Here is a 58775-nt window from a genome sequence, read left to right as displayed (position 1 = left end):
CCCGGTCAGGGCACAGGCCCAGGTTGTGGGCTCCGATCCCCAGGGTGGGGCGTGCAGGAGGCAGCCGATCCATGATTCTCTCTCATCATGGATGTTTCTCTCTCTCTCCTTCTCCCTTCCTCTCTGACATCAATAAAAATATATTTTAGCCGAAACCGGTTTGGCTCAGTGGATAGAGCGTCGGCCTGTGGACTGAAAGGTCCCGGGTTCGATTCCAGTCAAGGGCATGTACCTTGGTTGCGGGCACATCCCCGGTGGGAGGTGTGCAGGAGGCAGCTGATTGATGTTTCTCTCTCATCGATGTTTCTAACTCTCTATTCCTCTCCCTTCCTCTCTGTAAAAAAATCAATAAAATATATATTAAAAAAAAAAAAAAGAAAGCATCAACCAGTGAGTGCATAGATAAGTGGGGACAGCAAATGGGTGTTTCTCTCTCGCCCTCTTCCTTCTTCTCTCTCTCTCAAATCAATCAATAAAAAAATTAAAATAAATAACCTTGTATCGAACCATATATTTATATGAAATATATATTTATATATATGAAATAAGTAATGTCTTCTTGGACTATAATATATTTATATAAAATTAATAACATCATATTGGACTATAATATACTTATATGAAGTTAATAGCATTACGTTGGACTATTATATATTAACATAAAATAAATAGCATCGTATGGGCTATAATATATATTTCTACAAAGTAAATGGTCCTGTTGGACTAATATATTTATATAAAATTAATAACTTTGTATTGGACTATTGTAGAGAGCGGTTATAGGGTTAAGCCTCGGACTGACCTGCTACTATATGAAAAAACATCGTATTTTACTATAAGCTGAAATAGGCAATAAATAATGCTGAGTCCATACAGATACAAATAAACGATTGGATAAATAAATAAATGGGCAGGAAAAAAAAGACAGAAAATTTCAAGAAAGTGGGTTCCGGAGATTGCTCCCCGGGAGACGGAGCTCAGGTCCCCGCCGTCCCTCCGCCCCCCACGGGAGCTAGTGTAGTGACTGATTTACAGCGAGTGGGGCTGGGACGGGGCGGGCCCTGGACAGGGAGCAACCTGCAAGCGCCTGTCAGTCGCCAGGTGCCCAGGTTACAGCAGGAAAAGCCCTGGAGGAGGCGGTGAGCGCGAGCTGCCCCGCGTGTTCTTGCTCCCGGCCGCCTCCACCTGGCCAAGGTTGCCACGAGCCCAGGCCAAGGTCACCATGAGCCCAGGCCAAGGTCACCACAAACCCAGGCCATGGTCGCCAGGAGCCCAGGCCAAGGTCATCATGAACCCAGGCCAAGGTCGCCATGAGCCCAGGCCAAGGTCACCACAAACCCAGGCCAAGGTCGCCAGGAGCCCAGGCCAAGGTCGTCATGAACCCAGGCCAAGGTCGCCACAAACCCAGGCCAAGGTCGTCATGAACCCAGGCCAAGGTCACCATGAACCCAGGCCAAGGTCATCATGAACCCAGGCCAAGGTCGTCATGAACCCAGACCAAGGTCGCCAGGAACCCAGGCCAAGGTCGCCATGAGCCCAGGCCAAGGTCGCCAGGAACCCAGGCCAAGGTCGTCATGAACCCAGGCCAAGGTCACCAGGAACCCAGGCCAAGGTCACCAGGAACCCAGGCCAAGGTCACCAGGAACCCAGGCCAAGGTCGCCAGGAGCCCAGGCCAAGATCGCCATGAACCCAGGCCAAGGTCGCCACAAACCCAGGCCAAGGTGGCCAAGAACCCAGGCCAAGGTCACCACGAGCCCAGGCCAAGGTCGCCACGAGCCCCAGCTAAGGTCATCATGAACCCAGGCCAAGGTCGCCAGGAACCCAGACCAAGGTCGCCACGAACCCAGACCAAGGTCGTCATGAACCCAGACCAAGGTCGCCATGAACCCAGGCCAAGGTCGCCAGGAACCCAGGCCAAGGTCGTCATGAACCCAGGCCAAGGTCGCCAGGAACCCAGGCCAAGGTCGCCACAAACCCAGGCCAAGGTCGCCAGGAACCCAGGCCAAGGTCGCCAGGAGCCCAGGCCAAGATCGCCATGAACCCAGGCCAAGGTCGCCACAAACCCAGGCCAAGGTGGCCAAGAACCCAGGCCAAGGTCACCACGAGCCCAGGCCAAGGTCGCCACGAGCCCCAGCTAAGGTCATCATGAACCCAGGCCAAGGTCGCCAGAAACCCAGGCCAAGGTCGCCAGAAACCCAGGCGAGTCTGAGAGGGGGCCCCGGGGCAGACATCCCGGCTTGCGCTGTCCGGCGTGCGGGACCCCGGGCCGGATCCCGGAGCAGAACACCAGCGTCGGGGGAAGTGAGTGAAGTCCGAGCGCAGGAGGCACCTGGGGGTGGCCCTCTGCTGGGGTTGCTTTCTGGTTTGGCCAGGGGGGCCCCGTCACGGAGACGGTAGCGTTAGGGGGGCCGAGGGGCGGGGTTCGTGGGCCGTGGGCGTGACCATTGGAAGCTCTCTGTAAGTCCAAGGGATTCTAAAAGGAAGGGGTTAAAGCGTCTGGGCTGGTGGCTCAGTGGGTCGGAGCGTCCCCCCTACACGCCAAGCCTGTGGGCTCCGTCCCCGGTTAAGGGACAACAAGCTAACATACCTCCCTCCTTCTCTCTCTCAAATCAGTAAGTAAGTTGTTTCTTTTTAAAGGAAGAGGTTACTTAAAACACAAAGCCAGCCCTAACCGGTTTGGCTCAGTGGATAGAGCCTTGGCCTGCGGACTGGAGGGTCCCAGGTTCGATTCCGGTCAAGGACATGTACCTTGGTTGCGGGCACATCCCCAGTGGGAGGTGTGCAGGAGGCAGCTGATCAACGTTTCTATCCCTCTCCCTTCCTCTCTGTAAAAAATTAATAAAATATATTTTTTAAAAAAAACAAAAAAAAAACCCACAAAGCCAGGTGGGCCTAAGGACTTTGCCCTGGAGAGGGGTCCGTGTTACTCAGGTGTCGGTACGTCTCAAAATGGACCAGATGGGCCCTGGCCCTTGTGGCTCGGCTGGTTGAGTGTCCTCCTGTCACCAAAAGGTCACGGGTCCGACTCCTGGGCAGGTCACTTACCCAGGTTGTGGGTTCGATCCCAGCTCGGGGCGCATAAGGGAAGTGATGTTTCTCTCTCCCTCTCCCTCACCCCTCCTCTCGTTCTAAAATCAATAAAAACATAGTTTTTAAAATGTGTTAGCCTTAGCCGGTTTGGCTCAGTGGATAGAGCGTCGGCCTGCAGACTGGAGGGTCCCAGGTTTAATTCCGGTCAAGGACACATGCCCGGGTTGTGGGCTCCATCCCCAGTAGGGGGTGTGCAGGAAGCAGCTGATCAATGATTCTCTCTCATCATGGATGTTTCTGTCTCTCTCTCCCTCTCCCTTCCTCTCTGTGAAAAATCAATAAAATATATATTTTTTTAAAAATTAATTTAAAAAAATGTGTTAGTTGGTAACATGTGGAAGGCATGTATTTCACTGTTTTACAATTTTACCAAGGACAGGAAGCTTAAATAAATATTGCGTAGCTTGTTGAGATAACGCATGCTGAGAGTTTAGGGGTGACATGCACCTGTACGTGCAAATTGCTTTGAAATGAAATTGTAAAAGATAAATGTATAGAAACCATCCGTTTCGCTGTGGACCTAAAACCACTCTAAATCGTAACATTACCCGGCGGGCGTGGCTCAGTGGTTGAGCCTCGATCTATGAACCAGGAGGTCACGGTTCGATTCCTGATCAGGGCACTTGCCCGGGTTGCAGGCTCGATCCCCAGTGGGGGGCGTGCAGGAGGCAGCCGATCCATGATTCTCTCTCATCATTGATGTTTCTGTCTCTCCCTCTTCCTTCCTCTCTGAAATCAATAAAAAGTATTTTTAAAATGTGTTTTGTGCGCCAGCCAGTTTGGCTCAGTGGATAGAGCGTCTGCCTGTGGACTGAAAGGTCCCAGGTTCGACTCCGGTCAAGGGCACAGGCCTGGGTTGTGGGCTCGATCCCCAGTGTGGGGTGTGCAGGAGGCAGCCAATCCATGATTCTCTCTCATCATTGATGTTTCTCTCTCTCTCTCCCTCCCTCTCCGTTCCTCTCTGAAGTCAATACAAATATTTTTTTAAATATATTTTATTGATTTTTTACAGAGAGGAAGGGAGAGGGAGAGAGAGTCAGAAACATCAATGAGAGAGAAACATCGATCAGCTGCCTCCTGCACACCTCCCACTGGGGATGTGCCCGCAACCAAGGCACGTGCCCTCAACCGGAATCGAACCTGGGACCCTTGAGTCTGCAGGCCGACGCTCTATCCACTGAGCCAAACCGGTTTCGGCTCAATACAAATATTTTTAAAGTGTGTTTTGTGTTATTAACCAAGGTGATTGAGCTCATATAAGTAAGACTTCATAGCAGTCATCCCCATGTGGTTATTTTTATCAATTCCTGTGTCTGTCCCACACCCCTGGGCCTCTGTGGTCTCATCCTCACTTCTGTATCTTGTTCTAGGGATATTTCTCTCTGCAGGCGGCACATCCTCAAGGGCGAGCAAGCACGTGGGGTGGGGACGGCAGCGGGTAAACCCGAGGGGGGCTGAGACCCCGGGGCTAGGAGACCAGCGTGTGTGGGAAGGGGCTCTGAGAGGTGGGTTGTGTGGCCGGGAGCGGGTCATGCGCGTTCCAGCAGCGTGCTGAGGGGTTCAGGGCCCGGACCTGGTCCAGCCGGTCCCACGCCTGCCGCCATTCCCCAGCATGGATATCCTGGACCAGGAACTTCCCCTCGGAGCCGTCTGTGCCCCAGGGAAGTGGTTAGGCCCGTGGTCGGCAAACTCATTCGTCCGCAGAGCCAAATATCAACGGCACAACGATGGAAATTTCTTTGGAGAGCCACATTTTTAAAACTTAAACTGCTTCTAACACCACTTCTTCCAAATAGACTCGCCCAGGCCGTGGTATTTTGTGGAAGAGCCACACTCAAGGGGCCAAAGAGCTGCAGGTGGCTCGCGAGCCGCAGTTTGCCGACCACTGGGTTAGGCTGTTTCGTAGGTCCCGAAGGGGTGCTGAGGGTTCTGGGAGGCCAAGTCTCCACCAGCCTGGGGAGGAACGAGGATGAGGCAGCAGCCCGGCAGGCGTGGCTCAGTTGGTTGAGCATCATTCCATACACCAAGAGGTCACAGGTTTGATTCCCGGTCAGGGCACATGCCCCCATTTTGGGCTTGATCCCGTGTGGGGTGTGCAGGAGGCAGCCAGTCAGTGATGTCACTGATGTTTCTATCTCTCTCTCTAAGCTCAATAAAAACATTCTGTTTAAAAAGAACGAGCCCTGGCTGGTGTGGCTCAGTGGATAGAGCGTCGGCCTGTGGACTGAAGGGTCCCGGGTTCGATTCTGGCCAAGGGTACATGCCGGGGTTGCAGGCTCGATCTCCAGTGGGGAGTGTGCAGGAGGCAGCCGGTCGATGATTCTCTCTCATCATTGATGTTTCTATCTCTCCCTCTCCCTTCCTCTCTGAAATCAATAAAAATATATTTTAAAATATATATTTTAATTGATTTTTTACAGAGAGGAAGGGAGAGGGATAGAAAGTTAGAAACATCGATGAGAGAGAAATATCAATCAGCTGCCTCCTGCACACCTCCCACTGGGGATGTGCCCGCAGCCAAGGTACATGCCCTTGACCGGAACCGAACCCGGCACCCTTGAGTCTGCAGGCCGATGCTCTATCCACTGAGCCAAAACCGGTTAGGGCAAAAATATACTAAAATAAAAATAAAAATAAAAATAAAAAGAATGAGGCAATGCCCTAGCCGGTGTGGTTCAGTGGATAGAGTGCCGGCTTGCGGACCCAAGGGTCCCAGGTTCGATTCCGGTCAAGGACACATGCCAGGGTTGCGGGCTCCGTCCAATGTGCAGGAGGCAGCCAATCAATGATTCCCTCTTATCATTGATGTTTCTACCTCTCTCTTTCTCTCCCTTCCTCTCTGAGATCAATAAAAATAGATTTAAAAAAAAAAAAAAGAGCCCTAGCCGGCTTGGCTCAGTGGATAGAGCGTCAGCCTGTGGACTGAAGGGTCCCAGGTTCGATTCCGGCCAAGGGCACATGCCTGGGTTGCGGGCTCGATCCCCAGTAGGGGGTGTGCAGGAGGCAGCCGATCAATGATTCTCTCTCATCATTGATGTTCTATCTCTCTCTCCTTCTCCCTTCCTCTCTGAAATCAATAAAGAAATATATTAAAAAAAAAAAGAAAAGAATGAGAATACCCTCCGCCCAGGGTATTCTGCCCTCTTCGCGAAGTAACGCATTCCTCTATTATTCATTTATTTATTTTTTAATCCTCACCCGAGGATATTTTCCCATTGATTTCTAGGGAGAGTGGGAGAGAGAGGGAAGGACAGAGAGAAACATCCATATGAGAGAAACACATCGATTGGCTGCCTCCTGCACGAACCCAGACCAGGGCCTGGCGGGGGAGGAGCCTGCAACCGAGGTCCATGCCCTGGACGGGAATACAACCCAGGACCCTTCAGTCTGCGGGCCGACGCTCTACCCACTGAACCACACCGGCCAGGGCCCGCAGTAACTCATTTAACTCGAGAGGCTCGATGGATGGCGGCGGCTACAGGACAAGTGGCCTCTGAACCGACACCCTCAATTTGCCCGTCCTATCAGTGGGGCCATTGAGTGCCCTCCCTCAGCGGCTCTGCTCTCGGGACTGTGCTGAGCGGCTGCCTGGCCGTGGTAGGTGCACACTGACTGGGGGCCACATGTGCATGGGGTGATAGGGAGCCACTGAGGAGTCCTGGGGAGAGAGGTGGCTTTGGGGTCACGAAAGCATACCCGGCCCCCGTCTCCCCAGCGCCGCAGGCGGAGCTACGGCTTCTTGTAGGATCTAGCCTGTGGGAGACCCGGTCCCAGTGGGCACCCCTCGTGTCTTTGTGCCCGGATTTTATTATGTCCCATCTCCTCTGCTGGTCTGGCAGCTCCCGGAGTGGTGGGGGGGGGGGGGTGCCCAGCTGGTCTTACCACCACTGCCCCCCACTTCAGCCCTGGGTGGGGATGACACGGGCCACGCGTGCTGAGTGCTCGCTGCGTGCCGGGCACCTCCCAGAGCTCAGCGGGATTCTGAGCTGCTCAGGGTGATCACCCCGCTCCCCGACTCCCCCCGCCCCCGCCATCTTCCCGCTTCCCTCCCCTCCCACCGCTCACCCCAGGGACGCCGCCCTCCTGGAGCCTGAGAACGGGGCCGCGCTGGCCCCTCTGCGGCCCGGCCTGGCGGCTGACCATGTGCGGGGAGCCGTCCAGCGCGGGGGACGGCAGGTGTCTGTGCACAGAAGGAATGAGAAGGGGTTTCAGGAAGACTGGGGTGGGCACAGCCTTCTCCTCTGCAGGCCTGGGCCTGAAACAGCGTGACACACACACGCGCGCGCACACACACACATACACACACACACCCCTTACACACACACCACACACACACAACACATACACACACATACACACCATACACACACACACACACACACACCACACACACCACACACACACACACCACACACACACATACCACACACACACATACACCACACACACACCACACAACACACACACACAACACATACACACAACACACAACACACATACACATACACACACACACAGCGCACACACACCACACACACACACCACACACACCACACACACCACCGCCCGGCCGGTGTGGCTCAGTGGCTGAGCGTAGACCCATGAACCAGGAGGTCACAGTTCGATTCCCGGTCAGGGCACCTGCCTGGGTTGCAGGCTCCATCCCCCCAGCAGGGGGCGTGCAGGAGGCAGACGATGGAGGACGTTTCACTTTCACCAATGTTTCTATCCCTCTCCCTTCCTCTCTCTCTAAAAATCAATCAAAACATAGAATAAAAATTAAAACAAACACACCCAGCCCAGGCCAGGTAGCTCCGTTGCTTAGCGCATCACCCCGATACGCCAAGGTCGCAGGTTCGATCCCGGTCAGGGCACATACAAGAATCAACCAATGAGTGCATCAGTAAGTGGAACAAGTCAATCTCTCTCTCTCTCTCTCTCTTTCAAATCAATAAATAAAAATTAAAAAAATAAACACTCAGAGGATTTGTAGAAAACGACCGTTTCCACCCCAATTGCGTTCTTTCTCTAACATACAGAGCCCACCCCCTCACGGCCTTCCCCCAGGCTGCCCCCCCCCCAACCCGACCCCCACATTCAGGTCAGAAACTGACCTCAGCAAGCCCCGCCCCCCGATGGTCAGCACCCAGCCCTGCAGTGTCCTGGGAACCCTTGTCCATGCCTGAGGCTGGACTGCCAATCGCCTGTCACCTCAGGCAGCCTTGTCCTGGATGACGGAACGTTCTGGATCCGGGCTGTCCAACAGCGTGGCCACGGGCCACAGGGGGCTACTGGCACTTGCAATCATGTGGCTGAGGAACTTTCCATCTCACTCCATTTTATTTTAAACTTGTTTTCCTGCGTTTGAATGGAGACAGCCACCTGCGGCTCGTGGCTACACCGTCCTGGACAGACATCTAGGCTTCCGGCTCCACCCTGGCCAGGTAGCTCAGGTGGTCAGAGCATCCTGTTTTTAAAAATATACATATATATTTTTTATTGATTTCATAGATGAAGGGAGAGGGAGAGAGAGATAGAAACATCAATGATGAGAGAGAGCCATTGGCTGGCTGCCTCCTGCACACCCTCTACCAAGAATCGAGCCCTCAACCCGGGCATATGCCCCTGACCGGAATCGAACCTGGGACCCTTCAGCCTACAGGCCGATGCTCTATCCATTGAGCCACACCAGCCAGGGCTAGAGCATCATCTTTTTTTTTTAAATATATTTTATTGATTTTTTTACAGAGAGGAAGGGAGAGGGATAGAGAGTTAGAAACATCGATGAGAGAGAAACATTGATCAGCTGCCTCCTGCACACCCCCTACTGGGGACGTGCCTGCAACCAAGGTACATGCCCTTGGCCGGAATCGAACCTGGGACCTTTCAGTCCGCAGGCTGACGCTCTATCCACTGAGCCAAACCGGTTTCGGCGAGAGCATCATCTTGATACACCAAGGTTGCAGGTTCGATCCCCAATCAGGGGACAGACAAGAGTCAATCAATGAATGCATCAGTACGTGGAATAACGGGATGTCTCTCTCTCTCTCTCTCTCTCTCTCTCAATCAATAAAAGTTTTTTAAAATTAGAATTCCAGTCCTGGCCTGTGTGTGGGTTGGCTGAAAGGGTGCCAGTTCAATTTCTGGTCAAGGCACATGCCCAGGCCTCCAGCTCCATCCCCAGGCAGGGTGCATGTGGGAGGCAGCCAATTGATGTCTCTCTCTCTCTCTCTCTCAATCAATAAAAAGATATTTTAGAAATATTTTAAAAACACACAATTCCAGCTCCTCAGAGAGGGTGGTGGCTTCACCTGGGCATTCTCAGAGCTCAGCACTGGGCCAGGGTTTGCTGAAGGACAGCACATGCCCGATTCCAGGGGGGCGTGGGGCTCCCCGCAGCTGCCTCCGGGCGATGGTAACCGTCTTCTCCCGCTCCTGCGTCTTCTTTGGCCAAACTCCGCATCCTTCCCGCGGGAAACCCACGTTCACAGACTGTGGGCCTGACCCTGGCTCACCCAGACCCTCCCCCCACTGCGCCCTCCCCCCCCCACACAGACAGCCTCACTCTCTCCTTCACGAACTCACATTTATTCACAGACAGAGGGACAGGGGCGGACCTTAGCTCACTGGGGACCCCCAAGGCCTGGCAGTTCCAAAGAGGTGACGGAGTCCAGTGTGTACGAACAGGGCAGCGGGCGGGGGTCCCCCAGTCTCCATCCTTCTGGCCAATGTCCTGCCCCTCCTTTTCCAAGGGGCCCTGCCTCCGACGCGTGCCATTCCCAACCGGCAAAGGGGACCTGGGGGCGGGGGACGGGGAGGGAGGGGCGCAGGCGGCCCCTCCTTAGTGTCAGGGCTGGGAGGGGCGGTGGGCAGGTGGAGGAGGGACCCCCTCCTTCAGCTCCTCTCCTCCATATTGCAAACCGGGGGCCAGCTGGCGGGCGAGGGCGCGGCGAGGGTCAGGAGGCCAGGCCGCCCAAGCCCCGCAGGTGCGCTTTGCTGTCAGTCTCGTCCTCCTCCATCTCGAAGGCTGAGTGGTCTTGGCTGTCGAAGCAGGAGGCGCTGAGGAAGACAGGGGGGGCCGGCGGCGACTGGGGCGGGCTCCCCGGCGAGGGCGGCTCCTCCTTGATGTGTGCGATGGGCAGGGGCAGCCCTTCCTCGCCGGGCCCTGCGGGCGCGGGCGGCGGGGGGCGACGGCGGGGCCTGGGCCTGCAGGGCCTGCAGCGCGGCCGCCCTCTCCAGCTCGGCGCGGTGGCAGCGCTGGTGGCGCAGGAGGCTGTAGGCGCGCGAGAAGCGGCGCGGGCAGTGCGGGCAGGGGTGCGGGGCCGGGCCCCCCGCGTGCACCTGCGCGTGGCGCGCCAGGTCGGCCAGGCGCTTGAACTCGCGCTGGCAGCGCACGCACTGGAAGGGGCGCGCCCCCGAGTGGGTGACCCCGTGCTGCCGCAGGTGCGCGCGGCGCCGGAACCCCTTGCCGCACTCGGGGCACCAGAAGCGGGGTTCCCCCGCAGGCGGCCGGGCTGGGGCCGTGTCACCCCCGTTCTGCCCGCCTTCTCCCCCCTCCGGGCCGGCTCCCTCGCCGCCCTCGGGCCCCTTCCCCGAGTTCCGTCCGCCCGAGGCCCTGTCGTCCTTCCTGGCCGCCGAGGGCATTGGGGCCAGCAGGCTGAGCGCGCCGTGCACGCGGCGGTGCTGGCGGAGGTAGGAGGCGAGGCGGAAGGCCAGGCCGCAGTCCGGGCACACGAAGGGGCGGTCGGTGGAGTGGACCAGCCGGTGGCGGGACAGCGACCAGGGCCTGGCGAAGGCCTTGAGGCAGATGGGGCACTGGTGGCGCTTGGGGCGCGGCGGCGGCCCGCCCTCGCCCTCCTGCTCGCCCTCGGGGCGCAGGCACGGGTGCGCCTTCAGCTCGCCCTTGGTGGCGAAGGCCTCGCGGCAGCGCAGGCACAGCAGCGTCCAGTCGGCCTGGAGCAGCACCTGCTTCTCCTCCTGCCGCCCGGCCGCCAGCGCCAGCTCGGCCCGCAGCTCGGCCGCCCCGGCCTCCGTCTCCTCCGCCTCCGACTCCGGGGGATCGGCGCTCTCGGGGGCCACAGGCGCGGCCGGCTCCCCTGCAGCCCACGTGTCCGGCCACGCGGCCTCCTCCTCCTCTTCCTCCTCCTCCCGGGCGCCCGCGGCGGCGGGGCCGGGCTGCTCGGCGGCGGCGGCGGCATCGGTGGTGGCGGCGGCGTCGTCCTGCGGGGTCCAGGTGGCCCCGGCCGGCTCCTTGGCCGCCCTCTCGATGGCCAGCTCCACCTCGCCGCCCGCGTGCTCCTGGGCCAGGTGGCGCCGCAGCTGCGCGGGCTCCGGGAAGGTGCGGGGGCAGGCGGCGCAGCGCAGGGGCGGCTGCGGCCCGTGGCCGCGCAGGTGGCGGGCCAGGTGGGCTGGCCGGCGGAAGGCCTTGGGGCACAGAGGGCAGGCGTGGGGTCGGAGGCCCGAGTGGCTCAGCCAGTGGCGCGAGAGGTAGTAGGGGAAGCGGAAGAGGCGGCCGCAGGTGGGGCAGGGCAGGGGCGCCCGGGGGGCTCCAGCGGCCCCCCTGCCCCGGCCTCGGCCTCGACCTCGTCCCCGGCCACGGCCCCGGCCCCGACCCCGGCCACGGTGAGGTGGGCTGCCCTGGGCGGGTGGAGGGGGCTGCGGATCCATGCCTGTGGGAGAAAGGAGAGAGATGGAGAGATGGGGGCGGGAGGGGGGACGGAGCGGGGGGGGGCAGAGGGGGGGAGACGTGAGAGAGAAGTAGAGGCAGTGATGGAAGTGAAGAGGGTCAGGTACTTAGCCCGAGGGAGGAGGAGAGAGCACCAGAGGTGTGAGACAGACATGAGACAGAGAAGTCGAGATGGAGAGACAGAGAGCAGGAGAAGTAGGAGGACAGGATGGGGGGGCCCCCGAGAGCAGCACACCCCACAGGGACAGAGATGAAGAGAAAACAAAGAGGTTTAGACAAGATAGAGACGGTGCAAACAGGTCAGAACCGTGGCGGGGGGGGGGGGGGGAGGGGGCGGGGAGGAGAGACGGGGAGACAGACAGAGAAACAGACAGACAGAGACACAGAATTGGAGACAGAAGGATACAAAGTCAGCGGCTGCCATTTCCCCAGGGGCCCCGCCGTGGGAGGGGCTGGAGGGGCGGGGGGGGGGGTGGGAGGCAGAGTCAGGAGGCCCCGGAAACGGGGTGTGTGTGCCCAGGTGCTGGGCTGGGAGCGGCGGGAGGAGGAGAGCTCTTGGGTCCGAGCCCGGAGGGAGGGTGTTGGGGGCCTGACTCCTGGGACTGGGAGGTGGGGCTGGGGATGGGACCTGGGCTCTGGAGATGCCTGGAATGCAGCATCTAGACACCCCCCGCCAGACGTGCAGGGCACGGGGTCCTGGGCCCCAGGGGCTGGGCGGGGAGGGAGGGGGCTGGGCTCCTCCAACAAGGGAGAGGCAGGGGCTGGGGCCCAGCTGCCCGGATTCTCCAGGGAGGAGGAAGCCGAGGGCCAGGCCCCTGCACCCCGGGGGAGGCTGCCGGGGGTCCCTAGCTCCCCCCGGGATGGGGGGGCGATCTCCTGGCTGGGCCCAGCCTGCCGTCCCCGCAGGCATGATCTGCAGAATCGGGGCCCAGGAGGCGGCCGTGCAGATCCCTGAGCCCGGAACCCGCCCTGGGCCCGATCGCTGGGCGCCCCGCGCTTACCTCGGCCTCCTCGGCGCCTTTCTTCCTTCCCCGCGGCCGGCCGAGTGGACGGTGGTGGCGGGGAGGGAGGGCCCGAGCGTAGCGTGGAGGGGGGCGGGTGGAGGAGGCTGGGCTCGGTGTCACCGCCTAAGCCTTCCCCCCGGAAACCCGCCTTTCCTCCCAGCCTGGGAGAGGAAAGACTGGCTGGGGAGCCGGAAGCAGGAGGAGGAGGGGACCCCGGGGGGCGAGGAGGTGGGGTGGAGGGGGGGCTAGGGGGCCAGGCCTCTGGCCTCCCCGAGGGAGGAGCGCTCTGAGGGCCTGGGAGCCTGGGAGGCTGTGTCCAGCTCCCCGTCCCTCAAAACACATATTCATTCATTCCTTCAACAAACACACATTTATCAGGTCCGGTCTCTGCCAGGCTCTGTGCTGGGGGAGGGGGTGGCCGGGGGAGGAGATGAATGAAGGAGTGACAGAGGCTTTGGGGCAAAGTAGGGACACTCCCGACTAGAACCTGACTCCAGCCTTCCCTTGGCTGCCCCAGCAAGCCTCAGTTTCCCCCTGGTGATAAGCCGGGCAGAGTCACTCAATCCTAAATAATCCGTGTTAGCTGAGCACCTACTATAGGCCGGCTCTGCATATATTTTGCTGCATATATTCCCTCGGCCGGAAGCCACCAGGATGTACTGAGCACCTACTGTGGGCTGGATCTGTCCTTGGTGCTGGAGCAACAGAGGCCCTGGGGCCCTGTCGGCAGGGAGCTCACGGTCTGGTGGAGGAGGCAGACACAGAGCCGGTCACCCTCCCCGAGAGTGATCCCTGAGGGCTTCCTGGAGGCAACCGCCTTTCAGCCCAAACCTGCAGGGTCAACGCCGAGGGTTAGGAATAGGAAGGAGGAGCCGATGGGGATGCCCCCAGCAGGGCCACATGTAGGATCCCTTACGTTGACCAGAAAAGCCACCTTACACCTCCAGCTGGACGCCTGGATTATATGCTCAGCATGACCGCTGGCAAGAGCGTGGGAAACAGGCCCTAGCTGGTGTGGCTCAGTGGGTAGTGCGTCAGCCGGCGGACTGAAGGGTCCCAGATTGGATTCCACCCAAGGGCACATGCCCAGGTTGCGGGCTTAATCCCCCACTGGGGGTGTGCAGCAGGCGGCCAATCGATGATTCTCATCATTGATCATTTCTCTCCCTCTCCCTTCTTCTCTGAAATCAATAATATATATATATATTTATTATTTTTTTTTAAGAGTGTGGGAAACAGGACCTTGTTCGTACCCAGCTTGGGGGAGTGTGATTTGGAGCAGCCTTAACTAGCGAGCAGCTCCGGAGCCTATCTGCGGGATCGATGCGCTCGGACACACGCAAACCGCTCTCCGTGCCAGCTTTTAATCCGTGCAGTTTTGTGCAACCCTGCAAAAGACCGGAAACAAGCTAAACGCGCATGCGCGGGGATGTGGGTACCACATCGTGATTGGTCCACCCGGTGGCATGCTATGTGTCCATTCAGAAAGGATGAGGCCCTAGCCGGTTTGGCTCAGTGGGTAGAGCGTCAGCCTGCGGACTCAGGGGTCCCAGGTTCGATTCCGGTCAAGGGCATGTACCTTGGTTGCGGGCACATCCCCAGTGGGAGGTGTGTAGGAGGCAGCTGATTGATGTTTCTCTCTCATCGATGTTTCTAGCTCTATATCCCTCTCCTTTCCTCTCTGTAAAATATCAATAAAATATATTTTTAAAAATAAAATAAAGGATGAGGACGTGCGCTGTGTAAACACGTGGCAAGGCTCTGCGTGAGCGTGTGAAGAGGGGGAGAACAGGAGGCGCCCGCAGCCTGTGCTGCCCGTGCTGATCTCGGGGCTGTGTCTGGAGGACCTGGAGGAAGAGAGAGGGAAGTAGCAACCTCGTCTAAGACTCCCAGGACCAGGGCTCCCTGCGCGCTCTCCCCTTCTGTACGGTCTGAGCTTGAAACCGCGTGGAATGGGTTCCCATCTCCAAGTCCAGGGGCAGGCCATGGCGGGTGACAGAAATAAGGGGAGAGGGAGGGACCGCTGATTCTGCCTGTGCCTCACCAATGCAAGCCCCCTCGTGCCTGCTGGCCGTAGCAAGTGGTAACGTGACTCTCCCAGCTCAGAGGGCGGGAAAGCGAGGGGAAGCGAGGTAATCCAGGTTTCCCAGCCAGCCAGCCTCAGTAAGTCTTTGCATTTCCCAGGGACTGGAGAAAGGGTAGGGGCCAGCCCTGGCGGCTGTGGCGCCGTTGATTTGGCATCGTCTTTGTTAGAGAGCGGAAACTTTTTTAAAAAATATATATTTGATTGCTTTTTTACAGAGAAGAAGGGAGAGGGATAGAGTTAGAAACATCGATGAGAGAGAAACATCCATCAGCTGCCTCTTGCACACCTCCTACTAGGGATGTGCCCGCAACCAAGGTACATGCCCTTGACCGGAATCAAACCTGGGACCCTTGAGTCCGCAGGCCGACGCTCTATCCACTGAGCCCAACCGGTTAGGGCTAATTCTATTTTTTAAAGGGTACATAGTATGGAGTAAAAGTCTACAAACAATCATGGAGCCCTGGCCGGTGGTTCAGTGATTAGCGTGTCAGCCGATCCACACTCATGGTCATGGGTTCAATGCCCAGTCAGGGGCCCATGCCTGGCTTGCAGGTTTGATCCCCAGGTCCTGGTCGGGGCATGTACAGGAGGTGACCCATTGCTGTGTCTCTCTCACATGGATGTTTCTCTCTCTCTTCCCCTCCTTCCCTTCCTCCCTTCCACTCTCTCTAAAAAGCAGTGGAAGAAATAGTTCCCGGTGAATATTAAGACACACACACACACACACACACACACACACACATCCAGGGAAACAATATGCATCAAATTCGGGGTAGGGGCTACCTTTGAGAAGGGAGAGGCTATGGAGATGGAGGCATATCGCTAATGTTTTAAAACTGGGAGTCAGCATATGAGCGTGTGTGTGTGTGTGTGTGTGTGTATGTGTGTGTGTGTGTGTGTATGTGTGTAGGGGGGAAGGTATATTTTTAATTGGGGTAAAACATGTAATGTTAGATTTGCCATTTTAACGTGTACAATCCCGTGGCATTAAGTACATTCATAATGAGGCCCTGTCGGCGGCAAAATGGCACCAGAATGTGACCGGCGAGCAAACCTCCGTTCGGCAACCTCAGGACCTGAGTTCTGGCTAAGAAAGAATTCAGAGGCAAGACTCAACTACAAGCAAAAGTTTACCGAGCAAGTCACAGAGGTAGGAGGAGTGAGCCACGGGAGAAGCGAGCCGGCTGAGCGGCGTGGGCTCGGGGAACAAGTTACAGAGGCCACAGAAGGACTCTTGGAGGTCAGGAGAGAAAAAGAGAGGGGGGGGGCAAGGGCAGTTTGCCAAGGGGGAGGCGATGGGGAAAGGGACAGGCTTGCTTCCTAGAAAGAGCCGCACTGGGTCCTGGTCTTGAGGGTGTTTATCTGGAGGATCCCAACGGAAGGCTCCTCAGCTCCCCAGCTGTGTCCTATCGGGGTCGGGTCTCTATTGATTAGGCACCAGGGCTGGGGGTCATCAGTGAACGCAGCTGGTCCTGAGGCAGCCATGGTGTCACTGGCTGGGTTTTGCTGTTTTCTGGGCCTGGAGCTGAAACCCAACAGAGGCCTAGCCCTATTGGATGCAGGTCAGAACATCATTGTTGTCCGGCTGTCCTGGCTCAGTGGTTGAGCGTTGACCTGTGAACCAGGAGGTCACGGGTTCCATTCCCGGTCAAGGGCACATGCCCGGTGTTGCTCAGTGGATAGATTCCCCAGCGTGGGGCGTGCAGGAGGCAGCCGATCCATGATTCTCTCTCATCATAGATGTTTCTGTCTCTCTCTCCCTCTCCCTTCCTCTCTGAAATCAATAAAAACATATTTTAAGCCCTAGCCGGTTTGGCTCGGTGGACAGAGCGCCGGCCTGTGACTGAAGGTTCCCAGGTTCAATTCCAGCCAAGGACACATTCCCCGGGTTGTGGGCTCGATTCCCAGTAGGGGGGCATGCTGGAGGCAGCCAATCAATGGTTTTCTCTCATCATCGATGTTTCTATCTCTCCTCTTCCTTCCTCTCTGAAATCAATAAAAATATATTTTAAAAAAACATTTTAAAAATAAATAATATATTAAAAAAAATTTTTTTAAAGAAAGACCCTCATTGTTCCGGGGGCTTCATGCTTAAGGGCTGTTCTCCAACGCCCCCCCCCGTTTCATTCCCCATCTGGGGGAGCAAACCTACATAGCTAGCAACATGCCAGGGGAGGCAAGGGCAGGGAGGGTTTGGACTACATGGCCAGTGATATGCGGGGGAGGAAAGGTCACGCTGGGGGCAAGGTTCTTGTTTTGCCCGTTGCTAGGTACCCAGGGCTTCCCGCCTTGGTGACCTTCAGTACCTGGCCCATGGTCCTTGCTCTGCTCCTGTCTGTCCAACTGCCTCCCACAGACCCACTCTCTAGTTGCAAAATTCATCGCCCCATACGCTGTCACTCCCCGTCGCCTCCCCCTCCCAGCCCCTGGCATCCAGGAACCGGCCGCCGTCTCAGTGGGCTTGCCCACTGGGCATTTCACACCAGTGGGGTGGACCATACGGGGTCTTTTCCGGCCAGACTTTCACTCCGCACCACATTGTCAAGATCCATCCACGCTGTGGCCCGTGTGAATAACTCATCCCTCTTTTTTTGGCTGAATATTATTCCAATATTATTCCAATACAATTCCAATACTATTCCATTACTATTCCATTACTATTCCAATACTATTCCATTACTATTCCAATACTATTCCAATACTATTCCATTACTATTCCATTACTATTCCCATACTATTTCATTACTATTCCATTACTATTCCCATACTATTTCATTACTATTCCATTACTATTCCAATACTATTCCATTACTATTCCAATACTATTCCATTACTATTCCATTAAGATTCCAATACTATTCCATTACTATTCCAATACTATTCCAATACTATTCCATTACTATTCCAATACTATTCCATTACTATTCCAATACTATTCCATTACTATTCCAATACTATTCCATTACGATTCCAATACTATTCCCTTAAGATTCCAATAGTATTCCATTACTATTCCATTACTATTCCATTACGATTCCATTACTATTCCATTACGATTCCAATACTATTCCAATACTATTCTATTACTATTCCATTACGATTCCAGTACTATTCCATTACGATTCCAATACTATTCCATTACTATTCCAATACTATTCCCATACTATTCCAATACTATTCCAATACTATTCCATTACTATTCCATTACTATTTCATTGGGGCATGATGCTACGTGCTGTCTGTTCATTGGTTGGTGGGACTGGGTTGTTTCTACCTTTTGGCCATTGTGAATAGCGCTGTTGTGGTTTCTGTCCTTACGTTTTTGTTTGAAGGGCAGTTTTATTTTTAAAAAAATACATTTTATTGATTTTGTACAGAGAGGAAGGGAGAGGGATAGAGAGTTAGAAACATCGATGAGAGAGAAACAGCGATCAGCTGCCTCCTGCATACCCCCCACTGGGGATGTGCCCATAACCAAGGTACATGCCTTTGGCCAAAATCGAACCTGGGACCATTCAGTCCGCAGGCTGACACTCTATCCACTGAGCCAAACCGGTTAGGGCTGCTATTTTGTCATTCAATTTATTTTATTTTATTTTTTGTTAATCCTCACCCTAGGATATTTTTCCATTGATTTAAAAAAATATATTTTTATTGATTTTCGGGAGGAAGGGAGAGGGATAGAGAGATAGAAACATCAATGATGAGGGAGAATCATTGATTGCCTGCTTCCTGCACGCCCCCCACTGGGGGGGGGGGGGATCGAGCCTGCAACCTGGGCATGTGCCCTTGGCTGGAATTGTACCTGGGACCCTTCAGTCCGCAGGCCGACGCTCTATCCACTGAGCCACATCAGCCAGGGCTGATTTTATTTTTTTTTTAGGGAGAGTGGAAGAGAGAGGGGAAAGACAGCGAGAAACGTGGATGTGAGAGAAACATGGATTGGTTGCCTCCTGCACGAGCCCTGACCAGGGCCCGGGCTGGGGAGGAGCCTGCAACCAAGGTACATGCCCTTGACCAGAGTTGAACCCGGGACCCTTTGGTCCGCAGGCCGGCGCTCTATCCACTGAGCAACACCGGCTAGGTGTGTCATCCAATTGTTAAAGGCTTACTTAGGCTGGGAAACGAATTCAGGAGTGGAGGTGTCGGGGAAAGGGAATGTCAGGCAGAGAGAATGGCATGGTGTGTATGTGTGTGTGTGTGAGCATGTGTGTGTGTATGTGTGTGTGTGCGCGCGCTGGGAGAACCCGGGGGCCTTGGGTTGGGGCGGCAAAGGCGGTCAGAATGGCAGAGAGGCCAGAGCTGCGGCTGTGCCCGGCCTCCTGGTCCAGGCTGACTGCTGGGCGCATTCCTGGCGCACTGAGAAGCCATTGAAAAGGTTTAAAGCTGGGGAGTCACATGAGCCGATTAACGCTCTAGAGAAATTCCTGTGGGACCCACGAGGAGGCCCTCCCGGATGCAGGGGAGACCGAGGAGGGAGCAGGGAGGAGGCGGGGCGCGAGTCCAGGTGAGCGAGGGGCCTGGGCGGGGCTGGCCTGGGCTGGGAACCAGGCTCCCGGGCAGGGGGGCGGGATCTGGCGCTGATTGGCTCAGACGGGTGCCAGTCTCATTGAAACTGCCTCCTCATTGGCTCTCTTGTTCCCCGTGCATTCAGAGGCGCCCAGAGATCACACCTCGTCACTCTTGCCTGGACACCCAGGGGCGTGGGGGGTGGGGGCGCCCACTCGTCCTCCTCTCCTTTCCTCTCTGCCTAAAAGGCTCTACAGCCTGGCTCCTGGGGCCTCCCTCGCAGCTGCCTCTCTCCCTCCGCTTCTTTCTGCTCCAGCCACACCGCCCTTTGTTCTTTCTGGACGCAGGGCCTTTGCATCTGCCTGGAGTGCCCTTCCCCATTTCCCCTTACTCCCTTGCCCGGCTGGCCTGCCTGGCTCAGTGGTTGAGCATCGACCTATGAACCAGGAGGTCAAGGTTCGATTCCTGGTCGGGGCACGTGCTTGTGTTGCAGCCTTGATCCCCAGTGGGGAGCGAGTGGGAGGCAGCTGATCCGTGATTCTCTCTCATCATTGATGTTTCTCTCTCTCTCTTCTTTCCTCTCTGAAATCAATCAAAATGTATTAAAAAAAAACAACTTTAAAAGTAAATAAATAAAATAGCCTCCCTGTCACCCTCTCGTCCATACTCTGCCTTTGTTTTCCATCTTGTATTTATGGCCAACCCACTCATTGCGGACCTGCCCTCCCATTGGACTATAAACTCCTGGGGGTGGGGCTTGCCGTGCCTGCTGCTGAAGGGCCCCGCCCTCGGGGAAAGGATTCAGGTGGAGGTGTGGTGGGTGGAGGCCTCCGCCTCCTGAGGTCCCTGTTCTTGACTCCATAGCCCGAGGCCGTCTCCATGACAACCCTGGCTCTTTTCCTGGCGCTCACTCTCCTGGCCAAGGGAGCCAGCCTCGAGTGGGCGGGTCTTGTCCTTGGTGCCAAACCTGCATCTAAGGGGGCTGGTCTTCTTTCTCCAAGGCAGGTGGTTTTTTGTTTGTTTAAAAATATATTTTTTATTTATTTCAGAGAGGGAAAGAGAGACAGAAACATCAGTGATGAGAGAAAAAATCATTGACCGGCTGCTGCTGGCTGCCTCCTGCATGCCCCACACTGGGCCATGTGCCCTGAATGGGAATTGAACCGTGACCTCCTGGTTCATAGGTCAACACTCAACCACTGAGCCAAGCTGGCCGGGCTAGCTGCAGTGTTGTTGATGGATGTCTTAGTCTGTGTGGGCAGCTGTAACAAAATACTGACCAGGTGGCTTGGAAACAACAGACATGTAGGGCTCACAGTTCTGGAGGCTGGGCGTCCAGGACCAAGACTCCACCATGGGCCTGGCCAGTGTGTTTCATTTGGTTGAGCATGGTCCCACACATTGCCAGGTCACTGGTTCGATTCCAGGTCAGGGCACATGCGCTGGTTGTGAGCGCGATCCCCAGTAGGGGGCGTGCAGGAGGCAGCTGATTAATGGTTCTCTCTCATCTTTGATGTTTCTGTCTCTTCCTCTCCCTTCCTCTCTGAAATCAATAAAAATATATTTTTAAAAAGTGCAGGAGCCCTAACTGGTTTGGCTCAGTGGACAGAGCCTCGGCCTGTGGACTGAAAGGTTCCAGGTTCGATTCCGGTCAAGGGCGTGTACCTTGGTTGCGGGCACATCCCCAGTAGGAGGTGTGCAAGAGGTAGCTGATAGATGTTTCTCTCTCATCAATGTTTCTAACTCTCTATCCCTCTCTCTTCCTCTCTGTAAAAAATCAATAAAATATATATTTTTAAAAAAGTGCAGGAGTGGTCACCTCACTTAGCATCTAGCTCACCATTGTCCAGGACAGGGGTCCTCAAACTTTTTAAACAGGGGGCCAGTTCACTGTCCCTCAGACCGTGGGAGGGCCGGACTATAGTTTTAAAAAAAAAAAACTATGAACAAATTCCTATGCGCACTGTGGGCCCGGGACACGTCGGCTGCTAAGCAGGACAGGCAGCGGCACCCGGCGGGCCAGATCAATGTCCTCGGCGGGCCGCATGTGGCCCGCGGGCCGTAGTTTGAGGACACCTGGTCCAGGAAGAACAATCATATGCCCCACCAGCCTCTGAGTGACTGGACCCTGGCTTACCTCCTTACCTTGTCTCACTCACCACTCCCTCCTCTGGACTCAGGCCCCTCCTGGGCCCAGCCAGCATCCTCCTGGCCGCTCCCTGCTCACCATCCGGCCTCAGCTCAAATGCCACCTCTGTAGGAAGCCTGCCCAGGCCAACTAAGGCATTTCCTTCCGAGCGCTCCCAGCTCTCTGGACTTGCCTTCCTCCTTTAGTACTCTTTCCTACTCCCCGCCTCGCACTAGACCATCAACCCCACGGGTTGTTTAGTTCACTGTCGGGTCCTGGAGAGGTCACGGTGCCTGGCACGCAATGGGCGCGCCCGGGACAGAAATGTACCACCCTCATACCAGGAGGCACTCTGAAGGGCCGCCCGTTCCGAGTGGCGGATCCTAACCTGAGGTCGAGGCGGCCTCTAAGATGCTGATGGGGTGGCCCAGAAAGCAGAGTGAAAGGGGATGGGGGCCTCCCCTCCTGGAAGGAACGCGTCCCTAAGGTGACAGTTTGGATTTCAGGGCGCATGTCCTATGGGATTGATGGCTTCAAAGGGCCTGTCTGGCCTTAAGCAGGTGTGGCACAGTGGATAGAGCGTCAGCCTGCAGACGAAAAGGTCCCAGGTTCGATTCCGGTCACGGGCACATGCCTGGGTTGCAGGCTCGACCCCCCGATTGTTCAGGAGGCAGCCAATCAATGATTCTCTCTCATCACTGATGTTTCTATCTTTCTCTCCCTCTCTGAAATAAAAATATATTTAAAAGGGGGGGGGCTGTCTGGTTCTAGGGGGATGTCCATCTGTGCAGGCACATGTTTAAGGGGTAGGATTCCATGTAGTTGATAGAATCAAGTACTATCTCAAGCACTCCAAATCCCTTCGCGCTGAGGGGGTCTAAGTCAGGAGGGAGGAACCCCCACGCTTTGGAGCCAAGGTTCAGACAATGAAGCGGCACTGACGGACAGGATGAGGTTTATTGGGGTCTCGGAGACACTGGGGACTGGGATGAGGGGGTGAGGTCGAGGCTCATGGGGAGAACCCCCTAGCCAGCCCCCCCTTTCCCTTGGGGTTGGGAGGAACACAGAGACGGACAAACCGACAGAGATGGGAAGACCAACAGGTGCTAGAACAGAGTGGGAGGAGACCCCAGTGTCCGCCAGCTCCCACTCAGGTGAGCTCGCAGGTTGGGAATGACGCAGAAGAGGAGGGGCGGGGGGGGGGGGCGTGTCTGCCGGGTTCACTGTGAAGAGGGTGCGGCGCAGGCCACAACAGGGCCAGCCCATTCCAGTGGACAGGAGGCTGCGCATCCGGACCAGTCCATCCTTCTGGGCGGGGGGATGCCCAACCGGCCTAGTCTAGTGTTCGGGGCTAGGGGAGACCACGAGGGTTGGGCCATTGCGCAGTAGGGGAGGGCGGCCTGGTTGGGGAGTGGGTTGAGGGCAGGGGGATCTACCCTGGTCCTTCAGCACAGGGAATGCAACGGAGAAAGGCAGATTCTGGCTCTATCCATCACCTAGGGGCACCAGTGATTGTATGTGTGTGGGGTGCATTTGGAGGGATCCAGGGAGAGATTCGGGGGCATGGTCCCCCCACATTCTCCAGACCAGGTCGTTGGGAATGATGGCTCTCAGGGAGGGGGCAGGCTCCCCTTGGGGAAGGGTGCCCGTCTTTTATGAGGGCCCTCGAGGTGACAAGTACTCGTGGAGGCCCATTTCTCATTTCTAGGTCTCCCCAGCGTATGGGGCCGATTGATTGAGGGGTGCCCAGCTCGGGTTCCAGGGAGGCCCCAAGCTCAGGAGCCTCCATAGATCCCCCCAGCTCGGGGCCTGTACGGGTTTCTGGTGGCTCCACCTCTCCAGCCAGGACCCCCTCCTCTCAGGGCCCCTGTCTGGGTTTGGGCGGCCCCCTGGGGACCCCGAGTCCAGCCCCAGGCGGGCGGGGCGCGGTCAGTCCATGCCGCGGTGCAGCTTCAGGTGCCGGGAGAGGTTGCTGAGCGTGATGAAGCCCTTGCCGCAGATGTGGCAGGGGAAGGGCCGCTCGGCGCCGTGCAGCAGCCGGTGGCGCTTGAGGTAGCACTCGTGGCGGAAGAACTTGCCGCACTCGAGGCACGGGAACGGCTTCTCGCCCGTGTGCACCAGCACGTGCCGCTCCAGGTCCCGCGGGGAGCGGAAGAGCTTCTCGCACTCGGAGCAGCCGAAGATCTTCTTGCTGCGGCCCGAGCTGGCCGCGGGCTCCCCGGGCGCCGGCTCCCCTTCGGAGGCCGCCGCCGCCGCCGCCTCCGCCCCGCCGCCCTCGCCGTGGCTGGCACGCCGGTGCTCCTCCAGGGCCGCCAGGGCCGCGTACAGCGCCCCGCAGTGGCCGCAGCCGTAGGTGGCCGGCCCCGAGTGCGCCTCCAGGTGGCTGGCCAGCGCGGCGGCCGAGGCGAAGAAGGTCCCGCAGTCGCACTGGTACAGGGTGTCCTCCGAGGGCTCCGCCGCGGCCGCCGGTGGAGGGGCCTCCCCGCCGCCCCCGGGGAGCAGTCCCCCCAGCTCGGGCACACCGCCCCCCACGCGGCCCAGGAGCAGCCCGCCGTCCCAGGCCGGCCGGGCATCCCCGGCCTCCGCGGCGCCACCCTCGCCAGGGGTCTCGGGCCCCGCACCACCCCCCGCGGCCCAGGCCTGTGCGGGGGGTGCGCCCGGGCCCTGCAGGTCGTGCGTCAGCTTGTGCCGCTCCAGCAGCGCCGGGGCGTTGAAGTCGCGCTCGCAGCGCGGGCACTTGAAGGGCTTCACGTCGGTGTGTGCGGCCCAGTGGGCCGCCAGCTCCCGGCCGTGGTCGAAGCGCCGCGCGCAGGCGCCGCACGCGAACGGGGGCAGCGAGGCCGCAGCGGCCGCCGCCGCCTCCGCCAACCCCCAGCTGCCCGGGCCCACCCCCTCCGGGGCCTCGCCACCGCCGGCCCCTGCACCCCCGCACACGGAGCAGGGCCCCACGTTGCAGCACACGGAGCAGGGCGCGCTCAGGGCTGGCAGGCCCGGGCCGGGCTGCAGTGGGGACGGGAGCGCCCCGCGGTGCTGGCGCTTGAGGTGGCGGCCCAGGCTGGAGCGCGAGGAGAAGCGGAGCTCGCAGACCAGGCAGCAGTAGGGCTTCTCTCCGGTGTGGACGACCTGGAGGGCGGAGGGGGCAGTGTCAGGGCCCAGGGTCTAGCCGGCAGGGCAGAACCTGGACCCGGAGGGAGGTGGCCCCCGCCTCCCCCCACGTCCACGAGGCCATGACCCGGCTTCCCTCGCCTCTGGGCCACACTAGCATGGCCTTAGTCCCTCCGGCCTGCGGGAAAGGCCTGCGTGGTGGCCTTACACACTCAGGAGCCTGCGTGGCGGCCTTACACACTCAGGGGCCTGCGTGGTGGCCTTACACACTCAGGGGCCTGCGTGGTGGCCTTACACACTCAGGGGCCTGCGTGGCGGCCTTACACACTCAGGGGCCTGCGTGGCGGCCTTACACACTCAGAGACCGAAAGCAACCACAAAGGGAGGGTGGTCTGGAGTGAAAACCTCTTAATGAAAAGCCCTTTATGGTGGGTAGTCATCCCCTAGGCTAGAATTTTCCCTGACAAAAGCCAGTCGAAGCCTGTCCATTGTCTTTTGCATTCAGGCGTCCTCAAACTGCAGCCCTGCCCGAGGACATTTATCCCGCCCACTCCTCCTGGGCCCACAGTGCGCATAGGAATTTGTTCATAGTTTTTTTTTTTTAAACTATAGTCCGGCCCTCCAACGGTCTGAGGGACAGTGAACTGGCCCCCTGTTTAAAAAGTTTGAGGACCCCTGAATAACCCCACCTTTGGAAGGTCAGGGTAACTCCCCCCTTTTCCGGACCCCTCAGGGTACAACCAACTGTGAACTACCTGTACCCACCTATGTAAAAGAACCATGTGTCTATCATTTTACTTTTTATCCAATCCCAAAGGTCTGTCTCCCCGCCGCGCCTTGCTTTCTCCCGCCTCCCTTATCTATCACCACTGGATTTCATGTACCCCACTACTGCCTTCTCTCTCTCTTTTTTAAATATTTTATTGATATTTTTACAGAGAGGAAGGGGGAGGGAGAGAGAGAGTTAGAAACATCATGAGAGAGAAACATCCATCAGCTGCCTCCTGCACACTCCCTACTGGGGATGTGCCCGCGCAACCAAGGTACACGCCCTTGACCGGAATCGAACCTGGGACCCTTGAGTCCACAGGCCGACGTTCTATCCACTGAGCCACACTGGCTAGGGCCTGCTTTCTCTTTTGATTGTAACATATAAACAAAACTGCCGCTCTCTGGAGCATTTTCCCAGCCCGCTGAGAATTTGCTTCCCGGTAATTGTCGACAGTTGGCTTAAACAAACTCAAAAAACTTCTCTACAGGTTTGACTCTACAGGTTTGAATGTTTCTCACGTGGACAAGCCTCCGGACCTTTGCCCGTGCTGCTCCCTGAGGCGGGGAACGCTCCTTTCCAAGGCCCCCCACTCTTATGGAGTTCCTACGAGCCCTCCCATCCTGGGAGAGAGGCTACGCACTGGGTCTGGGTTCAAATCCCAGCTCTGCCTTCCACGCTGAAAACGTGCACAAGCAAGGGCCTCTGAACAAACTTCCTATGAACTACTTCTATCCCCTAAACCCGCGGTCGGCAAACCGAGGCTCGCGAGCCACATGCGGCTCTTTGGCCCCTTGAGTGTGGCTCTTCCACAAAATACCACGGCCTGGGCGAGTCTATTTGGAAGAAGTGGCGTTCGAAGAAGTTTAAGTTTAAAAAATTGGGCTCTCCAAAGAAATTTCCATCGTTGTCCTGTTGATATTTGGCTCTGTGGACTAAGGAGTTTGCCGACCACTGGTCTAGGACAAGCATGTCAAGCTCACGGCCCAGAGGCCGCATGCGGCCCACAACCAATATTTTTGCGGCTCAGCCAATATAACGGTACGTCAGAAACATTTCAATAAAAATTTCGTAACAATTTTCACAATATCCTGTTATACATTAATTGTTAATAATGAACTACAACGTTTGCTAATGACTAACGACTATAATCGTGTTGCATTCATTTCCCTTACTCGCCTCACACGCAGGCGCACCATTTCTCGCCACTAACACCAGCGGCGAATATTCTAGCAGCCGATGGCCACGTCATTAGTCTTGTACCGACTTGTTGGGTGTGAGCAACAGGAAATATTTCGCTTTCGGAGAACAAGAAAAAATAGGTTCATTTGCATGACGCTTAGGAATCTGTGCCGTTATTCAGGGTCTGGTAAGCTCACGTTCAAGAAAACAATTTTTATTCAAATGTTCTATTACTTTATGTTAACGATGACTCATTTATTTCAGCCCTTTGCATTGAGCACGTCTCTGTCCACATAAACCTACGTTTCCGTGGAAATGGGAGCTTTTGTTTTTTTGCGGCCACCTAAGCTTAAACCTTGTTTACGTGGCCCGTGGTAGCCTGTGAGTTTGACATGCTTGCTCTAGGGCTTTTTAGAGCAGAACTGTCCAGTCGGACTGGCTGCAGTGATGGGAACGCTCTCGATCTGTACTGTCCGACGTGGTGACCACCAGCCACGTGTGGCTGCGGAGCCCCGGGAATGTGGCTAGGCGGCTGCGTGAGACCATGCCTTACACGGGTCTCTACTGATCTGGCCCTTGAGGTTTTTTTTGTTGTTGTTGATCCTCACCCGAGAATATTTTTCCATGGGTTTTTAGAGAGAGTGGAAGAGAGAGGGAAAGACAGAGAGAGACATCGGTGTGAGAGAAACACATCCATTGGTTGCCTCCTGCACGTGCCCCGACCAGGGCCCGGGCCTGGGAGGAGCCTGCAACCAAGTCCATGCCCTTGACCAGAATCGAACCCGGGACCCTTTGGTCCACCGGCCGACGCTCTATCCACTGCGCCACACCGGCTGGGGCCCTTGTGGTTTCTTTAGGAGTCCTGGAATAACAGACGCAGGTTTCGAGTCTAGAGTCTAGGGAGCCCTATTGATTGGTGGGGTCTGCCTGGAGAGCTGTGGGGAGGACTCCCAGGCTGGGTAAGAGAGTGCGGTGCTGGATTAATCATGTCTGCCAGGAGCATGGGGCCTAAAGAAGTGGGAGTGCTACCCCAGAGAAACCACCCCAGACCCCATCCCTGACCCCGACCACTTCAGGGCTCTTGTATTAGCCTCAGACCATGGGGACCCTCTGAGCTCACGTCTCAGCTGCGAGCTGACGTTTATCAACCTGGTTGTTCAATGACTAGCCAGGGGTCCTCACACTTTTTAAACAGGGGCCCAGTTCACTGTCCCTCAGACCGTGGGAGGGCCGGACTATAGTTTAAAAAAAAAACTATGAACAAATTCCTATGCGCACTGCGGGCCTGGGACGCGTCGGCTGCTAAACAGGACAGGCAGCGGCACCCGGCGGGCTGGATCAATGTCCTCGGCGGGCCGCATGTGGCCCGCGGGCCGTAGTTTGAGGACGCCTGGTAGACTTTTGACTTGGGAGGCCACGCAGGGGGTGGGCTGTTTCCGCGTTGTCTCTCTCCTTTCCCCCAAGCAGCCTGCATACTGTAGGTGCTCGTTAAATGCTCAGTTGAATTATAACTGACTAGTGGGCAGGAATGAGACCTCAGACGGCTGTGAATGTCACATCAAGTTAAGGATCAGGGATTTTAATGTGGGGGTGAAGGGGGAGGGGCTCCAGGTCACAGGGGCTGGGCGTGTTGGGGAGACAGGAGGTAGTAAGACCACTTAGAAAGTTGGGATAGCCCTAGCCGGCTTGGCTCAGTGGATAGAGCGTCAGCCTGCGGACTGAAGGGTCCTAGGTTCAATTCCGGCCAGGGGCACATGCCTGGGTTGCGGGCTTGATCCCCAGTAGGGGTTGTGCAGGAGGCAGCCCATCCATGATTCTCTCTCATCATGGATGTTTCTGTCTCTCTCTCCTTCTTCCTTCCTCTCTGAAATCAATAAAGAAATATATATATATAAAAAAAAAGAAAGTTGGGATCGCAGCCAGAATGAAGTCTGAAGCCAAGGCAGATACCACGGGACAGAGGAGGGGACACAGCGAAAGGCCAGCGACACGTCTGGTTTTCCTTAACCTTGCAGTGGGAGTGTCTGGCCCACAGAATAAAACCCCACTCCTCTCAACAGCCGAGGTGTACACGCCTCAGCCGCTGCCTGCCCTCCCCCGCACCCCCTCTGCTCTGACCCAGGCTGGCTCCCCCCCAACCACAAGGTCTCCCATCCCTTTCTTATCCACACCCAGCTCTCCATCCCCATCTCGACTTCTGCACTTGCTGTTCCCTCTGCCTGGAATGCTGTTCCCACGTGGGTGCCTGCTAATACTCAGGTCTCAGCTCCAATACCACCGTGCCCTGCCCGTGTGCACCTGGCCTGGCGGCCCACGGCTCTCCCCTCTTGACTCCTGCGCATCGGCTCGCTGTTGCTTCATCTCCTTCCCAACGTTCCTCCCCTTTCAGGACGTTCTGGCCTGTGTGTTTGCTTTCTTGTTGATCGTCTACCTCCAAAGGGATATAGGTTCTCCAAACGCTCCGACTTTATTGATTTCCCTTGAGCGACCCCAGTGCTGGGAGCAGGGAAAGCTCTCAATAGATGATGGCCGAATGAAAGCGTTAAGTACATTCGCGGTAAATTTTTTTTAAAACGGCAAGGGAGCCCTAGCTGGTGTGGCTCGGTGGATAGAGCATCGGCCTGCGGACTGAAAGGTCCCGGGTTCGATTCCGGCCAAGGGCACATGCCCGGGTTGCAGGCTCGATCCCCAGTGGGGGGCGTGCAGGAGGCAGCCAATTGATGATTCTCTCTCATTATCGATGTTTCTCTCTCTCTCCCTCTCCCTTCCTCTCTGAAATCAATAAAAACATATTTAAAAACAAACACATGCCCTAACTGGTTTGGCTCAGTGGAAAGAGCGTCGGCCTGCGGACTGAAAGGTCCCAGGTTCGATTCCGGTCAAGGGCATGTACCTTGGTTGCGGGCACATCCCCAGTAGGAGGTGTGCAGGAGGCAGCTGATTGATGTTTCTCTCTCATCGATGTTTCTAACTCTCTATCCACCTCCCTTCCTCTCTGTAAAAGATCAATAAAATATATTAAAAAAAACACAAACAAACAAACACAAAAAAATGGCAAGGGAACCATAAACACAAGACTGCAGGTGCTGGTGTGCGGGAGGGGGTGGAGGTGGGGGTGGGGAGGATGGCCAGCGGATGGATGAGAAGAGGAACCTATAGGTGGGGCAAATGTACGATGAAGGTTTGCCTCCAATCCATAAGTAGGTGGGGACTGAAAGAGAAACCCCAATGTTCTGACTGGCCAGGGCGCTTTGAGCAGAAGGGAGGGAGAAAGAGGAGTTTTCTCTGGGGCCCAGAGTGGGGCTGGGGCTCCAAGGCCATGTCCAGCGCCGGGAGGGAGGCAGCCGGGCCAGCCTGCAGGACTCACCTGGTGGTGCAACAGGCCGGTGGAGTCTCGGAAGCCCTTGGGGCAGGCGGAGCAGCGGTAGGGCCGCTCGCCCGTGTGAGAGCGCAGGTGGTTGGCCAGGTTGAAGCTGTGCTTGAAGCCCTTGCCACAGCGCGGACACGCGTGGGGCTTGAGAGCAGTGTGACGCGCGAAGTGGCGCCGCAGGTCCGAGCGGTAGCGGAAGCTCTTGCCACACTCACTGCAGTGAAACGGCACGCGGGGGGCGGCGGCAGCGGGCGGTGCCGGGGCCTGGGCTGGGGCAGGGGCAGGGGGCGCTGGCAGCGGGGCGTCATCCATGGTGGTGAGGCGTGAGGGCAGCGGCGCGTGGGGGCTCTCTGGAGCAGGGGAGACATGGAGGGAGGGTGAGCGAGGCACCTCCCCATCAGTCCTCCCTATCAGTCCTCCCCTGTCGGGCTCTTGAGACTCACAGACCAGTCACCATCCCCTGGGAGCCACTCCCACCTGGGCCACGCCCACTCTCTTTAAGCCCCGCCCACTTCCCTACAAACCCTTCTCCCACTCATCTGCCAATCTTCCTAATCATTCCAAGTAGCCTGTACCCCACTGAGTGTTTTCAAGTCTCACCCCCTCTTTGCAAAGACGCCTATTCCTCTCTAAGCCCCGCCCACAAATGCTCAGGCACCGCCCACTCCCTCATAGTCTCTCCCACTGTTCCAGGATCCTCTTCTATTCCTTGACAAGCCCCTCCCACTCCCCTGTGAGCTCCTCCCACTCTTCTTTGAAGAATAGTCCTGGGACCTTGGATAAAACCAACTGAAACTCTTTTTGCTTGCTATTTCCACTAAGGCCCCCCAAATGGCGCTCCTAAACCCCACTTTCTCCAAGACACACCGCGGGACAAACTCCACCCCTTTTACTCTAAGCTCCTCCCACCTCCACATGGAGCCTCATTTCCCACTCAGTCCCATTAGGACCCTCCAACCAGCCCCACTAAACCACGCCCCTTTGTGAAACCCACCCCTTTAGCGGAGCCCCGCCCACCCACAACCCAGCTCCCTCCACCAAGCCCCGCCCAGTCGCGCTATAAGCCCCGCCCACAGGACACCTCCCAGTCATTGCTCCGCCCCCGCCGCCATCAAGCCCCGCCCCTCCCCACCCAGTCGCCTGCGGGGTCGGCCCCCCTCCCCAGTCCCCTCCAAGACCCAGGCCCACAGAACTGGTCTTTGTGCCCCTCCCCCCCGCCCCCAAAAGGTGCGGGCCCGGGGCACCCGGGGCGGGGGCAAGTCCGGCGGGACCCAAGGCCGAGTGAGTGCACCTCGCAGGTACGGCGCGGGGGTTCGCGAGCCCTGGGGCGACCCCGGGAGGCCAGGAAAGTCAGTCGGCTTTCCTCTTTAATTACTTACACCTCCCTCTGGGCGCCGACATTTTGGGCAGCGGGGGCAGCGTCACTTCCACCCGGGGGGCCCCTCGACTTCCGCCTCAGCTCCCTTCTCCCCCGCACTCCCCCTCCCTCCCGCCTTCCTGGCCTCCCCCTCCCAGCCGCCCGCCCCTCTCCCTCTTTCCCCGTCCCTTTCCCAGCGCCAGCAGTTAGCGAAGCCAGGTAGGCGCCATCTTGGGTGAGGGCAGAAGGAGGGGCGGGATTCGGGGTGACCCTGCGCCATACAGACTAAGGGCAACGCGCTGGGCGTGCGGCTCCCCTGCGCGCCGGCGGGTGACCGCGCAGATGAGGGCAGGTCTGAGCCCATGTTTGCAGCCTCAGGCCCCGCCTGGGTAACATGTTAGGGGTGCATCGGGAGAAACGAGACATCCAAGTCCGCCGGCCGCGGGAGAGAGAGAGAGGCGGAGAGAGCGGGTCCCATCTTGCCCTCAGCCCTCCGGGAGGCTTTGAAGCTGACCAGGCGCCATGTTAATTACGGGAAGGAGCAGCCATTTTCCCGCTCCTCATCCTTTCGGTCCCTGTGTTTCACTGGGCCCCCGACCGGGCACTGTGTGGGAGGGAAGGCATCTCTACCTGGTTGTCATGTGTGCGTGGGTTACTTTCCGCTCGGGGCCAGCGAGGGCGCGGGGAGGGCAGGCGCGGACGTGAGCGACCCTTTGTTCCCAGCGGCCGCGGGTCCGACCGGGAGGGGGAGTGGGCGGGGCCTCCGGGGCCGCTCCGTGGGGCGGGGCCGTCGCGCGCGCGCGCCGTCCGGGGACGGGCCCCCTCGCCCCCGCCCCTTCCCACGCGTCGGCCTGGTCGCCCCCAGCACGCGCACACTCGCGAGCCCCGGGCGGCATGCAAATGAGGTACCCGAGAGGAGGGGTCCGGGCGGGGGGCGGGGAGCGGAGGGAGGGGAGGAGGGGGCCGCGCGCGCCGGGAGCGCGCCCCCCACACCTGCTCCTGCTCCCGCGCTCGGGGCGGCGTGCGCTCGCCGACCTCGCGCGCCCGGTGGAGCCAGCCGGGCGCGCGCGCGCAGACCCCCTTCCTGGCGGCCTCGCCGGCCGCGTCCCGGCGCCGCTCATTGGCCGGCCCCGCAGGGCTCGCCCGTCCCTCCCATCCCACCCCCACCCCCCGCGCGCTCGGGGCTGGCGGTGGGCGAGGGTCTGGACACCACCCCACCCCAAAGGCAGTGGTTGTCCTCCAGTCCCCTCACCGGAGGGCACCGTGTGATTCTGGGGAAGCGGTTGCCCGCCATCTGGGCGCCTGTTCCCAGGGGTCGCAGTGACACCTGCAGCCCCTGCTCCTAACTGCACCTGTGCTCCCCCCCCCCCGCCCCCGCCCTCCACTTCGGGACACCCCAGCTCTGCTGCTGCTGCTGCTGCTGCTGCTGCTGGCGGTGGCGGCGGTAGTTTATTGTGTCCTTACTATGTGTCAGCGGACCCCATGATGTCCCCTCGGCCCCGAGTCCCTTTCTTCTCACTCCCGGGCTGGGCCATTGTGTCCAAATCTTGGCCTGGCCACTTCCTAGCGGAGGGAGCTTGGGCAGCTGACGTGGCTCTCCCGTGCCCGGGTTTCCCCATTTGGCAAGCGAGGGTGATGGTGACCTTCTCAGAGGGCTAATGTCTCCTGATGCTCTGTGTCCTGAGCAGTTTCTGTGAATCGTCCTCATGGCATGTCCCTTTTGCAGAAGGCCTAACTGAGGCTCAGGAAAGTGTGCACCTGGCCCAGAGCCACACAGAGAGTGACAGACTCAGGAATCAAACCCAGAACATCAGCCTCCGGAGACTAGACTCCAGTGTATTTCCTCACCCGCTGCTCGGGGTCAGACATCACCTGGGAGCAAGGCCTTTCTTCCGGTCCTGCCCTGGCCCTCCCACCTCTCCGGTCAAGAGCGCGGACAAAAACATTCCCGAGGCCTCTGTAGCCCTGGCGTTTGCGGGGTGCTCTGCTTTGAGGATCACAGTCCCGGCCTGTTCCCTCAGTTGGACTCTCGCCTCCCTTGAAGATTTTTCTTTATTTTGGCTCAAATTGACCTTGAACTTCGTGATCCATGGCAGGGGTTAGGGAGGCCTGGGGCACAGGTATGGGGCTCGGGGCAGTGCCTGCTTACCCGCTGGCACAGAATTATCCTGTCCTTCTCCCCAGCGTGGCGACCATTGCGCATCCCGGTGAATGTCAGCCATGCCCAGGTCGTGAGACGCAGACAGAGGGATGGGCGAGGTCTCAGGGAACCAGGGGCGCTCCAGACCTACCCTGCACTGACGGCTGCCCCCTTTCTCCCCGTAGCCCGGCTCCAGTACCCAGACCCAGGTCCTCCACTGCTCAATGGACACCCCCAGCCCAGACCCGTTGCCTTCGCCTTTGCCCGGGGAGGAAGAGAAACCTCTGGCCTTACCTTCTTCTGTCCCCCGGGGCCGCCCGGGTGAGCGTCCCGGAGGGGCCACCTCCTCCAATCAGAGGCTCAAGGCCTGCCCCCCTCGCAAGCGGGGCCGCCCCCCCAAGTCAGGGCAGGAGCCCCCGCTGGCGCACGGGGTGACCGCCCCGGTGGGCGGCGGCCGCGATGGCAGCGGCCTCCTGCTGATCGATGATCAGGGTGTGCCCTATACAGTCTCGGAAGGGGCCGTGGCTGACGGGCCCGAGGGCTCGGGCCCCAGGAAGACCCCGCACTTCTGCCCTGTGTGCCTGCGGGCCTTCCCCTACCTCTCGGACCTGGAGCGCCACAGCATCTCACACTCGGAGCTGAAGCCACACGAATGCAAGGACTGCGGCAAGACCTTCAAGCGGTCCAGCCACCTGCGGCGCCACTGCAACATCCACACCGGCCTGCGGCCCTTCCGCTGCCAGCTCTGCCCCCGCCGCTTCCGCGAGGCGGGCGAGCTGGCGCACCACCACCGCGTCCACTCCGGGGAGCGCCCCTACCAGTGCCCCATCTGCCGGATGCGCTTCACAGAGGCCAACTCGCTCAGGCGCCATGCCAAACGCAAGCACCCCGAGACCATGGGGGCCCCCGTGTGTCCCCCAGAAGCAGAGCCTGAGCTACCGTGGGACCACGAGGGCATCCTGGCCACAGAAGGGGCCGAGGAAGAGGAGGAGCAGCCGGAGGAAAAGGAGCTGGCCTGACCCGCGCCCCCGGCCAGGTGTAGAGCTGGGGGTCCAGCCGGTGCTGCGCCTGGGTGGTGTAGCCCAGACACCCTCCTGTCTGCTGGGATTCTTGTTGTGGGAGGGGGTTGCGGGTGAGGACCTCAACTTCCGGTGGGCCCTGCTGCCTTCCGCCACCTTCTCCCGGACTTGCAGGCCCTTGGACGCAGGGGCCACAGGAATAAATCACTGCCTCCTGGCTCCCGTGTGTGTGTTCAGTGAAGGTGTGGGGCCTGGCCTTCCTCTCTTCTCTTCTTCTTGTCAGAGGAAGGGAGAGGGAGGGAAACAGGATCGGCTGCCTCCTTCACGCCCCCTGCTGGGATCAGGCCCCAAACCCAGGCAGGTGACCTGACCGGAAATGGAACCAGCGACCTCTGGGTGCAGGGAGCGACCCTCAGCCAACGGAGCCACACTGGCCCGGCCTGCTGCTCCTCTTCCAATGCCCTCTGCCCCTGCACCGCCCTTGGGAGGCCTCCATGTCCCGCGCCTTTAACTTGGTGATAAAGAAGGGGCTTGGCGGCAGCCTTTGTCCGCTCTCCCACCGCCAGCAGACCCCAACGCGCTCCCCTAAATAGCCACTCCAAGTAACACATTGAACCTGATGCGCAGGTGAGGCTCCAGGCCCACCCTCCCCCAGTCCAGCCAGACTCCTGGGAACTCTGCAGCCACCGCTTTGCCCCATCTCTTTTCCCTGACCACGTTTCGGAGGAAAACCTGAGTTGATAGTAGTGGTTAGAAGTGACAACTTCGCTGGGGCTTAGGTAGGTAAAGGGGTGTGGCCTGGAGGGGTGGGGACTGAGCAACTAGGCTCACTGGACAGGTAGGTGAGAACTGGGTGGGGCCTAGAAGGGCTATCTGAGCTGGAGTGGTGCTTAAATTGGTGCAGGGGCTGTAGGCAGTGAGTGAGAGGGATCTAGAGGTAGGGATAGGGTCTAGCTGAGAGGAGGAGCTTCAAGGGGAAACTACGAGAGCAAGGTGTGGGGGGGTAGGTGCGCATGACTGCTGTTCAGGTCAAGGGGAGAGGGGGAACCTAAGAGGAGTGACTGAGGGAGTCCCCGAGAGAGGGGGAGCTTAGCAGGATGAGCCCAATAGAACTGGACATAGCTGCAGGGGCAGGGCTGAGTCAGGGGCGAGGTTTGCAGAAAGATATAAGTGCGGTAAAGCTGTGGTTCTGACTTCAGCCTGCATCAGAACTACCTGAAGGGTATTTCATTTTATTTTTTAAATATATTTTATTGATATTTCACAGAGAGGAAGGGAGAGGGATAGAGAGCTAGAAACATCAATGAGAGAGAAACATCAATCAGCTGCCTCCTGCACACCTCCCACCGAGGATGTGCCCGCAACCAAGGTACATGCCTTTGACCGGAATCGAACCTGGGACCTTTCAGTCCACAGGCCGACGCTCTATCCACTGAGCCAAACCGGTTTCAGCTCATTTTATTTTTTAGTACAATTATAGTTGACATACACTCGCAGGGGTCCTCAAACTTTTTAAACAGGGGGCCAGTTCACTGTCCCTCAGACCATTGGAGGGCCGGACTATAGTTTAAAAAAAAAATAACTATGAATAAATTCCTATGCGCACTGCGGGCCCGGGACAAGTCGGCTGCTAAGCAAGACAGGCAGCGGCACCCGGTGGGCCGGATACATGTCCTTGGCGGGCCGCATGTGGCCCGCGGGCCGTAGTTTGAGGACGCCTGCTCAATAGTGTCAGGTCCATAACAGCGGTATTTCTATACATTATGAAATGACCACGATGAGTAGTTACCATCTGTCACCATACGAAGCTATCACGGTATTATTGACTGTATTCCCTATTCTGTACCTGACCTCACTGTGACTTATGTATTTTATAACTGGAAGTTCCTACACCCAGGGTTTCTGGTTCAGAACTTCTGGAGCAGGGGACCCGAGACTTTCCATTTCTAACCATTCCCCGGGTGATGCCGCTGCTGCTGGATTTTGGACCACAACTTGAGAACCACCGGTTTAAGGGAATGCTTTAGAAAAGGTGGGAAGCACAAAGATCACATTGAAATTGTGAGAGAGATGGAGTTTATATGCTAGGGGGTGGAGGGCGGGGCTTCAGTAAGGGCGTGATTTGGCCTAAGAAGCCGTGAGGGCGGAGCTTAAGAGGAAGAGGTGGGCTTCTAGGGAGCAGGGTCTTGGAGGTGGGGATGAACTGGACAAAATTAGGGGGACCAAGGCAAGGAGGACGCATTCTGAGACGTTGGGGGCTTATTATAATTAAGCTCGGAAAAAATTGATTCAGCTCGGGGGCGGGGCTTAAGCGTGAGATTTGTGCGGTGGGCGTGGTTTAACCCAATGACCGGAGATGTGGGCGGTGCCCTAAGTAGCGGGCGCTCACAGCGCAGGCGCACTTGCTCAGGTCGCTCACCGGAAGTGGGCTAGGCTTCCCCGGCCTGCGCCCCCTCCGCCCCCTGGCCAGCGCGCAAGCGCACTTTCCTCTCCCGGCCGCCGCCGCCGCCGCCTCCTCTTTTAGCTCCTCCACGCCGGCGCCTCCGAGACGAACGCGACTTCCGTTTCCGGGCGGACGGGCAGGCGGGCGGCGCGGGGCTGCCGGGGAGGGGGAGGAGGCGGCACTTCCGGTCAGGCCCTCGGGTCTCCCCAGAGCAGCGGCGCCTCCTCCGCCTCCTCGGCCTCCTCCCGGCGGAGACCCCCGGCGCCGGTGAGTGACGGGTCGCGTGGCCTGGAGGCCCGGGGACAGCGGGGGCGGGGGGTCCCGCCCAGGCCCGTTCTGGTCCTCAGAACGTCCCCATCAGTGCTGCTCGCGCGGGGCCCTCGCCAGGGTCCCCCATAAGAGCACCCACATATCTGCCTCATTGACGCTCCTACCTAGGACGGCGGCCAAAGCGCCCTCTTTCGTGTCGCTCCCCCAAACCGCTTTCTCATAGGATTCCTTCTGCGTAGCCCCCCGGCATTGCCTCCTCCAGGACAGCCCCCCAAATGCCACCAGTGTTGCCTTCCCCAGGCAGACCAGCTACCCCTGAACCCTCCTTTAGTAGACCCTATAGGTTGCCACCAAAGAGGGTTGCATTTGTGCTTCATAACGGGATGCCCCCCCATTATCTCTGCCCCCACACACAGCTCCCAAAACTCCTAACCTCCCCCGCTCAACGCCCCCTTCGCTGGTGTAAAAATACTCTCTCTTCTGGTCAGCAGCCAAGAATGCTTTTTTTATCTTTTGCACCGCCCTCCCCAGTAATTCCCCGGGAAAATACCCCTTTCAACACCCCCAGACCCTGTCGGCATTGAACAGCTCCCTCTAGAGGCGTGTTCCCACACCCACAGCCTCCCTCCTCAGGTAGGCATAGCCCGGGCTCACACCCATCCTTCTCCGGGTCAGGTCTTGTGGTTGGTCCTTGTCCCACAGGGCAGCGCCCCGCCGAGAGGCCTCGTCCTAATCTGTCCGCTCTCAGCCAGCTCTTACTCCATCCTCCTGGACCCCCGGGAGGAGGCCCCCAGTCTCCCTGGGCGGGAGCTCCCCTCCCCAGGCATCCGTTCACTCCATCCTCCCTGAACGGATGTGCTCGGTTCTGGGTCCCATACAGCCGCGAAGGAGGGGGATGCAGTCTTCCTTTCTGTCGGTTTTACTGTCCAGTTGAGACATCAAAAACAAGTAACGAGCGCGATCAGTTGTCCAGCTGTGCTTTCTGAGAGCCTGGTAGCTGCTTCCGAGCGGCAGCCTGAATGAGCACGGCTTTGTGGGTTGGTTGTAGGCAGAGGGAAGAGAAGCCAAGGGTCCTGAGCGGGCGTGATTGTGGAGAGTGGGGGAGTGGCCGGAGGGGCCCCTGAGGTGGGAGCGAGGAGAGAGGATGTGTGATCTTAGAGGGCCATGGAGGTGAGGGCATTGTGATCCGTTATTTGGCCTTTGTCCGCTCTACCAAGCCCAGGATGCATTTCATTGGTTTGTGCAACAGCTGTTTAATGAGCACCTACTGCATGCACACTGGGTATGCCACAGAGAACTAGACAGGACCCCTTGTCCTCACGGGGTGCATGTGCTGGTTCATGGGGTAGACGGTTATAAAACACACCCGTGTGGAGGAACTACAGCAGGATCAGGGCCTGGTGTTACAGGGACTGTGGTGTTAGAAGATGGTAAGGAGGCCTCTTTCAAAAATTTCCTGTCATCATCTTGTCCTTCCGAAAAGTTTCTGCTCCTCTAGGACCACTGTGGCCCACCCTGGGCATTGCTCTGAGCTCCTCCCCGCAAGAGGGAACGGTTAACGGCTGAACTCTGGGCGCCACTGGTGTTCATGTGGCTGAGCGTTTAAACCGCTCCCCCTTCTTCCAGCCTCGTTCTCACTTATTTAACAAGTATTTTTGGAGACAGGCACTGTGCTGGGTCCTGGGGACAGAGCAGTGACCAGAACTCAGTAAACATCCTGTGTGCATGGAGCCCCCCCTCTAGAGGGGGAGGCCACCCCAAGACAGACAAGCAGAGGGCACGGTTATTAGTGTGTGTCAGGGAGAGAAGTGCAGCCGGGAGAGCGGGGCTGCTGGCCCCGGCGACAGGTTCCAGGGGTCATGGAGAGGCTCACTGGGAAGATGACAGTGGAGCGAAGATGTGCAGGTGGTTAGGGAGGGAGTCAGAGCGTTCCGGGCAGAAGCGGCAGCCAGTGCGAAGGCCCGGGGCGGGCATGCAGCTGGCACACTGCAGGGGCAGCCGGGAGGCTGGGGCTGTGCAGGTCACCACAGGGCCTGTGAGTGACATGGGGTCCCTGCAGGGGTTCAGCAGAGGAGGGACGTGGTTTGGCCTTGGGGCTCCTGCCTACGAATGACCTTGTGAGTCTGTCCTGAAGTTCAGTTGAGACAGCCACACAAGACGCCTCCAAATGCTTGTTGGCATTCGGTAACTGCCGGTGGCTGGTCCGGGACAGATCCGGGGAAGTGGCTGAGACAGCGTGTCTGCCGTGTGAGGTGGATGGGATCTCATCTGGAAGCCGTATTGAACGGCAGCATGTCGTGGGGAGGAGCCGCCCTGCAGCCCCGCTGTAATCCTGGCCCTGCGACCTGTGAGTGGCGTGACCTCAGGAGATCCGTTGACCTCTCCAGCCCTTGGCCTCCCCCACTGTGAAACAGTTCACAGTTGGAACCATTGCTAGGATTATTAGGAAGATTCACTGAGTGGACACTCTAAAGGACTTAGACATGTACTTGGTGTGTAGAGAGCTCTCATTCAGTGTCACATGCTACTAGATGTTACCGTTATCATTACTAACAAACTAGAGGCCCGATGCACGAAGATTCGTGCAAGAATGGGCCTCTTTTCCCCCCCCACCCCCCCGGCTGCCGGAAGCGCCTTCCCGCTCCGGCCCGGAGCCAAGCCGCCTTTCCACCTTTGGTCGCTGCCCAGAAGCCCTAAGCGGCTGGGGTGGTGTGGAACGCCTGCGTCGCCATGGCAACGATGCAAGCATCCCACCCTGCCCCCAGCCACTGGTGCCTGTGAATGCAAATTAACCCGCCATCTTTGTTGGGTTAATTTGCATACCCACTCCTGATTGGCTGGTAGGTGTCACGAAGGTACGGTCAGTTAGCATGTTACTTTTTTATTAGGCAGACTAGTATGTTGTCATAAGGCAGCTTGTTGCAGGGGCGTGGCCCCCAGGCCTTGGCATCAACGAGACTTGGAATCCAAACCTGCTTTCCCCTTTCCTGGCTATCTGACCATGGGACACAACCGCCCCTTTCCTCAGTTTCCCCACTTAGAGAGTGGGACCAGGACTGTGACATAGCCAGGTGATGGTTCCTATCCATCTGGCCAAACAGTAAACATGAGCTGTGTGACTGTGACTGTGGTTGCCATGGAACTACTGCTGCCTGAGCCCCTTCCCTCACCATCCCTCTGCAGGAACCCTCCCCTGATACAGCTCCCCTTAGAGAGTCACCAGCGTGCCCTAGCCGGTTTGGCTCCGTGGAGAGAGTGTCAGCCGCAGACCCAAGGGTCCCGGGTTCAGTTCTGGGCAGGGGCATGTACTTCGGTTGTAGGCTCGATCCTCGGCCCTGGTCGGGAGAGTGGAGGAGGCAACCGGCCGATATGTCCCTCCCACATCGATGTTTCTCTCTGTGTGTTTCTCCCCCTCCCTTCCACTCTCTCTAAAAATTGATGGAAAAATATCCTTGGGTGAGGATTAACAAAATAAATAAGGCTCCATGGAAAAGGAAGGAAAGGAAAGGAAAGGAAAGGAAGGGAAGGGGAAGGGAAAGGAAAGGGGAAAGTAGTAACTCTTGGGTGCCCTGAAAGTGGAAATGTCTCTTATTTCCCAGTGGAATAATCATGAGCCTCGTCAGTTCTGTCCCCCAGGAACACCCCCTGCTCCTCTCTGACCCGCAGCCCTTCAACATCTGCCCACTTGCCCTCAGAACATCACCATCCCTTGATTCCTTCTCCTGGGGACCCACCTCCATGTCAGCTCAGATGCTGCTAAATGTTCCCCTCCCTTTATGAGGGAATTCTGGTCTCCTTAGAGTCATCCTTTCACTCATTCAACAAATACGTATCAATGTAGGCATTTACAGCTATAAATTTACCTCTGAGCACTGCTTTAGCTGCATCCTCTAAGTATGTAGTGTTTCCATGCACCTAACTTCCCTAGTGACTTCTTCATGGACTCACTGGTGACTTAGGAGGGTGCTGTTTCATTCCCACGTATCAGCAGATATTTATGGAGCACCCACACGGTGCTAGGTGCCAGGCGCAGTGGCGAACAAGGCAGGCCAGTCCTTGCTGTTAGGTGTGAAGGCCAGACAGGAAACACGGCAAATGAAATAGGCACCGTAAATCGGTGGCAATGACCACGATGATAAAATGCAGTGGGATGCCCTAGCTGGTTTGGCTCAGTGGATAGAGCGTCAGCCTGCAGACTCAAGGGTCCCAGGTTCGATTCCAGTCAAGGGCATGTACCTTGGTTGCGGGCACATCCCCAGTAGGGGGTGTGCAGGAGGCGGCTGATTGATGTTTCTCTCTCATCGATGTTTCTAACTCTCTATACCTCTCCCTTCCTCTCTGTAAGAAATCAATAAAATATATTTTTTTTAAAAATGCAGCGGGACAAGGGGCTAGAAAGCAAGTGCTGAGGTGGAGGTGACATCAGAGCAGAGACCTGACGGAGGCAGGAGAGAGTGTTGAGATACGGGGCAGAGGGCACAGGCTCACCACATCACTGTTCTGTCTGCTCAGGATGGCGCCCACCTCCCTCTCCCACGTAATCCAGAGAACACCCCCAAATAAGGGCTCTCCCCCCTTCTCCCCCATTCCACCCCTAACGTCCTCCGCCCCGGGAACCAACCCTACGGGAGGAGGGAGTGGGTCGAGTCACAGACTCACTCTGGGACCTCAGACAAGCCATTTGACCGCTCGAGGCCTTGTCTCCTCATTTGTCAGGTGGGGACAGCCGTGGTCCCTGTGTCAGAGTCCTGTAGGGTTGTGGGGGTTCCGTGAGTTCCCCTGCACGACCTGCTCAGAAGGGCGGGGGGCCGGAGGAAGTGCCCAGTCAGCGCAGCTGTTAGTGAGGCCCTCTGATGGAGGTGAGCCCAGCAGTGGCTTCCTCCCCAAGACCCCTCCCCTCCCGCCCCTCCTCTCTGCGCCCCTCTCCCCCCTGCTTCCTCCGCGCCCCCCTGCCACTCCAGCCCTGTCTCCCCACTGAGGTTCCACCCCAGGCTTCTGCTCCCACGCCAGCCACGCCTTTGCTCCTTCCGGCGATGAGCCGAGCCAGAGGGTGTGAAGGACATGGGATGCTGGGTCTCCTCCAGGGACACCCAGAGCTGGCGGCTAAAAATACCACCTCCGGGGAGTGGGGGGCGGGGGGTGGGGGGTGGAGGAGGTACTCACCTTTCACCTGAGGGGGGAGGGCCAGCGGATGATGGATGGTCAGGCCCTGCCCTTGGTGGGCCCACTGACTCCTACCTCGGGCCAAGGCTCAGAGCTAGGTCCCAGCGCAGGTGGTCGAGAAGCTGGCCAGACCTTGGGAGCTTCTCCTGCTGGCTCGCCCTGCTTGGCGGAGGTGTTTGCCCGGGCCCTGGGGTGGGGCCGAGGCTCAGGGATCAATTGTAGGAGCTGGGGGTGGGGGGAAGACGAAGGCAGACATGGACGGCTGCAGTCTAGAATGAAAAGTCTTGTAAAGGTGGTACCCAGAGAATGGCCGCCACTTGGAGGGGGCAGGAAGGGGTTCTCTGAGCGGCTGACGCAGGCTCCGCCCAGGTGAGTGACGTCACTGACGTAGAAACAGCTCTGGGGACCTAGTGCGCCCTGCCAATCAGTGCTGTGTCAGCCCCCTTACGCCCCCTGCGCTCTAGGGGCTACCGCCCCTTCAGAAGTGGGGAGAGTGGGGAGGAGATGGGAGCTGAACCCTCTCCGGCTGTGTTTCCCGGCGCCAGGCTGCCCTCCCTCTCTGCCAGCCCCCTGTGTCCCTGCTTGCCCGACACCGTCTCCATCCCAGTTCTCTGGCTTGTGCTGAGTCTGTCCCACCAGCAGCGCCAGCGATGACAATACACTGCCTCCCAGTTACCGAGCTCAGGTGCCGGGACCAGCCATGAGCGGCTTGTGGCTGTTGGTTCCTGGGTGCCCCCAGCAGCCCCCGGAAGTGGGACTGTGCTTGGTCACCTTCACTTGCGAATGTGGAAATCTAGGCACAGAGAGGTTCAGGAATGGCCCGTGGTCACACAGCCTAGGTTCAGGTCTGGCCCCGGAGGCACCCCCTTAACCAATCTGATAGTAACGATTGTTATGATTGGTCAGAACCAGAGGGGCCTGAGAACAGAGGACCGGCCGGCCGGGCGGGCGGGGTGGGGCGGGCTGCGACAGAGCAGAGGCCTGCGTGTTTGCAAAGGGGATTGAGGCCAGAGGCGCTGGGAGGATTAGGGTCTGGGCAGGAGAGAACATAGGGGCCTGCCGCAGTCCTGGGGATACAGGGTGTGGGGGACGGAGAAGGTGGGGTGGGTGTGAGCCTCAGTGCACACACCCCTTTGTGGGTGGAGACCCCGCGCCTGCCTGCTTGCTCAGCTGCACCCTTTTCTCCGCAAGGTCTCGCATCCCCCACCCGGCTGAGATGGAGGCAAACGCAGCAGGCAGCGGCGCGGGGGGCGGAGGCATCGGGGGCGAGGACGGGGTGCACTTCCAGAGCTACCCCTTTGACTTCCTGGAGTTCCTCAACCACCAGCGCTTCGAGCCCATGGAGCTGTACGGGGAGCACGCCAAGGCGGTGGCCGCCCTGCCCTGCACCCCCGGGCCCCCGCCGCAGCCGCCGCCGCAGCCCCCGCCCCAGTACGACTACCCGCCGCAGGCCGCCTTCAAGCCCAAGGCCGAGACGCCTTCCTCCTCCTCCTCCTCCTCTTCCTCTTCCTCCTCATCCTCGACCTCCTCCCAAGCCAAGAAGCCTGACCCACCCCTGCCGCCCGCCTTCGGGGCGCCCCCGCCCCCCCTCTTTGACGCCGCCTTCCCCGCCCCGCAGTGGGGCATTGTGGACCTCTCGGGACACCAGCACCTGTTTGGGAACCTGAAACGGGGAGGACCCGCATCGGGGCCAGGGGTGACGCCCGGGTTGGCCACTGCCACCGGGACCCCCGGGCCGCTCCCCGCCCCTGCACAGACCCCGCCGGGACCCGTCGCGGGGGCGCCCTGCGACCCCACCAAGGACGACAAGGGCTACTTCCGGAGGCTGAAGTACCTGATGGAGCGGCGCTTCCCGTGCGGCGTGTGCCAGAAGTCCTTCAAGCAGTCCTCGCACCTGGTGCAGCACATGCTGGTCCACTCGGGCGAGCGGCCCTACGAGTGCGGTGTCTGCGGCCGCACCTACAACCACGTCTCCAGCCTCATCCGCCACCGCCGCTGCCACAAGGACGCTCCGCCCGCCACCGGGGTCCCACCGCAGCCGGGTGTGGCCCTTCCGCCGTTGGGTCTGCCCGCTCCGCCCGCCGCCGGTGTCCCCCCCTCGATCCCTGCTGGCCCTCCGCCCACGCCCACCGCCCCCGCTGCCTCCTCCGTGGACGGAAACGCAGTCCCTGGCGCACCGGCAGGCGTGGGGGCGCCCCCTCCCGCTCCGGCGGCGGGTGGCGGCGAGGGCCCGTTCGCCTGCCCGCTCTGCTGGAAAGTCTTCAAGAAGCCCAGCCACCTGCACCAGCACCAGATCATCCACACGGGCGAGAAGCCCTTCTCGTGCTCCGTGTGCAGCAAGAGCTTCAACCGCAGGGAGAGCCTCAAGCGCCACGTGAAGACGCACTCGGCCGACCTGCTGCGCCTGCCCTGCGGGGTGTGCGGCAAGGCCTTCCGCGATGCCGCCTACCTGCTCAAGCACCAGGCGGCGCACGCGGGCGCTGCGGGGCCCCGGCCCGTGTACCCCTGCGACCTGTGCGGCAAGTCCTATTCGGCGCCGCAGAGCCTGCTCCGCCACAAGGCCGCGCACGCACCGCCCGTCGCCCCTGGCGGGGTGGCAGATGCGCCCAAGGATTCGGCGGCTGCTGTTTCGCAGCCCGCGCCCGCCTTTCCCCCGGGCCCCTACCTGCTGCCGCCCGACGCCCCCGCCACAGACACCGAGAAGGCGGCGGCGGCCGCAGCGGCCGTGGTGTACGGGGCCGTGCCCGTGCCGCTCCTGGGCGCGCACCCTCTGCTGCTCGGCGCAGGGACCAGCGGGGCGGCTGGCACGGCCGCCAGTGGCCCCGGAAAGACCTTCTGCTGCGGCATCTGCGGGCGTGGCTTCGGGCGCCGCGAGACCCTGAAGCGCCACGAGCGCATCCACACGGGCGAGAAGCCGCACCAGTGCCCGGTGTGCGGGAAGCGCTTCCGGGAGTCCTTCCACCTGAGCAAGCACCACGTGGTGCACACCCGCGAGCGCCCCTACAAGTGCGAGCTGTGCGGCAAGGTGTTCGGCTACCCGCAGAGCCTGACGCGCCACCGCCAGGTGCACCGGCTGCAGCTGCCCTGCGCCCTGGCCGGGGCCGCCGGCCTCCCCGCTGCCCAGGGCGCGCCCGGGGCCTGTGGCCCGGGCTCTGCGGCCTCAGCCGCAGGGGCCGCCGAGGGCCTGAGCTACGCCTGCTCGGACTGCGGCGAGCACTTCCCCGATCTCTTCCACGTCATGAGCCATAAAGAAGCCCACATGACGGAAAAGCCCTACGGCTGCGACGCCTGCGGCAAGACCTTCGGCTTCATTGAGAACCTCATGTGGCACAAGCTGGTCCACCAGGCCGCCCCCGAGCGCCTGCTCCCGCCAGCATCCAGCGGCCAGCAGCCCGCGGACGGCTCCGGCGGCGCCGCCGAGGCAGCCAGCATGCTGGACAACGGGCTGGCCGGGGAGGTGGGGGCGGCCGTGGCGGCGCTGGCAGGGGTGTCCGGGGGCGATGACGCTGGCAGCACGGCGGGGGCCGGGGGCGCTGGGGGTGCCAGCTCCGGCCCCGAGCGCTTCAGCTGCGCCACTTGCGGCCAGAGCTTCAAGCACTTCCTGGGCCTGGTCACTCACAAGTACGTGCACCTGGTGCGGCGGACCCTGGGCTGCGGGCTCTGCGGCCAGAGCTTCGCTGGCGCCTACGACCTGCTCCTGCACCGGCGCAGCCACCGGCAGAAGCGCGGCTTCCGCTGCCCAGTGTGCGGCAAGCGCTTCTGGGAGGCGGCCCTGCTCATGCGCCACCAGCGCTGCCACACGGAGCAGCGGCCCTACCGGTGTGGCGTGTGCGGCCGAGGCTTCCTGCGCTCCTGGTACCTGCGGCAGCACCGCGTGGTGCACACCGGCGAGCGGGCCTTCAAGTGCGGCGTGTGCGCCAAGCGCTTCGCGCAGTCGTCCAGCCTGGCGGAGCACCGGCGGCTGCACGCCGTGGCGCGGCCGCAGCGCTGCGGGGCCTGCGGCAAGACCTTCCGCTACCGCTCCAACCTGCTGGAGCACCAGCGGCTGCACCTGGGCGAGCGCGCCTACCGCTGCGAGCACTGCGGCAAGGGCTTCTTCTACCTGAGCTCCGTGCTGCGCCACCAGCGTGCGCACGAGCCCCCGCGGCCCGAGCTGCGCTGCCCCGCCTGCCTCAAGGCCTTCAAGGATCCCGGCTACTTCCGCAAGCACCTTGCGGCCCACCAGGGCGGCAGGCCCTTCCGCTGCTCCTCCTGCGGCGAGGGCTTCTCCAACACCTATGGCCTCAAAAAACACCGCCTGGCGCACAAGGCCGAGGGCCTGGCGGGGCCTGGAGCAGGGGCCGGCACCTTGGCCGGGAAGGAGGCCTGACCTGGGTGGCTTCCCAGGTGCCACTGCACTCAGATGTCCCCTTCCGGACGCGCCCCTCCGCGGCCGCCGGGCAGACTGCCCCCTCCGCGCTGTTTCTCCCTCCATCCTTCAGAACTTCAGGCAGCCTGGCCTCCTTCCAGGCCCGTGCTGTACAAACCCCAGGCTGAGTCACTCCCACCCTGGACCCCTCTGGCCCTCCTCCCATCCCATCTGACACTGAACTTGATCCTCGTCTGACCCGTTTTGTAACCCCCATCAGCCCGCCCAGCAGCGCTCTGTCCCCCACAAGCTCCGGTGGAGGCGGGCAGGCGCTGCCCTTCCCCTTCCCCTGGTTTCCGGCTGGACAGTGGGATTTGAGCGGAGTGGGGAGGGCGCAAGGGGGCCTGGGTGCCCTTTCGGATTGTGGGGTGGGGGGTGGGGTGGCAGACGCGGCTTGTACAGAGCAGAGAGAATAAACGTATCACCAGGGTAGCGGAGTCCTTCCTCACCTCGGGGAGCCGGGGTTCAGGGCTGGCAAAGGGAAGGGTGAGAACACTCGCTTCCCCGGGACTTTGATTCTCCCACGTCCTTCACCTCGCCCCGCGCCCTCTGCCCTTCCTCACCCCCTGGTATTACTGAGGGATCACCACATCCAAGACAGGTAAGTCGCTCTCGGGAAATGCCAGCCTGCCCAGACTCCTTCCCCTTCCAGGGGCCATCGCATCTGTTCACAGCCAGCAGTGCCCGCAGCCCCGTGTGCCCGGCGCCGGGAAACACAGCCCCTGGTCCCCGGGAGAGACGGGAGAAAAGTCCGGCCGGCCATTGCGTGTTCTGGCCCCGTGTGGAGTCGCAGGTTGCTCACAGCGCCTGCCTCTCCAGGATAATGTGGGGGCGTTCCAAAAGCCCGTCACAGCCCTTGTTGGGGTCCTCAGGATAGTGAGATGTGCAACGTGGTTTTCCATTTGTCAGAGGATGCGGCTGAGGTCCTGGAGGAGGGGTCTCCAAGGACAGCTGGCGGGGTCGGGCCGAGCTGGCCCTGCAGCCCCACGCGCCTCCATGTGGGACGAAGACAAAGCCGGTCAGGGGCACAGCCTGCCCGGGCGAGTCTAGTTTGACACCCCCCTCCCCCCCCCCCCCCCACACACACAAAGGCAGCCGCCCAGTGTGGCCACCATGCTGTGATGCCGAAGACCCCGTGTCCCGGGCTCAGCAGTCACCCGGATGTGGAGGGGCACACTGAAACAGACACGGGCCGAGGGAGCATGGAGGAGTCACCTGGCCAGACTCAAGGGCCAAACCAGCTTCCGGGCGGAGAAAGCGACTCCTGAGCCATGACATGAAGCCAGGTGCCGCGGGCCAAGGATGCCAGGGGACGGGGTTAGCGTGTCTGGCCAAACCTCGCCATCCTGGAGAGTTTCCAATAGATTAGATCATGTGGGAGGGCTGGGGTGTGGGAAGGTGATCCTGAAGGAGCTCGGATGACCCCAGGCTCTGGAAGCTGGCCAATGCCAGCCTGGTCCAAGCCCCGGACACATTCTGATCAGCCTATGCATGACAACAAAAACAGCCCCACGGCGTGGCTCAGTGGCTGAGCGCCCACGGTGCATTAGGAGGTCACAGTTCGATTCCTGGTCAGGACACATGCCTGGGTTGGCAGCCAATCAATGATTCTCATCATTGATGTTTCTATCTCTCCCTCTCCCTTCCTCTCTGAAATCAATAAAAATAGATTGAACACAAAGAAAAACACACCCAAGAATGTGGACTTGGTTTACCAGCATTTGCAAATCAAAACATTTTACATAATATGAGCTGCTGGAAAATGTAGACGCTGCCGGCCCAGCCTGCCTCCTTCAGAGCACAGGAGCCATGCAGATGGGGCACCCAATCCCCCAACCCCAGCTCTGAGCCCCAGTGCCAGTCTCCATAGCTCCCCTGGAACCCGCCGCCTTCCTCATTTCCCTCCACCCCAGCAGGCGCCCAGGTCTGCGATCCCTTCTCAAAGGCGCGAGGCGCTGCGGGCTGGAGACGGATGGGATCTGTGGTTCTGCGGGAGGCACGCGGCTGTGGGATGGAGTGTGGAGGCAGGGCCCGGAGGCTGGGCGGCTGCTGGGTTACCCCCAGGCGAGGCCTCACTGGCTTGGTCTGCGAGGAGTGATGGTGCAAAGGAGCATTCAGGGCCCGAAGGAACGTCACTGGCCCGGGAGCAGGACATTGGGAAGGGATTCGATAGGGGATGAGGGCGAAGGCTCAAGTGACAGGCCGAGCCTTCTACCCGGGTGACGGGACAGAGGAAATGCAGGCATTGCTTTGGGGGAAACAGAAAGTGGTGTTCACGTTATGACGGGGCACCTCCTCTCTCCTGGGGAGCAGGAGTGTGAGCAAACCCGGGCTCCCCTTCCTTAATACTGATCACAGGGGTCCCTTTGTTTTGCCAGCCACCCTGGCCCCCACTCCCATGGCTGCACCACACACCCCTCTGCGTAGCCAGATGCCGTTCACCCCGCCCTAAGGAGGTTTGGGGAAAGGTACGCTGCAGCCCCCTGTTGGTGGCAATACCATAGCATGGCCCCTTGACCCCCAGCCCCCCTCCCCCGCGCAGACAACCCAAACAGAAGACGGACCTAGAGCAACCCTTCTGAAAGCCCTTTAATAGGATCGGACTGGAGGCCGCCCACCTCCGCTCCCAAGTCCTCCCCTCGCCCCCCTTCCATGGCACAGCTGCCTGGCGCTGGCCATCCGCTGGCCTTGGGGCAGCTGGGGGGGGGGGGGGTAGGACAGACAGTAAGCTGTTTGCTTCAGATCGGGAGTGGCGATTAGAGAACCCTGAGGCGTCCCGTAGAGCTGGGTGGGGGTGGGCGGAGACTAACGCTCTAGGAGCTGAGCATGAGGGGGCGTTTGCTGCCTGCATTTCAGTTGCCCCCGAAGAGGAGTCTGGTGGGTTTAAGGGGGGGGCACCGTGGGGACAGGGACAGCAGCTCTTGGAGCCGAGATCCTTAGGGTCAGTCAGCTGAATTCTGGAGGCTCAAGTGCTCTAGTCAATGACTTGGGGGCCCCCTGGCTTGAGGTGATGGGGATTCCAGTCTCTTTATGGAGGACCTTTATGGCGGCCCCCATGTTCAGTGCAGCCAGTGAGGTAGGCAAAGGATTCCATCCTGGTCCACCCTCGGCCCCAAGACAGTTCAGGGTTCAGCGATGAAGGGCTGGCCGGGGACACTGGGATGGACCCCGCATCTGCCCATCCCCTCAGCCCTGGCTCCACCTGCGGAGGGCGCAGGCTCTGTCCTGCACAAACTGGACCCAACAGGCAGGCGGGCGGGCTGGGGGGCCAGGCGTTCAGCCCGTGTTCCTTGCATTTAGCTGGACGTCCAATGGGCTGCGTTGGCGCCTTTCTCTGACTCGGAGCTGCCCCGTGGGTTTGTGGGAGCCCTGAACGTGGCTGTCCCTCTGCTCTCCCCCAATCTCCCCTCTTCTGTCACCCGCCTCCTGGTCCCACGCGACCCCTCCCCTGCAGCCCGCGGCCGGCCGCCCGTGGTGACCAGCCTACTGGTCGACCTTCACCTTCATGGTCTCCCCACGCCCCTCTTCCCGCGTGTTTCCCGCCCCACAGCCACTCCCGCGCCCCTCGGCCCCCGCCGCCAGCTGGCCCCCGGCGTCCCTGGGCCCGGGCCCCGGGCCGTGGAAGTGCGTGCGCTGGTGCTTGCGGAAGTTGGAGGAGTTGTTGAAAGTGCGGTCGCAGAGCGCGCAGCGGAAGGGGCGCTCGCCGGTGTGGATGCGGGCGTGGCCGCTCAGCACCGAGGACTGCGTGAAGCCTTTGCCGCAGACGCCGCAGTGGTAGGGCCGCTCGCCCGTGTGCACCCGCTCGTGGTCGCGCATGTCCGAGGAGCGGCGGAACGGCTTGGCGCAGAACCGGCAGGCGAACGGCTTCCCCACGGCCGCGCCCGCCGCCGCCGCCGCCGCCATCACCGCCTCGGACCGCTCCGGGGGCACCCCGGGCCCCTGTCCCCGAGTCGTCACCGCTGCCGCCTCGGGGGGCCTCTGAGAGGCTCCCGGCTCCGCCCCGTGCCGGAGCTGATGCCGCAGCAGGGCCGCCAGCGCCCTGAAGGCGCGGGGACAGAGCGGGCAGCGGTACGGGCGCTCTCCCGTGTGCAGGCTGTAGTGGGCGCGGAGGCTGGCGGGGCCCGGGCAGCTGTGGCCACACACGTGGCACCGGCTGGGGTCCGCGCCCCGCCCGCCGCCCTCGGCCCCGGCCAGGTGGCCGTGTTCGTGGAACAGCAGCTCGGAGACCAGACGGAAGGCGGCTGGGCACAAGGCACAGTGGAGAGAGCCTGGCTCCGGGGGCTCCGGCACCAGGGTGGTGTCTGTCACCTTCACCACCTGGATCTCAATGAGGTCGGGCGGGGGCGTGGCGGGGCTGCTGTCCTCGGGCACCAGGACCTGGGGTGGGGGTGGGGGGAGAAGAGAGGAGCCTGTGGACCCTGCCTCAAGGCCCCCCCCCAACATTCCCCACTTCTTTAAAGCCTCATCTCCTCTGTACCCCCTCAATTTAGGTCCTGCTCTAGCCCCATCAAGACTTCCGCTCCCGGACAGACCATGAGCCAGCCATGACCCTCCGCCCCGCCCGTTAAACGCAGCCATGTCCGGCCTCGACTGTAAAGGGCTCCTGAAAGGGCGCTCTGGGCTTGGCCCGCTCCTTGTAGCCCATCTCGCCAACAGCCCGAATGGCCTTTTGAAAATGGAAACCAGATCAAGTCAGTTCCCGCTCAAAACGCTCCGTGGCTCCAACTGCGCTTAAAAACCCCAGACCGCCTAGGAATATCCACCGCCACCTGCTCCTGCTTATCTTGCGGGCCCCGGTGTAAACAGAAGCCGGCACGCAGCTGACGGCTCTCGTCTAAATTTAGCTCCCCCGCCCCCACTCCGTCTTTATTTCCTTTCTGGAACTCCGCACAATCCGTCTCCTCCACGCCTCTCTCCCCCACCAGACTGTAAGCTGCAGGCGAGCAGAGTCCTCACCTGCCTCCCTCATCTAGCCATCTATGAACCCCCAAGTAAACAGCTCAGTAAATGTCCGTTGAATGAATGAATGAATGAATGAATGAATGTCCTCACTCTCCAGTCCCGAGTGGGGGGACCTGAGAGTGGTCTCGAAGCCACCTGGAGCAGTGATTTCTCCCTCAAACAGCCTCCCTTGGGAATTCGAGACACTTCACCCAGGCCCTTAACAGAGAATCACACCCCCACGCCAGCGTGGGTGCCCCAAGATCACCTTCCCAGCCCTCCACCCCAGCCCACTAGCCCCACAGTCTCTTGGAGGCCCCGCCCCTCTGAAGGTTCCGCCCCCTAATTTGACAAATTCAATACCTGGACCCATCCACCGCCCAGATGTTCTCCAGGCCCCGCCCCGCTAAGCCCCGCCCCAACGCCACCATAGGCTCCGCTTCAGGCCACGCCCCCAGCTCAACCCGAGAAAACCCCGCCCCCAGGCCACGGCTCTAAACACCTCCCCCGCCCAGCCTCAGAGGCCCCGCCCCGGCCCCGCCCCCTGCCCTGCGGCCTCCTCCCGCCGGGAGCCCCTCGCCCAGGTCCCCTTCTCGTTCGCACCAGGTCTGGCAGCTCCGGGGAGCGCGGCTCCCGGGCCGCTGAGCTCGGACTCTGGGGCTCCGGGCGCTCCGCGGCCATCTTGTGCCCAGGCCCCGCCCCCTTGGCCTGCGGTCGCCCTGGAAGGGGGTGGGGCTCGCGCTGGCGTCATAGCCACCGCGCAGGCGCACTGGGGTGGGCGGGGCTTGCAGGTATCCTGAGTATCCCCACCTGTCACCCCTCCCCCCCCCCCACACACACACACAAGGAGACAGCCCGCGTGGGATGCTGGGGGACTGCCAATTTCTCTCTCTCTCTTTTTTTTAAAAAAATATATTTTATTGGTTTTTTACAGAGAGGAAGGGAGAGGGATAGAGAGTTAGAAACATCGATGAGAGAGAAACATCGATCAGCTGCCTCCTGCACGCCCCCCACTGTGGATGTGCCCGCAACCAAGGTACATGCCCTTGACCGGAATTGAACCCGGGACCCCTCAGTCCACAGGCCGACGCTCTATCCACTGAGCCAAACTGGTTCGGGCTGCCAATTTCTCTTTAAAAAAAATTTTAATTGATTTCAGAGAGGAAGGGAAAGGGAGAGAGAGATAGAAACATCAGTGATGAGAGAATCATTGATCGGCCGCCTCCTGCACGCCCCACACTGGGGATGGCGCCACAACCCGGGCCTGTGCCCTGACCAGGAATCCAACCATGACCTCCTGGTTCCTAGGTCCACGCTCAACCCCTGAGCCACCCCGGCCGGGAGAGGAGTTCTCCTTGTCACCAGCTCAATAGGCTCTGGCTGTCCGCTGACCCTCTCCAGAACTGAATAACCTTTGCTGGTGCTCCCATGGCACGTTTGTGTCGTCGCCTGCTGCTCTGCGTGGCTCGGGGTCACGCAGTGAAGCTAAATTTACACGGAAAGATTTTCACGTCCTCCCCAAACAGCCGCACCGAGGGGCGTGGGGTGTAGCTCAGAGCCCGGGCTGGTGTGAGGTCTGGGAAGAGACAGGCGTTTCGGGCAGCACCTGGGACAGGGCTGGCCCCTTCTTCGTCACCCTCTTACTTACTCCTCCGCGGCCTGGCTGTGACCTCTGAGAAGGTGCCACTCTCCTCCGGGCCACGTGTGTGAAACGGACGGGTGCTGTGAGAACCCAGTGGGAAAAGAGACGGGGAAGACCGTGGGGGCACCCCTACACGGTTCTTGTGGCAGTGCAGCGTCGGACATGTCTAAAAAGGACAACCATCCCCAAATTCCCTGTTTCTCCTCGTTCTGGGAACATGATAAGATTGCACTTTCCTGCCCTAGCTGGTGTGGCTCAGTGGATAGAGCGTCGGCCTGCGGACTGAAGGGTCCCAGGTTCGATTCTGGTCAAGGGCATGTACCTTGGTTGCGGGCTCATCCCCAGTAGGGGGCGTGCAGGAGGCAGCTGATCGATGTTTCTCTCCCTCTCCCCTCCTCTCTGTAAAAAGTCAATAAAATGTATTTTTTAAAAATTGCACTTTCTTTGGCAGTTAGACGTGGTCGTGTGTGTGTGTGTGTGTGTGTGTGTGTGTGTGTGTGTGTGTGTGTGTGTTTGCCAATGAGCAGCTAGTGAAAGCTCGAAGTGAGAGCCAGCGGGGCCGTCACCACGTCCCATTCCTTCCGTTCTGTGCTTGCGATCAGCTGGTTGAAATCAACACATTGCGGACGGATCACGAGAATTCTCGCTTCACGTTACACAGGGTTTTGCAAAGTATCATGCTTCAAAAAGATATTAGCTTGCCGAAACCGGTTTGGCTCAGTGGATGGAGCATCGGCCTGCCGACTGAAGGGTCCCGGGTTCGATTCCAGTTGAGGGCATGTACTTTGGTTGCGGGCACATCCCCAGTAGGAGGTGTGCAGGAGGCAGCTGATCGATGTTTCTAGCTCTCTATCTCTCTCCCTTCCTCTCTGTAAAAAATCAATAAAATATATTTTAAAAAAAAGATATTAGCTTGTAAGAACACGGAATAAATAACGTCAAATGCAATGGGTATTTAATTTTAAAGTGTGACTTTAACATGTATGTAAAACATTTTTTCTGTACTCCTTCAATAGAAACTTATCTGGCCACTGGGTAAAGCTAGCAATAAAACCACTGGTCCGGCCCTCACGGGGTTGGTTCAGTGGCTAGAGCGTCGGCCTGAGGACTCAAGGGTCCCGGGTTTGATTCTGGTCAAGGGCATGTACCTTGGTTGCGGGCATATCCCCAGTGGGGAGTGTGCAGGAGGCAGTTGATGGATGCTTCTTTCTCATCGATGTTTCTAACTCTCTCTCCCTCTCCCTTCCTCTCTGTAAAATATCAATAAAATATATTTAAAAAAAAACTACTGGTCTGCCATGTGTTAAGTTTCCAGTCAGCCCGAGTCCCGGAGGATCTGCTCCTTGGAGATGTAGCATTTAACACACACATTTGTTGTGTCAAGCCACTGAGTTTGGGGGCTGTTAGCAGCATAACCTATTCTATCTTGACTAGCGCACAAAGGGAGTCTTCTATTTATCTTATTACTAGAGGCCCAGTGCATGAAATTCGTGCACAGGTAGGGTCCCTAGGCCTGGCCTGTGATCAGGTTCCCCATCTCTTCCTTCCCTTGCTCCCTCAACGCTGCCACCACTGGTCACCCGCCATGTTCCGCACTGCCCCCTGGTGGTCAGTGCACGTCCTAGCGAGCGATCAAACTTGGTCTCTGGTAGAGCTCTGGAGGGGACAATTTGCATATTAGCCTTTTATTATATAGGATGAACTATTTCTGTATACAAAAGTATTCAGCCCTAGCTGGTTTGGCTCAATGGATAGAGCATCGGCCTGCGGACTGAAGGGTCCCAGGTTCGATTCTGGCCAAGGGCACATGCCTGGGATGCGGGCTCAATCCCCAGTAAGGGGCAGGCAGGAGGCAGCCAATCAATGATTCTCTCTCATCATTGATGTTTCTCTCTCTCTCTCCCTCTCCCTTCCTCTCTAAAAAATCAATAAAATATATTTTTTAAAAAAGTGCCATTAGCCCTGCATGTATCTGGTGTGGTCATTGCAAACCTTTTTTTGAGCAATTGATGATCTTTTTTTTTTCCAGGTGAGATGTGACAAGTTTTTTTATTATTGACAGTATTACTGATGTCCCCCATGGCCCCCTTTTGGCCCTCTACCCAGGCCCCCTCCTACCTTCCTCACACTATTGTCTGTGTCCATGGGCTATGCATATGTGCATGTATGTTCTTTGGTTAATCTTTTCCCTTCCCCCGACTCTCTCCCTCCTGAGATCTGTCCGTCTGTTCCATGCATCCATGCCTCTGGACCTGTTTTCTTCTTTAGTTTATTTTGTTCCTTAGATTCCACAGATAAGTGAGAGCGCATGGTATTTGTCTTTCTCAGACTGGCTTATTTCACTGAGCAGAATCATCTCCATGCCTGGCCGGTGTGGCTCTGTGACCCATTAACCGGAAGGTCACAGTTCAATTCCAGGTCAGGGCACATGTCTGGGGTGTGGGCTCCATCCCCAGTGTGGGGCGTGCAGGAGGCAGCTGATTGATGATTCTAGCTCATCATTGATGTTTCTATCACTCTCCCCTTCTCCGTTCCTGTCTCTGAAATCAATTAAAAATATTTTTAAAGAATCTCCAGGTCCGCCCCTGGTCGGTTTGGCTCAGTGGATGGAGTGTCAGCGTGCGAACTGAAGAGTCATGGGTTCGATTCCGGTCGGGGGCGCATGCCTGGGTTGCAGGCTCAATCCCTCATAGGGCAGGAGGGCAGGAGGCGGCCGATCGGTGATTCTCTCTCATCGCTGATGTTTCTATCTCTTGCTCCCTCTCCCTTCCTCTCTGAAATCAATAAAGATATATATTTTTCAAAAATCTCCAGGTCGCCGAAACCGGTTTGGCTCAGTGGATAGAGCACCTGCCTGTGGACTGAAGGGTCCCAGGTTCGATTCCGATTTTAAGGGCATGTACCTTGGTTGCGGGCACATCCCCAGTAGGGGGTGTGCAGGAGGCGGCTGATCGATGTTTCTCTCTCATCGATGTTTCTAACTCTCTATCCCTCTCCCTTCCTCTCTGTAAAAAATCAATAAAATATATTTAAAAAAAAAATCTCCAGGTCCATTCATGCTGCTGCAAAGGGTTAAGAGATCCTCCTTCTCCCCCCCTCCTCTTCCTCCTTCTTTTTAACAGCCACATAGTATCCCATTGTGTACATGTCCCACAGCTTTTTATCCACTCGTCTGCTGATATTTCCAGATCTTAGCTATTGTAAATGCCGCTGCTATGAACATAGGGTGCATCTATTCTTCCTGGCTGGTGCTGAGCAGTTGCTAATCTTAACTGCTCTGAGTTGCCCGCCCTCCTTTCCCAGGCAAGGACCTGTGCAAGTGAGGGGGCCTCAGCTTCATTCGCTTCCTGGGCCTCAGTTGGATTTGAGACACCAGAGGACCTTCCCCTTTGGAACCGACCTGTACAACCTTCTTCCGCGATGCAGGACGCACCCACGCCCGTTTCCGAATGAATTTCAGCCTTCTCGCTGTGTCCTCCCCACCTGTCCCTCCCCGGTGCTCCAGCGGGTGGCGTTTCCATGCATATTTTGGTCTTTGTCGCCCCCAGGAGGCCTAGGCGAGTTCCTCGTTGCAGCACGTGCCCAATAAAAATACGACCTGCCGCTTCTAAGGGGGGCGGGGAGGCAGGGGCGACTTGGGTCTGGTTCGCCTCCCCTTTTAGCCCCAGCAGCTGGCATATAGGAGACACTGAACGAGTATCTGTTGCACAGAACGACTGAGACTCAGGTCTGCGGAACTAAAAGCTGTTGGAACTGTCCCCTCCAGAGTGTGTTTCCGGCCGAAGGGCTTTCACGTGAACACCTTCCGTCTTCATTGGGGTCGGAGCCCGAGGGCCCAGAAGGCTCGGTCCTACCGCTTCCGGCGTCCCTGAAAACAGAGTCCGGGCGGCCGCTCCGCATCCCGCACGGACGGAAAGGCTCATGCCCCGAGCAGGGGTCGCGAAGCATGAGATGGAGGGTCCCTCGGAGAGTTTGGAGCGACTCTCCCGTCGGCATCCAAGACCAGAGCCGACAGAACCGGTGGTGGTGGTGGGGGAGGGGTACCATGGGGAGGACCGAGGAGGAGGAGCCCTCGGGAACACAGAAGGGCCTAAACCAGGGAGTCCTTGGAGAGAGAGGGTGGGAGGTGATAGCCTTGGACGGGGAGGGTGGGAGGCGATGGGGAGGCGATGGTCTGGAGGGGGACGGTGAGAGGTGATGGGGAGGCGATGGACTTGGAGGGGGACGGTGGGAGGTGATGGGGAGGAGATGGACTTGGAGGGGGACGGTGGGAGGTGATGGGGAGGCGATGGACTTGGAGGGGGACGGTGGGAGGTGATGGGGAGGCGATGGACTTGGAGGGGGACGGTGGGAGGTGATGGGGAGGAGATGGACTTGGAGGGGGACGGTGGGAGGTGATGGGGAGGAGATGGATTTGGAGGGGGACGGTGGGAGGTGATGGGGAGGCGATGGACTTGGAGGGGGACGGTGGGAGGTGATGGGGAGGAGATGGACTTGGAGGGGGACGGTGGGAGGTGATGGGGAGGCGATGGACTTGGAGGGGGACGGTGAGAGGTGATGGGGAGGCGATGGACTTGGAGGGGGACGGTGGGAGGTGATGGGGAGGAGATGGTCTTGGAGGGGGACGGTGGGAGGTGATGGGGGAGGTGATAGACTTGGAGGGGGAGGGTGGGAGGTGATGGGGGAGGTGATAGACTTGGAGGGGGAGGGTGGGAGGTGATGGGGAGGAGATGGACTTGGAGGGGGACGGTGGGAGGTGATGGGGAGGAGATGGACTTGGAGGGGGACGGTGGGAGGTGATGGGGAGGCGATGGACTTGGAGGGGGACGGTGGGAGGTGATGGGGAGGAGATGGACTTGGAGGGGGACGGTGGGAGGTGATGGGGAGGCGATGGACTTGGAGGGGGACGGTGGGAGGTGATGGGGAGGAGATGGACTTGGAGGGGAACGGTGAGAGGTGATGGGGGAGGCGATGGACTTGGAGGGGGACGGTGGGAGGTGATGGGGAGGAGATGGTCTTGGAGGGGGACGGTGAGAGGTGATGGGGGAGGTGATGGACTTGGAGGGGGACGGTGAGAGGTGATGGGGGAGGCGATGGACTTGGAGGGGGACGGTGGGAGGTGATGGGGAGGAGATGGTCTTGGAGGGGGACGGTGAGAGGTGATGGACTTGGAGGGGGACGGTGGGAGGTGATGGGGGAGGCGATGGTCTTGGAGGGGGACGGTGAGAGGTGATGGGGAGGCGATGGACTTGGAGGGGGACGGTGGGAGGTGATGGGGAGGAGATGGTCTTGGAGGGGGACGGTGAGAGGTGATGGGGAGGCGATGGACTTGGAGGGGGACGGTGGGAGGTGATGGGGAGGCGATGGTCTTGGAGGGGGACGGTGGGAGGCGATGGACTTGGAGGGGGACGGTGGGAGGTGATGGGGAGGCGATGGACTTGGAGGGGGACGGTGGGAGGTGA

At 59.1% G+C, this 58775-nt stretch overlaps 5 protein-coding genes across 11 annotated transcripts; 2 read left to right on the top strand and 3 right to left on the bottom strand.

Moving 5' to 3' along the window:
• Window positions 1-9663: 9663 nt before the first annotated feature.
• Window positions 9664-12889, bottom strand: ZNF579 (zinc finger protein 579). The gene is given in 3 exon segments (XM_080644440.1): window positions 9664-10278; window positions 10280-11760; window positions 12779-12889. Coding segments are annotated over 2 exon segments (1710 nt in total). The 5' UTR covers window positions 11759-11760; window positions 12779-12889; the 3' UTR covers window positions 9664-10047.
• Window positions 12890-22443: 9554 nt separating this feature from the next.
• FIZ1 (FLT3 interacting zinc finger 1) lies at window positions 22444-31999 on the bottom strand. Of its 2 annotated transcripts, none has more exons than XM_080644935.1 (3): window positions 31918-31999; window positions 29928-30280; window positions 22444-24627 (listed from the first exon to the last, which is right to left on the bottom strand). In XM_080644935.1, exons 2-3 carry the CDS (start codon window positions 30240-30242, stop codon window positions 23434-23436), a joined length of 1509 nt encoding a protein of 502 aa, XP_080501061.1. In that variant the 5' UTR covers window positions 30243-30280; window positions 31918-31999; the 3' UTR covers window positions 22444-23433. The 2 variants fall into 2 exon arrangements, with proteins under 2 accessions (XP_080501061.1, XP_080501060.1); XM_080644934.1 differs by lacking the exon at window positions 31918-31999 and adding an exon at window positions 31310-31405.
• On the top strand, window positions 31103-34663 carry ZNF524 (zinc finger protein 524). 6 transcript variants are annotated; one of them, XM_080644938.1, is made up of 2 exons: window positions 31103-31228; window positions 33613-34663. In XM_080644938.1, the coding sequence occupies exon 2, from the start codon at window positions 33652-33654 to the stop codon at window positions 34444-34446; it is 795 nt and encodes a 264-aa protein (XP_080501064.1). In that variant the 5' UTR covers window positions 31103-31228; window positions 33613-33651; the 3' UTR covers window positions 34447-34663. The 6 variants fall into 6 exon arrangements, with proteins under 6 accessions (XP_080501064.1, XP_080501067.1, XP_080501065.1 ...); XM_080644941.1 differs by lacking the exon at window positions 31103-31228 and adding an exon at window positions 31383-31506; XM_080644939.1 differs by lacking the exon at window positions 31103-31228 and adding an exon at window positions 31566-31639.
• Window positions 34664-37043: 2380 nt separating this feature from the next.
• Window positions 37044-47155, top strand: ZNF865 (zinc finger protein 865). Its single transcript, XM_080643744.1, has 2 exons — window positions 37044-37156; window positions 43514-47155. The coding sequence occupies exon 2, from the start codon at window positions 43539-43541 to the stop codon at window positions 46689-46691; it is 3153 nt and encodes a 1050-aa protein (XP_080499870.1). The 5' UTR covers window positions 37044-37156; window positions 43514-43538; the 3' UTR covers window positions 46692-47155.
• A 3018-nt stretch (window positions 47156-50173) lies between these two features.
• Window positions 50174-52367, bottom strand: ZNF784 (zinc finger protein 784). The gene is made up of 2 exons (XM_080643743.1): window positions 52275-52367; window positions 50174-51107 (listed from the first exon to the last, which is right to left on the bottom strand). Exons 1-2 carry the CDS (start codon window positions 52350-52352, stop codon window positions 50214-50216), a joined length of 972 nt encoding a protein of 323 aa, XP_080499869.1. The 5' UTR covers window positions 52353-52367; the 3' UTR covers window positions 50174-50213.
• Between the last annotated feature and the right edge of the window lie 6408 nt (window positions 52368-58775).

The sequence above is a fragment of the Plecotus auritus genome, assembly GCF_963455305.1.
Source record: "Plecotus auritus genome assembly, chromosome: 10".
NCBI classification, from domain to species: domain Eukaryota; kingdom Metazoa; phylum Chordata; class Mammalia; order Chiroptera; family Vespertilionidae; genus Plecotus; species Plecotus auritus.
The sequence above is the reverse complement of the archived record's forward strand: the minus strand, read 5'-3'. Positions and strand labels throughout refer to the sequence as shown.

Coding starts and splice junctions, on each gene's coding strand:
- FIZ1 (XM_080644935.1), bottom strand. CDS start 30,242: ATGGATGACGCCCCGCTGCCAGCGCCCCCTGCCCCTGCCCCAGCCCAG. Junction 24,628..29,927: donor CCGGCCTGTTGCACCACCAG/GTGAGTCCTGCA, acceptor TCCGCCCTCCAG/GTCGTCCACACCGGAGAGAA.
- ZNF524 (XM_080644938.1), top strand. CDS start 33,652: ATGGACACCCCCAGCCCAGACCCGTTGCCTTCGCCTTTGCCCGGGGAG.
- ZNF865 (XM_080643744.1), top strand. CDS start 43,539: ATGGAGGCAAACGCAGCAGGCAGCGGCGCGGGGGGCGGAGGCATCGGG.
- ZNF784 (XM_080643743.1), bottom strand. CDS start 52,352: ATGGCCGCGGAGCGCCCGGAGCCCCAGAGTCCGAGCTCAGCGGCCCGG. Junction 51,108..52,274: donor CCCCGGAGCTGCCAGACCTG/GTGCGAACGAGA, acceptor CCCCCACCCCAG/GTCCTGGTGCCCGAGGACAG.